Here is a 61,702-nt window from a genome sequence, read left to right as displayed (position 1 = left end):
AGTGGTGGGCACATGAAGAACATGAGGGGCGTGAAAGCTCGGGGAACCCTTAACCAATTTTCTGTCCACCAGGCCACGGCAGAAGCAGTTATGGTATGTAAACACTGGTTTGTTTTTTTTAAACCCTCTGGTTAAGGTTAATATGGGCATGTGCAGTGAATATCAGCGCTATGTGGCCAGAAGTGTGATAATGAAATTTATTTTGTGTAATAAACAACTGCAAGGATAGATGATTACAACAAATAGATCACTAATACATAAAAGTAATATATAGATGAATAATGATGATGAGTTATGATGCGTAATCATGGGAACAAGCGGGTTTACAAACAGGAGCAGCTGATTAGCATTAGAAAAGCTGAAATAATACCTCAGCTGAAGCCAATTGTACTAAATGCACTATATGTGCACAGTTACAAGAATATTTTTCGTTCTATTGCTTTCTATTAATTTATATAATTTTAAGTTAAGCAGGACAGAGTTCTTTTAAAGAAAGATTTACTTGTATTCTCAAAAGTTAAGCATGACAGGCTTCTGTTTAAGAAAGAGACCTGTTTTACTGTGTTAATGTTGTCATTTTGAACTAAAAATAAATGGCTAAATGATCATTTGTTTCCCATATGGTCATATCACAAAGAATATGCATCTGCTTAAATCAAATTCAAGTCAAATGGTTAAAAAATAATTTCACACACACAAAAAAAAGAGCTACCACACTGGGAAGGGTGAAGACAACTGGGTTGCCCGGCCCTGGCCACAAGGTGTCCCTTATTTATTTTTCAGGGAGTTGGCAACCCTAGGTGCAGGTATGTCACCAGGGTGCAGGGGAGGCACTCCCCCCTCTGTCCCCTTCTGGCCGCCTGTGCCTCAATTTTATTCTGCAACCTAGACATCCACATTACTCACACTCTCACATAACACATACATATAGGGCCTTGGGGGTGGACACGTTTTACAGCATCCAGAGGATGATCGGTGTATTCCAACCCACCTCTGGCGCTGGTGCCCTACCCTCAATTTTAAATGCATTTAGACACTAAGGGTTTTTGGGAGGAGCTGTGCTGCTCTCTGAGAGGAAGTAAGTACCATGCTCTCCTGAGTTTTAAATGCACTTTAGAACAGCACACAGCAACACTACATATGAGCGGGTGTAGGGAGGTTTGAGGTCTTCACTCACCCCGGTTCTGTTAGCTGTCAGGGCTGAGGGGCTGGGAGGAGGTTCTGGCCGTCAGATTGAGGTCTGGGATGCGGGGCCTCCCTGCTACTGCAGATAAGGAGGTGGTCTGCTTGCCTCCACCCCAGAGAGAAGGGTTACATCTCCTGGTTCTAGGTGCGGCTTGCCCCTCTGAGGGCGGGGGTACCTGGACCTGGGATATAGAGTATGTTTGGGGAGTGCGACTGTCTGTGCAGTGTCTATTTGTGTCTGTCTACACATTGGGTGAGTGCCGAGTATTTGGTTGTGTATAAGGGGGTGGGAATGCACGTTTGTGTCCGCGTGTGCCTGTTCGTCTGTGTCTATATGTCAGGTTGGGTCTTAGACTCAACCTCTCTGGGTACATCTCAGGCCCTCCAAAGTACGGAGGCCTATCTCCCCTCACCACACTCCCTGCCGGTGGCTGATGCCCTCAGACATTGGTGTGTTGGTGGTCCTTGGCGTCTGGGTGCTCATGTATGTACCGGCTCACTCCTGGTGGCCAATTGGCAGGGCCTAGCGCCTGTGGCTCGGTCAGGCCTCCTCCGGGGGGTGGGATGCCCTCAGGCCTCTGGCCTCGGGGCCTGAAGCTCGGTCCTCTCTGGCACAGCTGGCTGTCGGCAGAGCCCGCGGGCATGCCACTGCAACCCCCTCTCGCCTCTGCTCAGTAGCTGCTGGGTGACCTCTCATTTGGGGCTCTACTCAGCTCTTCCCAGGAGGTTGGCACGGTTCCCCCCCTTTTGGTGGTCCTCCTCGGGTCCTTGTACTCTGGGGCCTCTGGATATCTGGGGCCTGGATCTCCTCCATGCCTGCTTCATACCCTGGTGGACGGGGCTATGGCTCCCCACACTCCCTAGCAGATCGTTACACTGAGAAACCTTTGTAATACAAGCATGCTGATCCACACAGGTATGCACACAGGTGTACACACGGGTGTTCACAGACGCGGACTACACCTTTCTTGGCTGCTGCCTCGAAGCACATTGTGCGCTGTCTATCTTGCGTGCTGCACAATATCATTTAATATTTAGTATCTACTGTTATCTACTGCTAGCTAGTTTATTGTGATGGTGCTGTTTTTGTATTATGTTGCTCTTTTTTTTGTTTGCTTTCTCTTCTGTTTTTTTTTCTCCATACAGGTGATCCAGGTGTTTTGTTTGTTTTTCTTTCTTTCTTCCCCCCTTTCTCACCGTCTCTTCTCCCCTTTGGTTTTCTTTCTCTCCCTCTTTTTCTTTCATTCTTTCTCCCTGTCCTATCCCCCAGTCATGTCTGTCCCGTTTGTAGCAACCGAAAATAAAATAAATTCATAATTATAATAAAGGTCAATCAAATGGACCAAATGGCAAGGCCATGATGATCCACTTGGTAAAATAAATCCGGTATCTTTCTTGGCCTTAAGACAACAATTCTGATGGCTGAAGATCCAAACGGGACACAAAAAAAAAAAAAAAAAAAAAGCCCAGCAGGTGTCTGCTGCAGAGAGGTGAGCTGTTAGTATCATGAACTCTTTAAGGGCTGATTTAACTGCATTCCCTCAATCCCAACAATTTTTTAAAAAGCCACCCATAAAGCTAGCTGAGGTGGTTCTGAGAATTGTTGACATATCACCTGAGTACCTACGGTCAATGGGTGAAGGTGTTGTTGCACCCGTGACTCTCTCTCTCTGACAGCCTACTATCCAAAATGTTCCAAAAAACCCTCATTAACAAATTTTATAGCCTATTTTTGGCAGCAAACATGACAGAGGGGACTGAAGGGGACTGAAGGGGACCACATCTGGATCCCCTTCAGTTCGCTTATCAGCCTCGTCTCGGAACTGAGGACGCCATCATCTACCTGCTCAATCATGTCTACACCCATCTGGACCAGCCGGCGAGCACTGTGAGGGTCATGTTTTTTGACTTTTCTAGTGCTTTCAACACCATCAGGCCGACCCTCCTGGGTGATAAGTTAGCAGCGATGCAGGTGGATGCTTCTCTGGTGTCCTGGATTGTTGATTACCTGACAGGAAGACCACAATATGTACGTCTCCCAGTGTGTGTCTGACAAGGTGGTCAGCAACACAGGGGCACCACAGGGGACTGTCCTCTCCCCCTTCCTCTTCACCCTCTACACCACAGACTTCAGCCACTGCACAGAGACCTGCCATCTTCAGAAGTTTTCTGATGACTCTGCGGTGGTTGGATGCATCAGCAGGGATGATGAGACAGAGTACCGGGCTGTGGTCGACTCCTTTGTCACGTGGTGTGAGCAGAATCATCTGCAGCTCAATGTGGCAAAGACCAAGGAACTGATCGTGGACTTCAGGAAGACCAGGAAACACTTGACCCCTGTTTCAATCCAGGGGGTGAGTGTTGACATTGTGAAGGACTATAAATACCTTGGAGTACACATTGACAATAAACTGGACTGGGCTAAAAACACCACAGCACTTTACAGGAAGGGCCAGAGTCGTCTCTATTTTTTGATGCGACTGAGGTCCTTCAACATATGCCAGAAAATGCTGAGGATTTTCTATGAGTCTGTTGTGGCCAGTGCGATCCTCTATGCTGTTGCATGCTGGGGGAGCAGGCTGAGGGTAGCAGATGCCAACAGACTCAATAAACTAATCCGTAAGGCCAGCAATGTTGTGGGGATGGAGCTGGACTCCCTCAAGGTGGTGTCGGAGAGGCGGATGCTGTCCAAGATAAAGACAATGTTGGATAACACCTCCCACCCACTCCATGACATGCTGGTGAGTCACAGGAGCTCGTTCAGTGAGAGACTGAGATTACCGAAAAGCACCACTGAACGACACAGGAAATCATTCCTGCCTGTGGCCATCTCCCTGTACAACGCATCCACTTAACACACTGGTTACTGCTACAACTACACATGTTTCTTTTCCAGCTATTTATTTATGAGTGACTTATGTAAGTATGTATATATATGTATATATTGTACTATTCTTAGTTAGCGTATTGTCTGTCTTGTCTTAATGTTGGTTTATAATGGAGCACTGTAACAAAAGATAATTTCCCCCAGGGATCAATAAAGTAATCTGATTCTGATTCTGAAAGCTGTCAGGAGGATTAATTGTTTTTACTGTTTTTACTGTGCACCTGGCCTTGCACCAGGTGTACCAATGTGTACACTGACATACTGATTGGAGTAAAAGTCTGACAAACACATTTTGTCACGGCAAGTGGGATGAGCCGTGTAGGGAAAAATAAAGGAGGATCCAAATGCAGACACTCGCTGATATGTGAAGGTGGTTTACTGAAAATATAAAGCACACGGTGAACAATGAAAGAATGGAACAAAAGCTAAACTATACTGGGAAAAAACAAAACTACAAAACTGCAAACCTGAACATGAAGGAAAGTAGATGAGGGTAGATGATGGTTGATAGCAGGGAAAACACACGGTAGATACACAGCTGGAAGTAATTGACGAGACGAGACAAGACAAGGGAGGCAAAACTAAATACACTCACATAAGACCCGGACTTTCACAATAAGACAGGAAACAAGAAACCACTACACAAAGACGCAGACTAGACACAGAACTAAACCTACACTAAACCTGAGACACAACCCTAAGAACTAATCCCTCACCAGAATAACTAAAACATAGATTTATCATAATAATCAAAGCACCAGAGAAACCAAAAACAATCCATAATGAAAAAAATAACCCAAAACATAAGAACTCAAAATAGTGGATCAAAACTGACCCAGAACCGTGACACGTTTAATCAATCCCTGTTGTATCATTGAGATCTGGAAAATTGGGAAAATACCCATAGTTAAAACTTATAACTGACGAAGCAAAAGACAAAGAGTGGAAAGTTATCCAGCAGCTGGATAATGTGTTATGGACAAGAAAGGAGGGTCAGATATGCCCATACAGATATGTATCTCTTTGCTGTTTGCTGTCTTTCTGCAGCATTGTATGGATAAGGTTATCATATCGACATCAAAATTTGCAACCTGACATTTTCTTCCTGGTAAAAGGCAGTTTTTTCTTGCCGTTGTCACCAAAGACCTTGGTCTGCTTGATTGTTCGGGTTTTCTCAGTGTTATTGCACGGTCTTTACCTTACAAAAACTGGGATTTTAAGATTTTAAGAAATGAAATAAATAAGTCTTTCACACATTAGTTTTAGGCAGTTAAACTAAAACTCATTTGTTACATCTGACTGGATTTGTCTGGAATTCATATTTTTGAGTTTTAAAACAAAGAATGAGTGTTTCACACACAGAGTTTAAAGTTTAGCTAAATGAACAGTTGCAAGATCAACTCACTGCTCACCATGCAAACAACCTGTTTCACCCTCTGTTTGCAGTCTGACGTAATCACAATCACTAGTTCTAAATTCAGATAAAACTCAGATTTTTGTACTCGACCCTAAAAATCTTAGAAGTATGATATCTAACAAGATGTTTACTCTGGTTGCCATTACCATGGCTTCCAGTTAATCTGTGGAGAATCTTGGAGTCATATTTGACCAGGGCCCTATTCTAGGAATGATGCTTCACAAACTCTGACTTTAAAAGTAAACTCTGAGATAACATCTTTTCAACTTATGACAGCCACTTTAATTTGATGAATGTACTCTAACTCTGGAAACCAAAACAGGCTGTGTTAGCTTCACCTTACCTGCAGTTAGTACTGGGGATCAGTTAAAAAAGTAAATAAAATCCTTCATATGTCCATCCCTGGAATAACATCAGCTATAGCAGGTGTTGGGGGGGGGGGTATGAATTTAAAAAAAAAAAAAGAAAGAAAAAGAAAAATGAATGCTTGGACACTGCTAGCATGATGGACAGGTCACTCTTGTATGTCACTCTTTTAATTTTTAGTTCACAAACACTTCTTATAATGAAAATTTGGAGATGTTAGCTCTTTATACAGTAAAGTTACAGTGGGATACAAATAATATTAGGCTGATCCTGCCGCAATTTGTTCCCCCTGTTCAAATCACGGACAAACAGCATCCAACAGTTGTTTATGTTTTTGAACCCATTTTGCACAGAGAGACATTTTTTGAAAAATGTATTGATAGCAATGTTGAATATTATTACACAGGAAAAAAACAACTACACGTAAAATAATCACACCGTGACGCCTCTGCCTTTCTAAATGGAGGGACGGTAACTGCGTGTGTATATGTAAGCGTGTAAAACCTGACGATAGTCAGATTAACAGTATTTTGTCTCTATCTGCTATTCTGCAATTCATCTCATGTAAACGATATCATGGCACACAGCCATCCCTTTGACATTGCGTGACGAACTCTGTATTCCTCGTCCACACGTGAACGCAAAAAAGGAGTTTTAAAAAATCTCCATTTTCAGTGATTCCAAATGCCATTTACGTGTGGACGAAACAGTTTTCAAAAATACCTGTGTAGGTGCGGACGTAGCGTAAGAGAGTTAGTAGTTAATTTTCTTACTACCTGTAATTTATTGCAGATTACTTGTATTTGCTTAATTGTTTACTAAATGTTTGAGGTGTGAAATAAACTGCAATGGAGCAAAATATGAGTGTGTGGTTGGAGGATGTGTTCGTGCATGCGTGTGCGTGTGCGCGCGAAGGGGCCGCGAACATTTTTCTTGTAAAACAAAGGGGGGCCCAGCAAAAAAAATTTGGGAACCACTGTGTTAGGCTATCCCCTCTCTATGGCTTCTCGAATTTTGATGATTAATCACATTTAGGCGCACGATTAGCTCACTTGGATTAGCATGTAATCATATATCGCATGACTGAGAGCAGCCGGTCTGGGTTCGAGTATAACCTGTTTTTTGTTTTTGTTTTTTTTAAATTAAATAACTCAATGTCCATCTGGGATTAATAAAGTTTCCCTGATTCTGATTGCCGGAAGCCCAAACAAAACATGCAATAAGAGGCTCTAATGTAAGAGTCCTGTTAATGTTGGAGGCATCAGTTACACAATGACCCATAGCCAGCACAACAGAGCCAGCAGTGCACGGGCAGGAATGCATTTCTTACTTGGAAATTTCAACACCAATTAATAAGAAGAATGGGATGTGCAAAACTTCAGTAACCCAACGCTGGGTCAAATATGGACCGAGCCAACGCTGGGTTGCTGCAACTTAACAGGGTTGGGTTACTGGTTTGACCCAGCACACTGAGTTAGGATAACTATCCAAAAATTGGGTTAAATTGACCAATGTTTGAAGTTGAGGTTACCCAAAAATTGAGTCGAAAGTCAAAACCCATCACATGGGTTATATTACCATTAACGTTTGGGTTAAGATTTGTACTTATTATAAAATTCAGAAAACTAGATTCAAAACAGATTTTATCAAAAAAGCTTTTTATTGCCATATTATACATAGAACATAGATGGCAAATTCATAAAACATATGTCAATTAAAGTAAAATGCAAGTAACAAAAAATATATAATTCATTGTATTATATCCATTACTTCAAATCAGTCTTTGGTTACAGCACATGTACATGTTAATACACATAAAGACATGCTATGTAAAGCCAGCTCTGGTTTTAGAACAAATTACATGTAAAACCTCTTAACTTTAAAAAACTTGTTGTTGATGATTATCTCAGTACATAACAGACATTGACACTTTGGAAAAGTGGCAAGAGGGAATCTCCCTCTCAGATCATTTCATGCACCTTTATGAGCAACATTTTACGTTTCCATCATAGCTAAATGAGCCCTCATTCATTTGACCATATTTGATTCATGCCCTGGGATTCATCTATTCTTGGGATAGATGACAGTGAGAAGGCATTCCCGAACCTGTGGGCATGACTTTGGGTAACTTGCATCAAAAACAAAAAATGCTTTGAAGCACCCATCAAAAGACCTTCGATTGCTGCAAAAAGCAGAAACAAATCTATCTTCTAGTACCAAGCAAGATGAACATTTTCTTAAGGTTCTTAAGAAAGGTTTCTTAAGGTTCCTTTGGTGCTGAATTCTTTTTCCTGATAGAATGAAGCCTTTTCCTGACATTGTGTAGACCTATGCTGGCCTATGAGTTCTGCAAGGGCTGAAACACACATCCTGTAATTTTTAAACAAAAGAAAAGAAAAACACTGATATTGTTATCAACGCAGAGGTCACTTAGGTTAAATTAAATAATTGAATTAAATTAAACAGTTTAGGTAGACTGTGTTCCTTTTTCTTTTTTTTCTTTTTTTTTTTTTTTACCTTTTTCCTACAAATGCCACACCCAATCTCATACTTTATTTGTTCTGTATACAGTGATCTCTAAATAGCAAATACCCCAAGCAAATTTTGACCTAACAGAGTTAGTCAAGCTATGAAGTGAACTGAAGAACTCGGTACATTACCAACCCAACTCCTGAGTCATGATTTCAGAACCAATATTTGGTCACAATAACCCAACCTACTAACCCAAGGCTTTTACCCAGCAGTTGAGTTATGAAAATAACCCAGCATTTTTAAGAGTGTATGTTACCTAGCCACGAGCTAACATAGTTAGCTGGCGTTAGCTGAGGTTAGTTCATAAACTGCAGACTGTTAGGCCATTTCCAAATACTCAAGTACGCGAGTCCATACTCACGTTTTATTTAGTCTGGACCTCGTAAGTTCACACGGAAGACCAGACTTCCCAAGAATGCAGCGAGATCATTCTACAATTAGAATGGCAGTCTCCTATTGACATCAGAGCTCCGGAGTTTTTACTGCCATCCCCTCTTAATTTACAGTTTTTCTCAGTCGCTTTGGTGCGTTTCTCAGAACACCATTAACATTTGCACAGCAGTTAGTGCATTTCCCAAAACAATTAGTGCAAACTGCAAAACCTAGTGGATAGCCTGCAAAAGCACGTCACATGCACAGAATTGATTATCCATACCTCAAAACCAAGTATCCATGTCAATGAAACTGTCAGTGCCATCAAAATGAAAAGTCTTGACACCATCTTTATGAACAAGATAGTCAAATGACATTGTCATGTTTCCGCTATAATAGTTTATAATTTCAGTGTTTCCCATTGCAAAAAAAAATTGGTGACACCTGAAAATGCTGACGACAGCACTATGGCCTACCTGTACAGCCATCTGAAATGTGCAGTAAAGTCACTGTAGATGTTATGGGAGTCTTGGGAGTAACTGAGACACTGAATACGTACGTTTCACATTTCCATTGTGTAGAAGTGTTTGTAATCCTACAGAATTGTGCAAAAGAAAAATATGCTACAGTCACTTGTGCACTGTAGAATACATGTAAACATAAAATCACCCATTTGGTAGAGCTGTGCACTAATGTGAACAATAAACAGCACATGTAACAGTACAGTAAATCATTCTGGCACATCCAGACGCTCCTGTCTGTCTGGCCACATATTTTCATCTACATCACAACAGATGTTATCCCTCGCAATGCAGCGAGGAAAATATCTCCTGGAGTGGCGAATCCATCCTCTGCAGGACCCTGCTGTGATGTCGTCACATGCTGCATCCATGGCTGCTAGCAGGGCCATTTGCTCATGTGGATTTCATTTGTCTTGAGTACTCTGTCAATTGTTGAAATTGGAACAGATTCAATATTGCCAAATACCATGTAATTCTCTATGACAGCGCTTTGTATGTCTCTCAGCTTTATTGCATTGTTTGCAATGACCATTGCACAAATGGCTTCTTCTTGCTGTGGGGTAAGAAGGGGCCCTCTTCCGCCTCCGCGAGGTTGTCTTACAATCCTATGTGGTGCAGAGTGAACTTTTTGTGAAATTGCAAATACAGTACAGTAACATGTGATGTGTCTGAGATGGCACAGTACAGTACAGTGTATTACTGTTTGCATACCTGTTTTCCCTACGGAATGTTTGAATGATTGAACTGACAGTAGTTCTTCCAATATTGGGTTGCACCCTTCGACCAGCCTCCTCCATGGTGAGGCCGTGATTGACAACATGGTCCACAATTGTAGCCCTTATTTCATTAGGAATCCGCCTATATCTGCCTCTTCTCCCTCTTCCCCTTCCCCTTCCTCCCCCCATCCTCACCCCTCTTCCACGGTGCTGACCTTCCATTTTGTGTCACAGAAATGTAGAAATGGTACACACTAGCTCCTGCACAGTTTATATATGCTTGCCAATTGGGGATTCACAGGATTCATCCATAATTGACAGTGAACAAGTTGTTTGTCATTGGTTACAACTAAACTTTCACACGCCTCCTCATGAGTGACAGCTGTAATTCACCTGAGATCAATTGTTCAATTTCGGAGACATTTCCAGGAAAAATGATACAGAAAGGTATAGGATTTGCTTGACAGATGGCCAATATTTGGCATGTGATAACTAGTTCAACAATTTTGTGTGTGATGACTCAAGCAATGGATGCATGACTATTAGTTTTATTGGGAACGACTATTCAGCATCCATAGGTATGATTACTTTTGACTGACATGACATAAGCAAATGGAAATGTCAGAAAGCAGCAGGGAAATGTATGGAAGCAACTGATTCATGTCCAAAATCATTTGCAGTTTGTTCAGAGAGAGGAGAAATTGCTACTATGATGTGCACAAATGACTGAATGTTGTGGAGGTTGAACTAATAGTTATGAGAATTTCAATTCTGATCTGAGAAACGCACCAAAGCGACTGAGAAAAACTGTAAAGACTTTTTTGTCTCGGTCTTGGTCTCATCTCACCTTTGTCTTGGTCTTGACTCGGTCTGTCTTGGTCTCGGTTTAGGCGATCTTGACTACAACTCTAGTATTAATTGTCATTTTAATCACAGTTAATTAGGCACATTCTGTTTAGACTGTGCAGTACTTTGGTCAGTTGAGGTTATTTTAAATATGCTAAAGAAACAAACTTTGACTTGAGTTTTTCACTCAGATATGCTGTGACATTCAAAAACAAACAAACTAACCTCTTACACTCACTTCTGAATCCATTTTTTAAGCTTCAGCATTTAACAAAATTAAAAGTTTGGCATAATCCATCCATCCTCAGTTTATTAAAGTATAGTTTGTCCTTTGTCCGAAAGCCATTTGAATTCTCCTCCCTCTTTGTAAACCAACTTCCTTCTGATTGTAGAACCAAAGTCAAAGGAGCAAACAGAATCTGCTGCTTGAGGGCACCACCTCCTCCACCTGCTGCTGTGGAGATTCAGAAAAATAAATCTGAACATAAAAAGATTTTTCGCTTTTGTTATTGGGAATCCCTTTTTGTTTTGTTTTTGATTATATTAGTACACTTCAGAGCAGAAATATTAGGAAAACAGATTTCAGCCGGCTGTCTCTCCAGTCATTCCTCTGAACCTGATTAGTGCTTGAGTGTAGAAATGCTCTTTCAATGGATGTTACATTTACTCACACGTGGGAAGTAACTAAGTACAAATACTTTTTGCTTTTACTTCCTACATTTTTAAACAAATATCTGTACTTTCTACTTCTTATATTTTCACTTTTGGTTTAACACAGTTAAGGTTATGGTTCTCCAAACATCGAGCCAATTTGAGAGTACCAGGAACACATGAAAGGCAGTCCTGTTCACTTATTATTTAGCAGAGAATGTGCCATAAAAAGAGATGACGGGCACCAAACCCAGGGATTAAAAGTGGGACAGGGTTTTTTTTGCACAACTGTATGTGTAAAGTTTCTCACACAGTGTGTTGCTAGCCAATGGTCCAGCTGCTATACTTCACAGGGAGAGAAAAGAAAGCTAACTTCACTCAGAGATGGAGAAAGGTAACAAAGATAGGAAAGGAAGAAGAGACGTTAGAGTCAAAGGTAAGGACTGCTCATGTAAAGCTTACATGGAAGTCTTCATGTTTTTAAATCAGATATTGGGTTTGTACATGTGACATTATGGTGATCGTGGCTCAAGAGTTGGGAGTTCGCCTTGTAATTAGAAGGTTGCTGGTTCGAGCCCTGGCTTGGGCAGTCTCAATCGTTGTGTCCTTGGGCAAGACGCTTCACCCGTTGCCTACTGGTGGTGGTCAGAGGGCTTGGTGGCGCCAGTGTCCGGCAGCCTCGCCTCTGTCAGTGCGCCCCAGGGTAGCTGTGGCTACAATGTAGCTTGCCATCACCAGTGTGTGAATGGGTGGATGACTGGATGTGTAAAGCGCTTTGGCGTCCTTAGGGACTAGTAAAGCGCTATACAAATACAGGCCATTTACCATTATGTTTTTTTCATATTGTGAAGCGTGTTGCAAAACAAACAGAGGTAGACTAACTGTGCAGGATAAACAGGTTAGTTTGTACTAACTACTGTGATGGAGTTACAAGCTCTGCAGGAAATTTAGATTTTTGTGTGTTTCTCTTTTAAGCTTTCAGATTCAGATAAACTGTCACGATCAGTCAATGCAAAACAGTCACACTCTTCAGGGTTTAAAGACTCATGTTTGAAGATGAAGAATCAAATACACATGGACACCAGTTGTTACTCTGAGAAGGAAAACCCTTCAACAGCAGACAGAGCAGTGGGGGAAAAAAGGTAATAGAAAAATATAAAACTTAGGTTTCTAAAATGTAATTTATTTCACACGTCCTGTCCGCCTCTTTGCTCTGGTGCCAACTAAAGGAGAAAAGGCAGCGGCAGTCACAGTTCTTTTATTTCACCAGAGGTTCGCTTTGCTGTGTTTGACACGCGCAGTTATTGTCTCAAGTATTTTTATAGTATTTTTTATTATGTTGGGTGTTGTCACTCAAGAAACGTTCTTCCGCAGAACTTCCCATCAGCAAACTAGAAAAACTAGTAACTGCATGCAGCATAGTTTCAGTTTGCACTACACCTGATCTTTGTGATGCATCAACAGTAACAACATGTTATTTAACAGAGCTAAATAAAGGCTGACGATTCAGGTTTGATTCACACTTTAATTCAGATTATAAAGATTATACCTAAATTATACAGATTATAATTCAGATCAGATTTATTTAATTTAAAGTAAAGTTCACACGGTGTTGCACTTTGCTATATGCTTTATTGATTATGAGCTTGACACACTCTGTCTGAGCAGCTTTTCAGCTAACATATTGCTCTCTCTCCTCCTCCTCCATCATCCTGACGTGGATGATGATGTCATTTAAGTAGGTGGCAGCATATGCAGCACCCATTCCATTAGGCACTGAAAAGTGGCAGGGCCTCTGAGCAAGCCAAATGAAAGTGTGACAAATTGGTACAAACTACGGAGTGGAGAAGGTTGTTTTTTCCTTGAACTCCGCAGACAAGGGAATTTGCTGGTAACCCTTGGTTCAATCCAGTGTTGTGTAAAAGCGACCAGGGTCGAACCAGTCCAGGGGCTTTTCAAGCATCAAACAAGAAATATTTAACTGAACAGACCCTCACATTATGTATTCACTCAGTGCCTGCATCAATGTGGAACTAAATTCTCCTTGTTATCAGCCAAATATCCTTGGGTAAGATACGAACCTGTAGGTGCTCTCTGATCCATCTATTAGAGTATGAATGTATGCTACTGTTAGCTAGAGCACTTATGTAGAAAAAGTGAATGGTTGAATGAGGCAAGTTGTATAAAGCGCTTTGAATGCTGAAGCAGGACCAGTGAAAGGGACTGTCTGTGTGTGTGTGTGTGTGTGTGTGTGTGTGTGTGTGTGTGTGTGTGTGTGTGTGTGTGTGTGTGTGTGTGTGTGTGTGTATTCATGTTTTGATATATAATGATCAGTCTGTCTGAGGCAGAGTAAAGTTCACATGCTGACGTATGCAGACATCCATGTTGTAGCAACTAGTTTGAACACACTGATCACAGTTAAGCTCTGACACAGTCATACTTTCTTTAAAATGTTTTTATTTAATTATTTGTTTAGAAAATAGCATTTTTACTGCAAAGCAGTCTGTTTCTCTGTTTCCAGTCTATAAATCCAGTAACACTTTCTACCTTCACCTGTGCAGTAAAGACTGAGAGCAGAGATGAAACCAACCATCCAATCAATGAGCAGCATCAACACCTGAACTTTATTCAGACTTTGTTATAAATGAGTGCAGATAAATGAAATTATGTAAATATCCATTATGGATCTGGTACTTTCACAATTCAAAGCTTCCTAGATAGGTCAGCCAATGACGATGCAGCCTTTTGTTGGGTCTGAGACAAATAATTGAAACATGTTGCTGGACACAAAATTCAAAAAGAACAGATATCTGTAGAAAAAAGACATTAAGAACACCACCATCAGAGGCAAAAATTAAACCTTTGAGAAACTTTTGTTTCTCAAGAATACCCCAATTTTTCCAGTTATTTGTTGCATTTCAAGTTGTCCAAGTCCAATGACTAACTTGAAATGGTACAAAGGTAAGTGTTGAAATACCAGAGGTTTAAAAGAAAGGTAAGGTAAGGTCAAAACTGAAACATAATGTACATTTCAGAATTATACAAAAAGGCCTTTTGAGACACAACAACATGGGTTAACAATTGAAAGCTGTTCTATAACACAGGAGGTTGATCAAGCCTTGAAAGGTGCTACTAATTCCTACAGGTGTTCCAACTTTTCTGCATTATATACAACCTCCTCTGTCTGTATAAAAGCAGTGTTGGAACCCACTGTGGTACCATACCCTCGTGAGCAACAGCTGGACAGTATTGGACTGTAGAAAGTAGCAATTAACAATCAAAGACAGACAGACCATCATAACACTTAAAAATAACACCTAAAGAGATATTGAAAATAACGTAAAGGTGTCAGTGAGTACAGTTTCCTTCACCATCAGAAGGCACTCAGAAACTGGGACAAACTTTGACAGGAAGAGGTCTGGCAGAGCCAAAGCCACAACTGAATCAGATGACAATTTTCGAAAGTTAACAGCTTGCATAAAAGGTGGCTGTGTTACGGCTGTGGCCATAAGAACACTGTGTGGGCTGTTTGTTCTGTGTCTCTTTACTGTGTTTAAGACTCTCTACAGGTCCCTCCCCTAATGAAGAGTAGTGAGCAGCTGATTGGACCATGGAACAGGTGACCACATTCAAAAAGCCGCTCTGACAGCTCCAGGGAGAGAGAGAGAGAGAGTGTGGAACGAGCGAGTAGCCTGACAGCCGTCGCAGTCCTGACCCTGGTTTTCCCAGCCTGTGTTTATCTTGTGTATTTGTGGGAGTGTGAATTGTAAAAGCCGCTCCTAGTGCTTTAGCTGAGAGCTTAGGCACTCGTGGGCTGAAGCGGAAGGGGTGAGCTGCCTTTTCTTTTGGAATCGTTTTCTCCTGTTTTCTTGGTCAGGGAGCGAGGGATAGCTCTGTCATTTGTTTGTTCTTTTTTCTTTCTTAGGGTTTAGTTAGTCTTTTCTGGTGGGACTTAGTTGGTTTTGTTTATTATTTTGGCCTGGGCTCACCCTGGAGCTATGCTTCTTGTCCTTAAATAAAATCACTTTTTTTACTCACAACTGGTTTGGATGTTTGGCTTGGGAACCAGGGCGGGGATTTGTCTCTCTCTCCTCCAACCTTATGTGCGTCCCTACCCGCCTAGACTAGGGGCGTAACATAAATGGGGGCTCGTCCCTTTTCGTTCATGTGATTGGTTCGTTTCCTTTTTGCGTTTGTGGTGGGGGGGAAACGTCGTGCGCGAGTTTTGCGGCTCTGGAGTGCGCGAATGCGGTTGGGTGTCTGCGGAGTTGTGTTTTCCTTTTTCGCTTTGCTCGTGATGTCGTTTGACATGGATGATTTTGCGCAACGTCCCTCCATTGAAAAGTTGGAGCGGTGCACAAAAGCAGATTTGTTGGTAGTGGCTAACTTATTCAGGGTGGATGTTCCGTTGAATGCTAAGAAGGCGGAAATTACACTGTTTGGTGGAGAGACTGGTGGACAGGGGAGTGTTTGGGGGGCAGAAAACCTCGCCGAGTGGGTCTGGGAGTTTGGAGACGGCAGTGGGGGCGGAAGCTGCTGGGGCCGTCCCGAAGCCTTCCAAGGGGCGGATGCCGTCGGGGGCGGAAGCTCCTGTCGCCATTCAGTCTCCTGTATTTGACCCGGCTGGCCAGGTTGGGGCGGGTTTGGTGACGGAGGATCTCAGGCTTGCCCTTCGCTTGAAGGAGGTGGAGTTGGCGGCTAAGGCTAAGGAAGTCGAGCTCATGCATCTCCGCATTCGAGCTATGGAGCTTGATCGTTCTCGAGCGAGTGACGCTGCTCCCGTTCCTGTAAGTACACTCCCCGACACTCCCACCATAGACCAGTTTAACGCTAGCAAACAGATTGTTTTGGTACCTCCTTTTAGGGAAGGAGAGGTTGACTCATATTTCACTGCTTTTGAGCGCATCGCAACCACTTTAAAATGGCCAAAGGACGTCTGGAGTCTGTTGCTGCAATGCAAATTAATAGGAAGAGCGCAGGAGGTCTGTGCGAGTCTTTCTATTGCGGACAGCTTGGATTATGAGGTTGTCAAATCCACTATTTTGCGGGCTTATGAACTTGTCCCAGAGGCGTATCGACAGAAGTTTCGTGCCTGTCGCAAGTTTGATAGTCAAACATTTGTGGAATTTGCACGTGAGAAAACTGTCTTATTTGACAAGTGGGTGGCTGCCAGTCACGCGGAGGACTTAACTCAGCTAAAGGAGTTGATCCTGCTGGAAGAGTTCAAGACATGTCTCCCTGAAAACATTGTCGTGTATCTTAATGAGCAGAAGGTGGGGTTACTGTCTAAAGCCGCGGTCCTTGCCGACGAGTTTGTGTTAACTCATCGTGCTGCACTTTCGACAGAGCGCCGTGAGTACACTTCCTCACCTCGTCCTGTCAGAAGTTATAGGGTTTCCCCTAAGCGCCAGACACGTTCTGCTGCTATTCCTATGTCAGATCGCAAATGTTTTTATTGTCATGAAATCGGGCACCTCGTTGCTGCTTGCCCATCACTACAGCGCAGGGAGCAGGCCAACACGGTGAGGAAGCCGAAAAGTGTGGGTTTCGTTCGTTCTATGTCAGCTTCCACTTCACCTAGCAATGGAGTGGGAAGTGAAGGCTTTGATGAGAGCTACCGCCCTTTTGTGTCGGAGGGGTTTGTTTCGTTGAATGAAAAAGAGGAGGATCGGGTGCCGATCATGATTCTGCGTGACACTGGGGCCGCGCAGACTCTTATTTTGAAGGGGATTCTACCTTTTTCTGATGACTCTTTTTGTGGTTCGGATGCTCTTGTCTGGGGTGTAAAAATGGATGTACTGCGTGTGCCACTGCACAATGTGTTTCTTCAATCGCCGCTCGTTTCGGGTTCGGTACCGGTTGGCGTGCGCGACCAGTTGCCAGTGCCCGGAGTTGCGATGATTCTGGGGAATGATTTGGCTAACGGAAAAGTGTTTTCTACCCCGAGAGTGGTTGAGATACCGGTGCCTGATATTTCATTACCTAACCCTGTCGCTGAGGAGCATTCCTCCTCTGTTTTTCCTGCTTGCGCGGTAACTCGTGCGCATAGGCGCAAGTACGGTGACGTGGATTTATCTGATTCTTTTCTCTGTGCTGGTGGTGGGCCGGAGTCTGAATCTGAAACCCGTGTTCCACTGACGGGCGACTCTGAGGCGATGCTGCCTATTAGCCCATCAGTGACACCTCAACTGTCTTTGGAAATCAACAAAAAGGAGTTGGTTTCGGCACAGCAGAGTGACCCAACTCTTGTGAGTTGTTTTTCCGCTGCCAACTCTAGCGACCAGTACCCTCGTGTTTATAGTGTCGAGGATGACGTGTTGATGCGTACTTGGTATCCGCCTACAGCTGGTGATTTGGGTTGGAATGTGTTTAAACAGGTTCTGGTGCCTCAACAGTACCGACCCAAAGTTCTTGGTCTTGCCCATGACAGTTTTTCTGGACATTTAGGTATTAGGAAAACCTATCACCGCATTCTGCGTCATTTCTTTTGGCCAGGATTGAAGAATGACGTTGCTCAGTATTGTCGTTCTTGTCACACCTGTCAGATTAGTGGTAAGCCTAACCAAGTCATTCCACCCGCTCCATTACACCCTATTCCAGTTTTAGGGGAACCTTTTGAACACATCCTCATCGACTGCGTTGGTCCGCTCCCTAAAACAAAATCGGGTCACCAGTACCTCTTGACTCTGATGTGTGTTGCTACCCGTTTTCCCGAGGCAATTCCGTTGCGCACCCTTAAGGTTAAACCAGTTGTTAAGGCATTGGTGAACTTTTTCTCTATTTTTGGTTTACCAAAAGCTGTTCAAACTGACCAAGGCTCTAATTTCATGTCTAGGATTTTTGCTCAGGTTTTGCAGTCACTTGGCATTAAACATCGGAAATCTAGTGCCTATCATCCGGAGTCGCAAGGTGCGCTCGAGCGGTTTCATCAGACATTGAAATCGATGATGCGGAAATTTTGCCTTGAGTCTCAAAAGGAGTGGGATGAGGGGTTGCCGCTGCTTCTTTTAGCAGTGAGAGAAAGTGTGCAGGAGTCGTTAGGATTTAGCCCTGCTGAGCTGGTGTTCGGTCACACAGTGCGTGGCCCCTTGCGATTGCTTAAGGAGAACTTCCTGTCCGACACTGTTGCCCCTAAGGAAAATGTGTTAGACTATGTGAGCTCTTTCAGAGAGCGTTTGCATAAAGCGTGCGCAATTGCACGGGATGCTCTCAGTGCAACACAAGGTAGGATGAAGAGGAAGTTTGATGTGCAGGCTGTGCAGCGAAAATTTGAGGTTGGTGATAAAGTTTTAACACTTTTACCGGTCCCTGGATCTTCCCTCCAGGCCAAGTTCAGTGGTCCGTATACAGTGCAGGCGAAATTGAGTGACACGGATTATGTCATCGACACCCCAGAGCGAAGGAAAAAGTGCCGTGTGTGTCATATTAATATGATGAAGCCCTACTTTGCTGGTGGTGTGTCAACAGTTGCGACTGTGGGGGTGCCGGTTTCCGAAACTCGGTATGACCCAGTAGGTGACGATTTGGTTTTCGGTTGTGCTGTGGGCTGCGCACGACTTAGGAATTCTGAAATCCTACGTGATTTAAGGTCACATTTAACTGGGGTAGACGATGATGTCCGAAATGACGTGTGTCGGTTGATTGAAAATCATCCTAATCTTTTCTCGGACACTCCATCCTGTACCACCGTGTTGGAGCATGATATCGATGTGGGGGACCATCCTCCAATCAAACAGCATGCCTACCGGGTGAATCCCACTAAGCGTGCTCTTTTCCAGACAGAAGTCTCTTATCTGTTGGAGAATTGTCTTGCTGTCCCTAGCTCTAGTGCGTGGAGTTCCCCATGTCTCCTAGTGCCTAAAGCGGATAAGACCCCACGGTTTTGTACAGATTTTCGGAAGGTGAACAGTGTGACCAAGCCTGACTCCTATCCTCTGCCCAGAATGGAGGATTGTGTTGATAGGGTCGGTTCTGCGACCTTCGTTACCAAGCTGGACTTGTTAAAGGGCTATTGGCAAGTTCCCCTAACATCACGTGCGGCCGAAATCTCTGCTTTTGTTACTCCTGACCATTTTCTCCAGTACACTGTCATGCCTTTCGGGTTGCGCAACGCTCCCGCCACATTTCAACGGCTCATGAATATCGTGCTGGGCGGCGTCTGCAAGTGTGAAGTGTATTTGGATGACATTGTCGTCTATTCAGACACCTGGTCAGAGCATATGGAGACACTCACTGATGTGTTCCATCGCTTGGAAAGGGCATCCCTCACCCTCAACCTCGCCAAGTGTGATTTTGGTAAAGCCATGGTAACGTACTTAGGAAAGCAGGTGGGTCAGGGGCAAGTGCGCCCTATCTCGGCCAAAATCCAGGCCATACTGGATTTTCCTGCCCCTCAGACTAGGCGTGAGCTTCGCCGTTTCCTCGGCATGGTGGGCTACTACCGGAGTTTCTGTCAAAACTTCGCGGACGTGGTCGCACCTCTCACTAGCCTCACTAGTGTGTTGAGACCTTTTGTGTGGACCTCTGCGTGTCAGAGTGCGTTCCGGGCTGTTAAGACTCTCCTGTGCAGTGCGCCAGTGCTGGCCGCCCCTGATTTTGCACGCCCTTTTAAGTTGGGAGTGGACGCCAGTGCAAACGGGGCAGGTGCCGTATTGCTGCAGGAAGACCATCATGGTGTGGATCACCCAATCGGCTATTTCTCAAAGAAATTCAATGTCCATCAGCGAGGGTACAGCACGATTGAGAAAGAGGCCCTCTCTCTGCTGTTTGCATTGCAGCATTTCGAGGTGTATGTCGGTGGCAGTCCCTCGCCTGTGATTGTTTATACCGACCACAATCCCTTGGTATTCCTAATGCGGATGCGGAACTCGAACCAAAGGCTGATGAGGTGGTCCCTCCTGGTGCAGGACTTCAATTTGGAAATCCGTCATAAAAAGGGCACAGAGAATGTGTTAGCGGATGCCCTATCCCGTGTTTTCCCTTAAACATGACTGTCCAAAAACATCTACAAAGGAGATGTCTTTGATTTTGGGAAGGGGGGTGTTACGGCTGTGGCCATAAGAACACTGTGTGGGCTGTTTGTTCTGTGTCTCTTTACTGTGTTTAAGACTCTCTACAGGTCCCTCCCCTAATGAAGAGTAGTGAGCAGCTGATTGGACCATGGAACAGGTGACCACATTCAAAAAGCCGCTCTGACAGCTCCAGGGAGAGAGAGAGAGAGAGTGTGGAACGAGCGAGTAGCCTGACAGCCGTCGCAGTCCTGACCCTGGTTTTCCCAGCCTGTGTTTATCTTGTGTATTTGTGGGAGTGTGAATTGTAAAAGCCGCTCCTAGTGCTTTAGCTGAGAGCTTAGGCACTCGTGGGCTGAAGCGGAAGGGGTGAGCTGCCTTTTCTTTTGGAATCGTTTTCTCCTGTTTTCTTGGTCAGGGAGCGAGGGATAGCTCTGTCATTTGTTTGTTCTTTTTTCTTTCTTAGGGTTTAGTTAGTCTTTTCTGGTGGGACTTAGTTGGTTTTGTTTATTATTTTGGCCTGGGCTCACCCTGGAGCTATGCTTCTTGTCCTTAAATAAAATCACTTTTTTTACTCACAACTGGTTTGGATGTTTGGCTTGGGAACCAGGGCGGGGATTTGTCTCTCTCTCCTCCAACCTTATGTGCGTCCCTACCCGCCTAGACTAGGGGCGTAACAGGCTGACAGGACAATAGCTTCAAGCACAGTTTAATATTGGTCGTAATTAGCAAGTCTCAGTTTCAACTGTGAAGAGAAGATTTTCGAGCTGTAGGTTTGACAGGACAAGTGGCAGCAAGAAAGCCATTGCTAAGACATTAGAATAGGACAAAGAGGCTTGCCTGTGCCATGACACACCACCATTGGACGACTGGAATAAGGTATTATGGACTTAGAAATCAAAATTTTAAATTTTCGGTTCATCACGGAGGATCTTTGTGGGCCGTCAAGTAGGCGAAAGGATGGTTCCACAGTGTGTGACATCAGCTGTCAAACATGAAGGAGGAAGTGTCACAGTATGACAGAGGTCTGTCATTAATGCACCAGAGAAATGGACAGTGGTTCCTCAGAGTGACCCAGGGAATGGTTACTTTGTCCCATTTAGATGAAAATTATCTTAAATTATCTTAAATTCTAAAGGAAGATCTGAACAATACTTTTGTCCTCATCACTTTCCAAATCAATGCAGCACTCCTTCAGAGAGCACTTCAAAGTCTCCTGAGCTTAGAAACCAAATTAAAGGTGCAATCTCAATTTAATAATGCTGTCTTCTTCCCTTTTACTTTTCACAACATACAAACAGGTGTTTATAAGTTTCTGTATGAATTTGCTGTTTATGTCCTTATTTTGACACTAAGTCTTCAGCAGCTGACTCACTCTTACCAGTAGATGGCACAATCTCCTCATTCTCATTTTCCATTAAGTGACTCTCTGTTTTTTTAATTTTTAATTTTCCAAAAAGTAAAACCATCAGAAATGTTTATTTCTCTAATTTGATTTCATTTTTTTCTGTTTATTTTTCTACAGTTAATACGACAGGAGAGATATAAAAATATTAACAAAGAGGTTGATCCTCATCATGCCAACTGCTTCAAATACTTATTATTCAGAATCTGATCTGATCCTAACTATTTGTTCATTAGTGTGTCACTTTAATGTTTGAGCAGATATCATTTCTTTATATAGGTTTTTTTTTTCACCTACTTCAGCAAGTTTCAGTGGTGGTTATTTGGTTATCAAATATCCATTGTTTTCTTACTTACTGTCATACACACCGTCAGGCTGATGTTTCTCTCACATGTCACGCTGGACTGAATCCAGAAGGTATCTTGGTACAGTCTAGAGTCCGAGGCAGTCAGGTTGTTGAGAGCAAATGAAGTAGAATCATAAAATGTCTCAAGAACTAGGGATAGGGTTCAGACTTCTTAAAAATTAAAATTAAAAAGTGTTCTTAAGCAATAGTTATCTTTGGACATTCCACCTTTTTTTCACTCATATTTAGTCCAGTCCCTGTAATTGACCATTTTTAGAAAAATGTTTTTTCTTTGTTTTCTGAATTTATGTTGTATATTTATGTTTGAATGATTCATCATTCAAACATAAATATGATTAATCATTCAAACATAAATATACAACATAAATTCATAAATATACAACATAAATATATGTTGTATATTTATGTTTGAATGATTAATTATTCAAACATAAATATACAACATAAATTCAGCAAAGACCTAAGATATACCTCTGGACTTTCAGTTGATCCTTGTACTGTTCACTTAAAATAATCACAGGTGGTCCCAGTGGAAGAGTGGCTGTCAAGAAGCCACTGCTAAGGAAGGGAAATGGGGAGAAAAATACGGGGTATGCCAAATTACATAGGAACTCTGTGTCAAAATCAACAGGTGGCAACAGGTCTGATGGAGTGATGAAAACACATAAATCACTATCAGTATGTGTGGAAGTCAAGAGAGAGGATCAACAGTGAATGTCTACAGCCATTTGTAAAACACGGTGGAGCAGAATGTCATTCACAAATCCTGGAGAACTATTCCGGAAGACTACTTTAAAAAATTACAAGAAACCTGCCTAAGAAATTTCAGGCTGTGTTGAAGAATAAAGGTGGTCATACCACGGCTCATCAGAGTTGTACAAACTGTTATTGACATATATTTTGCATTTCCATGAATGTGCGCACATTTCTATTAATTACTGCGCCTGCTTCCCATTTTCAAAATATAATGAAATGAACAGTTACCCAAGCCCTTCAACATTTTTTCATCCTTTATCAAATAGATGTGCAGTGAAGAGTGACAGGAAAGTGGAGGAGAGACAGAGGGGAAGGCGTGCAGCAAAGGGTCGTGGGTTAGACACGGTCTGGTTAGAACCCAGACCGTGTGTGCTCAGCCATATGGCACTCCGATGGCATACAAACAGAATACCATCACACGGGAAACAGAACTATCACAATAAAATATATATGTGTAATTCACACTGAGATACAGAACTGGGAATAAACATGGAGAAAGAACTAAACCTACACTAGAGACATAACACACAAACCATGGAAGGCACAGGAACAAAACCTAAGAACTAGAAATCACAAAATACTAAATAACTTAGGTCATGTCCACACTAATACATTTTCGTTTGAAAAAGACTCTTTTTCTCTCTGTTTTGGCCTTCCGTCCACACTGAGATGGCGTTTTTGGTCAAGGAAAACTTTTTGAAACCTTTCTCCAAAGCGGATACATTTGAAAACGCTGTCGCAGTGTGGACAGCGTAACCACTGGCTTTCGGAAACAATGACGCATTTTAGTCATGTGATGCAGTCATGTGACTAATTAAACTAAGATAGCAGAGAGCATTATACAGTAGTTGTTTTGTTTGCTCTCAATTTTGACAGCCCTATTAAAGATTAATTAATATCAGTTTGTACATGCTTCAGATAGCTTTTCTTCAAATTCTTTAATTTTCAATCAGTTTTGCAACTTTGTACTTTTGTGTTACTCACAGCAACAACTACATCTCATTATTAGTCCATTTAAAAAACTCTGTGCTTTTCCTCAACATTTTGGTGCGATGTTTTGCGATGAATAGCCGGAAAGTAAATAAACGGCAGACAGAAATAACGCAGGTTGAATCATCTTACATTTCACTCATGCGCAAAACAGTAACATAAGCGTTTCAGGTGTTTCAGTGTTGACGAACAACTGTTCGGAAATGATTAAAAACACTAGTGTGGACGCGTAGTGTTTTTAGCCAAAAATGTTTTAAAATTTATCCGGATTAGTGTAGCCTTAGGAAGCTAGAAATACAAAAGACTAAACTATGAAAAACATTAAATCAAAGAAGATTAAATATTAATAAATAATCAAAACACAAGCACTGGGTCACCAGACCCAGGATCATGACATCCGGCAGCTGTTTTGCTGTGGCTGCATTAGAGATATGCATACAATAAAAATAAGCTCTAAGCTAAAATTCAAATAGAAACAGTAAAATATGATAGTGATTGAAAAAGTCATGAAAAATAGTAATGATATCAAACATCAGCTCAAACTGAGCAATGTATTCAAGATACAGAAGGTTGTTTAAAAGGTGCTTTTGGAGGTAGTTGTCATTTGTGGACAAACACATCTGTCTTTGTTTTTGATGCAGCATTTTATAAAATTCAGATCTGAAATCATAACAATGAAACAGCTTAAAAAAAATTAGCATCAAAACAAATCTAATGTATATTACCAAAATCCACCAGATTCTACTCCAGGGCCCTTTGTGATAGATTTCATGTTTCATTCAAACTAAAGTGAAACACAGCATATGCAGTGCTATTCAGGCACATTAAAATATTCCTAAGAATGGATCCTTGAATAATTGTAGCTTCCATCTTTAAAGGAGTGAAGAGGAAGAAGTTTACAAGGAATCATTTAGAACAGTTTAAAACATCAACTCATTGAATCCATTAACCTTAAAATGCGTAGAGTATTTCTCTAACAGGAGGACACTCTTTATACTCAACTCAGCACAGACACACTGAGGCACCATGAAAAGACAATAAAAATCCAGGATAAACAGGTTCAGTGAATGTGGTGTTGAAGGTGTGGAGGCGGATCAGAGTGCCAGACGAGACTCTGTAGAAGGACATAGTGCCAGCAGGACAGTCCACATACACTGCTACTCTGTTAGAGACAGAGGAGGAGTAGGAAGAGGAGGGGGGGATGGTTGTGGATCTGCAATTGTGACAGACAAACTGAGGACCACCATCAGTGCAGTGCAGACTCCAGGAATGATCATTGAGTCCAAACCAACAGTCATCATTGTTTCCTTTCCTTCCGATTCTTCTGTAACTCACTGATATAGAAATGTTTCCCTTCCACTCGACCTCCCAGTAACAGCGACCAGTCAGTTCATTACTACATAGCAGCTGAGGCCAAACATCAAATCTGTCTGGATGATCAGGATATGACTGAACCTCCATAATATTATGTGTCACCTTCCTGTTGTTGTCAGACAGTTTGAGGTTTCTATTTACTGTGCTTGTGTCGATTGTGAGTTGACAGGAATCTGATGGAGAGAAGAAACACAATCCAACTGTCATCCATCATCTGTTCATTGATTAACACTTTGATGATGACTACTGACATCGGAGATGTAAATCAGTGATGTGACAGTTTGAAGATGTCAGTGTTGTGGTGTGGTGAGAGAGAAGAGAGAACCCAAATGCAGGACTTGCAGGCAGATTGACGATGTGGATGGTGTTTATTGCAAGGACTGGACGGACAGAACATAAACTGACTGAAACTGAATGACTGGTAGACTGAACTGAACCAGAAAACACACATGCAGATTAGAGGACAAGACAAGTAACTGAGGAAAACCGATGACTTAAATATACTGGATAATGAGTTGAAAATAAATGAGTTTCGGTGGGCGGCCGCGTGACCAGTTGCTAAGATGACTCAATTTGGGTGGATGACCGCATGGACAGCACGTAAGATGAATCAGTTCGAGTGGGCAACTGTGTGGCCAGTGCCAAAGACAAATCAGTTCAGGTGGGTGGTTGTGTGGCCAGCGGCAGCTCCCGCGATGCTCCACTGTGGACCAGCAGAGGTGATGGGACACCTCTAACAGGTGGGAAGGTTGCTGGTGGCGTGATTTGGCAAAGCTCTCTAGTGGAGAAAAAGCAGGACCCGCAGGTGGGAAACCTCTGGTGGAGACTTGGCACCGGAACAGGTGGAGGAATTGGCCAGACCCTAGCCGTCCCAACTCGAGAAACAAGTATGGATGCAGGGATGGGTTGAGTGGCTTCAGTGCAGGGACAGGTGCAGGAGCTGGCTGGACACCAGTCACCCAAGCCCGGGGAACAGGTATGGGTGCTGGAGTGGACTGGGTCTCAGCTGTCCTTGCCCTGGGAGCAGGCATGGGAATGGGTGACGGCTGGACGTCAGTTGCCCCTACCTGAGGAACTGGCAAGGGTGCAAGGAAATGCTGAGTGCTATCTGCCCGGGGAGTGGTACAGGGACTGGCTGGGCCCTAACGGCACTGCGAACAGGAGCAGGCTGAGAGACAGGTCTTGGGGCTGGGAGACAGGTCTTGGCATGGAGACAGGACGAGAGAAGTGATCAGATCTGGACTTAAGAATGTCCTTTGTGAAGCCAAAAAGGGAAAAACAGTTTTTATGGGTGCAGGGTGGTAATGACATTTTTTTTGACAGTCCACCATAGGTTGACAATAACTAATCACTGGCTTTTTTAGTAGAAGAAATGGTATTTGGTCTATGGTGAGGAGGAGTCTTTGGCTCATGGTGAAAATGAAGAAAAATGTCTGACTCACTCACCACCAGATATTGCAGCTTGCGAGAGCAGCGGCAGCAGCAGCAGCGGGAGCTTTGGCTGAAACAACAGACCTGCTGAATGATGTAACCTCCATCAGGATGAGATGGGAGGCGGAACCGCTTTGACACGACAAGGTGGGAGTGCTAGTGAATGAGGCAGTAGGTGGACGCATGAGGACCGAGCAGCCGGAGATCAGCGGTTGGCGCCTATTTCCCATGGCTAAGGCTCGCGTGCAGGTGAGGCAGCAGGTGGAGGACTGCAGTGCCTTCAAGGACTCTCCAGAGCCAGATGAATCCCCTCAAAGACATGCTCATGTTGGAGCATAAGCCACAGATTAACCCCCAGCTCTCTTTCCAGAAAGAAGAATGCTGCCTGCTGCCATTGGTATAATTCGAGGTCCACTGGGTTCATATCATGTCTTCGCAGCACGAGTCTCGTCATTCTATCAGCATCGTGGTGTGGTGTGGTGAGAGAGAAGAGGGGACCTAAATGCAGGACTCGCTGGCAGATTGGGGAAGTAGATGGTGCATATTGTAAGGAATGGATGGACAGAACATAAGCTGACTTAAACTGAACTGGGTAACACACACATGGATTAGACTGTGACAAGACAGGGAACTGAGGAGAACTGACGGATTAAATACACTGGATAATGGGGATGATAAGAAACACGTAAGTACATAGCTGAACTTAATCTAACTAACAATACATAGGAAGTGGAACAGAACATAATGCACACAGAAAGATAACTAAGACAGTAAAACAGGAAACGGGGATAGAAAACTCAATGGTGACAAAGCTTAACTGGAAACACTGGGTCAACAAGCCGGGCATCCTGACAGAAGATGGTTGGATGTGTACTGCTTTGTTTTAATAAATCACATTAAAAACACACTTACACTTCCTCAGACCTGGTTTTAACCATCGGACTCCAGCAGGCTCCAACCTGGAAGGAGGAGGGGAGAGGAAAAATCATATGTCATTAAGATTACTTCCAGTCTGAGTTATTGTCTGATTACTGACAACTTAATGAAGACAAACAGAGAATTAGAAAATCATTCATTTTCAAATATATATTCTATTCCATCAAAATATAACAATAAAAATTTAATTGCGACTGTTGTTGGCTAGCATACAATGTTAAAAATAATAAAATGAACAACAGCAGGATCTCTGACTGTGGTAATACAAACCTAAATATGTGAAGAAGGCAACAAACACTGATCCTTGAATATTTTATTTATATATACAAAGATTTAACAGCACGGTAGCTAACAACACTATACTAAGTGAACTGCTGTGGATGATTATCAGCAAAGCACATTTTGTTCAACAAAAATCATTCTCAGCTTAAGCGTAGGTTTTATGTTAACTGTTCTCTACATTCACAGCTGAATCCAGAATAAATATGTTCAAGTACTCTCTTCCTGTTCAATCAAACACTCTTCCCCATACCTGAGAGTCTTAAGTCTCCAGCGTGGATTCTTCAGTCCAGCCGAGAGCAGCTTTATTCCTGAGTCTCCTGGATGATTGTAGCTCAGGTCCAGCTCTTTCAAATGGGAGGGGTTGGAGCTCAGAGCTGAGGCCAGAAAACTACAGCCGTCTGCTGTGACCAAACAGCCTGACAGACTGAAAACACACAACACTCCATCTGTGAGCTATGATTTTCTGTTTGTCAGATACAATAACATTTTTCAATTTCCATCCATTCAATTTCATTTACCTTTATTTATAAGAGACAATTCCCAATGGACAACAATAGTCACTTCAAGTTAACAGAGTAAGGCAACACACTACAATATTAGCGAGAAAGCTGCGTCCAAGATGCAGCTTTGCACATTGGCATACTCCCCCATATTGCTTGTCTTGTGTGTTTATGGTGTTATGATGTGATGATATTTGTGCTTTTTATGTGCTGAAGTTTTTTTGTCTTCTCCTCATGCCAACTACTTTGGGGATAAGTTGGAGCAGAAATTGTTTTTTTCTCCTGATCTGCCCTTTTGTGTTACACATTACACATTCCTGTCTCCCTAACGTGAAGTTTGTGTATTGTATGTATGGTCAATATAATAAAACCTTTCTTCTTTCTTCTATTAGTTATTATAACCCACTAAACACTGGACATAGGACAGACATGCAGATCCCATTGGGTCCATTCTGGACATTATACGACATCCAAACTAGGTCCACAATTTGGACTTCCAACCACAACCCAACCTGAAGGTCAATATGACATTCACCTTTTGAAATTTGGACTTGGCAATTTTTTATAGGTCATGTGAACATCTATAACAAGTGCAGAGAATATACACATTTAATAACATAACCCAGATTTTAAAAATGCATAAATAGTAAAAAATAAGTAAAGTCTAAGATTATGAATAGCAAAGAGATAAATTCATTTATTCAATTTCTTTATTTTATTAAAAAGTCAAAATTCATGTAAAATGAGTAAAAACATATGTGCATTGTTTAATATAAGCCAAAAGCCAAGCAACATATTTAAGTTATCTAAGTGATTTATATGTCATCTTTAACCTAAGAAGCAAAAGACCGTGGCAGATCTGAAAACGCCAGGAGTCCGATTTTCTCGCCGGCTCTAGTGGGCCTTGACCTCCTGATCAGCTATCGAGCTGGTGAATAACAGGTGTCTCCGAAAACATCAGAGCAGTTTTGCCAATATGTGATGTCTTAATAAATCGAACAGATATTTGAAGTTTACACAGCTACATTTTCATCTTTCGGCTGAGGACCAGGTGGAGTGCCCAACCCGGGTCAGGGACAAGTTCCTGCCCCAAGTGGAGGAGTTCAAGTATCTTGGGGTATTGTTTATGAGTGATGGGAGAAGGGAGCGGGAAATCGACAGACAGATTAGTGCTGCGGCCGCAGTGGTGCAAACGCTGTTGTGGTGAAGCGAGAGCTGAGTGTAAAAGCGAAGTTCTCAATTTATCGGTCGATCTACATCCCTACCCTCACCTATGGTTATGAGCTGTGGGTAGCGACCGAAAGATCAAGATCACGGATACAAGCGGCGGAAATGGGCTTCCTCCGAAGGTTAGCTGGCATCTCCCTTAGAGATAGGGTGAGAAGTTCGGCCAATCAGGAGAAAAAGCAGGACCAGGATCAGTAGAGCCACTGCTCCTTCACATTGAAAGGAGCCAGTTGAGGTGGTTTCGGCATGTGACAAGGATGCCTCCTGGGTGCCTCCTGGGTGAGGTGTTCTGGGCATGACCCACCGGAGGAGGCCCCGGGGCAGACTCAGGACATGCTGGAGAGATTATATCTCTCGACTGGCCTGGGAATGCCTGGGTGTTCCCCCGCACAAGCTGGAGGAGGTGGCTGGTGAGAGGGAGGTCTGGGCTTCTCTGCTTGGGCTGCTGCCCCCACAACCCGGCAGCAGAAAATGGATGGATGGATATTATCATCTGAAAATATCTTAAAAGTTCATTTTGTGACCCAGAAAGAGTAATAATACAGCTAAGTAGCTGACACCATATTCGGAAACTGGAACTGGCTGAGCCGTGCTATGAATTCTGAAATAGGTTGGGCCACGAACCTGACCCATCCTTCAAATCTGGGGAAATGAAGGAGGTGTTTGTCAGCGCAAACGCATTTGTTGACGCATTTTTTGCCCTTTTACTGAAAAGACTTTAGTTTGGAGATCTTATTGGATTGCTAAATTCTCAAGTATTAGCATAGGCCTGCAAAGTAGGATGTATTTGTGCGAGCTTTATGTTTAGTTTTTGGGTCAGTAATTGTTTCTATTACCAGTGGTCTACACTGTATGTGGGGATTCATTGTACAGTTAGTATATTGCTGTTTTTCGGTTAGCCCGAATATTAAAACATGCCGTTTTATTATTTTGGCTAATTAAAGGACTGTTGCGAAGATCTACTTTACATTGTGTATGGTGTAATTTACTGCACTGTTAATCACTACTGTTCATTTTCGTGGGTAATACTACTTTTACAAATCAGACAAGTGAATTAAAAGTAAGTTAAATTATACAGTACGAATGTACACTGAAAAAAGAACCCAGAGCCCACTTACTTAATAGCATTGCGTAAATAAGGCCAAAATAAGTATAATATTGCTTAAAAATATCAAAATTGTTTTCAAGAGGCTACATATGAATACAGATTATATATGAACAAATACTATTTATTATGTATTATCCTATTGATTTGTTCAGTACGTATTTTTTATTTTATTTTTTATTTTGCATTTTCCTGCTTTTGTTTGTTGAAATATTAAAGACATAAAGAGATTCAGTAGACGTCAGGTCTTTGGGTCCTTGTGCTGCTAAAAGAGGAAAAGGAACGCAAATTAGCCATGTGATGTAGGTTAAGAGATTAGTTGAGAGAGTACCCTGACTACCCTGCTGTTTGCATGCTTTGCCTTGCACTGCTGTGGAGAGCTTTTAAAGAAGTGTATGTACTGGATGTAGCCCGGATAGGAATTCCGCAGTAAGTACTTATAATTCCTATGGACTTTTGTCCAAAACTCAAACACAGCAATAGCGGAGAAGAGCAGCTAAAAGTTTTAAATATTATTGTTTCTGTGACACAAAATAAACTATTAAGATATTTTCAGATGAGAATGTAGCTGTGTAGACCTATAATATCTGCTCGATTTATCATATTTGCAAAAGTGCTCTGATATTTTTGGAGAGGTCTGTTAGCCCACCAGCTCAATGGCTGACTGGAAGGTCAAGGCTCATTAGAGCTGGTGAGAACAGCGGACTCCCGGCATGTCGCTTGACTGTCTACTAAAAATTAAAATAAAAGCGTTCTAACATCTCACCTGTTTGTTATTATTCGAGCATACATGTATAGTATTTGTTTTAATAGTGAGATTAAGCTTGTCTTTCTGTCATGTCGTGATTGTACTTAACTGTATAAAGCCTATTAGACATTATAAAACAAAACATATGTAATAGCAAATTTTGTCAGACTGCTTAAAATACCTTTTTAAACTCTTTTTTTCTTAAAGAAATCTACTAAAAATTGCTAGGTGGCAATTTTTCACATCATGTGTTGAAATAGAGCAAGTTTCGGATACAAAATTTCTGGGTGTGATAATAGATAACAAAATCTGCTGGAAACCTCACATAAAGCATATACAAGCCAAACTGTCAAGAAGCATCTCCGTACTAAGTAAAGTTAAATATTTTTTGCCTTCCAAATCACTCCGGGTACTTTATTGTTCACTTATATTGCCATATTTGGAATACTGTGTGGAAATTTGGGGAAACACATATAAAACTGCACTTCAACCAATATGTAAAATTAAAAAAAAAGCAATCAGGATGATTAATAAAGCAGGATTTAGAGACCATACTAACATCATGTTTTTGAAATTAAAAATACTGAAGTTTATGGATCTTATAAAATATAAAACTGCAAAAATTATGTACAAGGCCAGATACAATATGTTACCAGGAAATATACAGAGGATGTTCTATGACAGAGAAGGAGACTATGAATTGAGGGGGAAATTGAATCTAAGGATTCTTAAAGCACGGTCAAAGGTTAAAACCTTTTGTGTCACTATTTATGGGGTAAAACTGTGGAATAGTTTTACTATAGATCTACAGCAATGCTCAGGAATTAGTAAGTTCATGAAAATACTTCGAAAACTGATTTTGGAAGAATATGATACCGATAAAGATGATCACCCATTGTATGTATAAAAATATCAAATTATATCCAAATTATATCAGTCACGGTAGCCAAGTTTATATAGGTTCTCCTCGTGTATCGTGTGGAGTATGTGATGATGGGAATTAGGTGAATTATGTGGGATCAATAAGATGTTGAGCAGGGGTAGGAATTAATAAGTATGTTCATACTTCTTCCTACTCCTTTTCAGACCAAACATTGTTACATTATGTCAGACGATTTTGTTTTATTTCATTATATATTTTTTGTTTATCTGAACACATACGTGTGTGTGTGTGTATATCTACATATATATTCGTATCTGTAAATGAAAATATATGTAGTGTGTATATATTGTTTTTTGTTTTATATGTCTGAAACAAATAAAGATACAATACAATACAATACAATACAATGTGTAATTTCCATTCTAAATATTAATCACAGTTAAATTGACGGGAGATGGCAGTAAAACTCTGGAGCTGAGATATCACCAGCTACACTGCTGTTCCAATTGTAGAATGATTTCCAGCTGACAAACTGGCCTGTAATGAGTGTGAATGTCAGTGTGCCGGGGGCCTATATGTGAGTATAGCGCATTTAGTATATTTACATAGCGTATTTCTGATAAGGTATCAGTGAGTTAACCACTAAGACTTAATATCATTTTAAAGGGTATTCAAAGAGTATATTTCATTTACTGAATGAAACTGTAATATCATTTGAGTTAAAAAAAAAAAAAGTGTGTTTTTGTACTTTGTCTGTCCTACCCTTATGTTCAGTAAATGTTCAGTTTCTGTCCTAAAGAGTGGTCTGGGGTCAATTCTTTCTTTAATGTTTATGCAGGGGTTTACTCTTAGTATCCCTGATTCCTGTCCATACGACAACCATTTGTGGAATCTGTGCTATAAAGAACCCAACACCCCAACTAGGAAGTCGAAACTGAGGCAAGCAGGGTTAGACTCAGTATAACGAGTGGGTTGCTACATGTACAAGGACTTCAGACCTTAAACAAGAGCAATAAACTGCAAAAAATCTGAAACCAAGTCTATCAAAATGTCATGCATGGATATATGAAGAATGAAGAGGCACTGCATTGTATATAAAATGAAATATACTTGGGGAAGACTACTACATTTATTGTGGTAACCACACAGGTTTAAAGCTGTTTTGTGGGAGGAGCAAAAGCTGGTCTGGTATTTTGGGGAAGTCAAACCCATGGTCGGAACTGCTTCAGTAATGCCTACCATGAGTCTTATTTTTTAATTAATTGAAAATAATAATCCAAAAAACCCCCAAAAAACTGTTTTCTCCCCTTTATGAAATATTTACACCAAAATTGTTAGTGGAGAAAAAAGAAAGTGAAAAAAAAGTTTGAGAGAACTGTTAACAAATAGGTCACCTGTAATAAATGGGTTACAGTCTTATGAAACATTCCATCAGTTTTTCATTGCCCATAATGCAGGGGAAAGGTTAGAATAACAATTAAGTAACTTTATTATGTTTAGGTTTTTTCCTACTTTCTAACGAAAATATACTTTCTGTATTAATATGACTTAGAACTGATATTTGGGCAGGATTTATTTTCTCCTTCAAACCATGGGTGTTTTTTGAGATAATTCTCTCTCTCTCTCTGCTTTTTTGAGTCACTGAAGTTCACTCAGCTGTCCTATCTTCCTCTTATGATGAAGTCAGGCTCAAAATTCTCGTTTTTTTTTTGTGTGTAATTGTGTAATGTACAATCAATACTGCAAGAAACTTCAGAATACTGTCAGAAATTGGGATTTTATGTTTAGTGGACAGAAGTTCCTCTGAAATAAAGACTTCTGTTTTTTTAAGAAAGAATAAAAATCTCAATTTTAAGAAATGTAACATTATGTTGTACAAATTAAAATTAAACAGTGAATAAATATCACCAATAACCTCCTATACTGATTATTTCTATGAAGACATTTCTATAATGTTTCCCAAAATTCTATATCATTAATGCCCATAAGAATCTTAAACATGTCATTTGGAAGTTTTTGTCCTACCAGTATGAAAGGATATTGGTATGTCATAGACACATAATGGCTATATATATGCAAGTTTATCAGTTCATAAAGTAATTTTCTAAAAAGAAACGATAACAAAAACAAAACGTGACTATAAAAAATGTTATGACTGTTTTTCAGAGTAGAATCATCCACTCAAAGGTAAATAAAAGGTCACTTAACAATTGCTAAGCTTAGCTGTTTGTGCAACAATATAGATTTTAAATGACAGTGTATGAACATTTTTGAATCCTGACCTGAGAGTTTTAAGTCTACATTGTGGAGTCTCCACTGCGCCAGACAGAAGCTTCACTCCTGAATCGTGCACATTGTTGTTACTCAGGTCCAGCTCTCTCAGACTAGAGGACCGGGAGCTAAGGAACGAGGACAGAGCTTCATAGCTTCTCTCTGAGAGGTTACAGGCGCTCAGTCTGAAAATTAATCAAGAACAGAAATAATATGTTTCATATATTTAATCACTTTTTTTTCAGTAATACTTCAGGAAACCTCATAACATGCAACAAAAAATGGATGGACTTTAATTGGTTAATTTTGAGAAACAAAATATGTCTTGATCTGACCTCAGACTAGTCAGCTTGCAGTTCAGATTCTGCAGTCCAGCAGAAAGACTGTCAGAGCTTCTCAATGAGAGATTACAAAGACTCAGTCTGAAAATTAAAACATGAACAATGAAACAACACTCGTTAAACTGTAATCAGGGTTCAGTAAGGAGCTACTTACTACTACATTTAGCGCTATTTACTTGCAGTGTGTTTTAAAGAATCCTTATCATCTGAGGTTAAACAGGTTAAAAATGTGACAGTTTCACTTAAAACTAATGTAAAAACAACAATTCATAAAGCTGACATTTATGGGCTAAATTTTTAACTGTTTAATTTTGTCAGCTGAAAAAAAAGACCAAAAGAAAAAAAATGAATATATTTGATCTGACCTCAGAGTTCTCAGTTTACAATGTGGACTCTCCACTGCTTCAGACAGAAGCTTCACTCCGGAATCCTCCATGCTATTGTTACTCAGGTCCAGCTCTCTCAGGCTTGAGGACTGGGAGGTGAGAACTGACGACAGAGCTCTACAGCTTCTCTCTGAAAGTTCACAGATGCTTAGCCTACAAAAAAATAAGAAAAAATACAGAAAGATTATATTTATGGCATTTGTTCAACCTAAACAATAAAAACTAATATATTGGAGTCCACTAGAAGTTATGGTTAACTAGAAATCTCTTAAGTCATAAAATGAAGGAAACTATTTAAATTTCCTTAAAATCCTAATTACACTTCTGTATTTGCATATAAATAAGTTACAGGCTGTTCAGTGCGCAGGGTCTTTTAGGAGATCCATCTGTGGTGATCTGAATTAGGCTCTCCTGCTCAGACACTGATGACGAAGTAGGCACGGAGGTGAATGGGTAATGTATCCAATCATTTAACCTGCCCGTCTATGAGAAGTATCAGCATAACTGCGCCGCCAGCTCCTGAAGGTGCATGTTACAGTCATGCTTTACACTGTTTGATAATGTGTGCTTCTGTGTTGTTTTTGACCATGCAGTTCTTCCAAAGGTTTAACTTCTTTATCATGGCCACAACTTTATCATAAACAATGAATATGGTTGTAGAAATGCCTTGTAATCCGAGAGTGAGTTCGTTCAGACGGGAAAATATATCACACAGATGAGCCAGGCACGTAAGGTACTCTACATCATGCAAATGTTCAGACAGCTCAAAGGGATGGTTACTGAAGAAAACTTTACGTTCTTCCCTCAGCTCAAAGAAACAGGGCAGCACTTTCCCTCTTGAGAGCAAGAAAACCTCTGTGTGGAGTAATACAGTTTCAGGCTCGCTGCCCATCTCACTGCACAATGCAGCAAATAAGTGGGAGTTCAAAAAGTTAATAATTTTTACAGTGGTGTCCAAGACATGTTTCAGACGGACAGGTATTCCCTTTGCAGCAAGAGCCTCTCTGGATGCTGCAGTGTACCCAAGAAGCATCTGGCGCTACTGCCTGTACACACAAACCACACCTCTTTGTCTCCCAGTCATGGCCCATGCACCATCAGTGCAGATGCCAACACATCTGTCCCACACGAGTCCATGTGTGATCATAAATGTGTCCAGTTTTTGAAAAATATCTACTGCAGTTGTCCTTTCTTCGAGTGGTTTACAGAACAGCATGTTCTCCTTGACGGTTCCTTCATGAATGTTGTGCAAATATACAAGGAGCCACATCCGTGGACTCATTCAGTTGTATTGCGTAAAATTCACTGTGGCGTATGTGCTGAAGTAGCTGCTGTAAAACATTTTCTGATGTTGCATTGATGAGACAGCATTGTTTGATGATGGATTCAAGGTTCTTTATTTGTCACATGCATAGTTATACAAGTATAACACACAGTGAAATGTAGCCTGACACGCTCCTCAACATGTGCAAAAAAATTGGGGGGGGGGGTGTAGAGGAAGAACATTATATATATATATACATATATATATATAACCAAGTGGCCATAACCAAGTGGCCGGCATAGTGTACAGGACCATCTGTGCCGAGTATAACCTGGAAGTCCCGAGGTCAAAATGGGAGATGCCCCCAAGGGTGGTGGAGAATGACCGAGCTAAGATCCTGTGGGACTTCCAGATACAGACGGACAAAATGGTGGTGGCTAACCAACCGGACATAGTGGTGGTAGACAAACAGAAGAAGACGGCCGTAGTGATCGATGTAGCGGTTCCGAATGACAGCAATATCAGGAAGAAGGAACACGAGAAGCTGGAGAAATACCAAGGGCTCAGAGAAGAGCTCGAGAGGATGTGGAGGGTGAAGGTAACGGTGGTCCCCGTGGTAATCGGAGCACTAGGTGCGGTGACTCCCAAGCTAGGCGAGTGGCTCCAGCAGATCCCGGGAATAACATCGGAGATCTCTGTCCAGAAGAGCGCAGTCCTGGGAACAGCTAAGATACTGCGCAGGACCCTCAAGCTCCCAGGCCTCTGGTAGAGGACCCGAGCTTGAAGGATAAACCGCCCGCAGGGGCGTGCTGGGTGTTTTATATATGTATATATATATATATATATATATATATATATATATATATATGTATATATAGTATATACATTGGGTGAATGTGCAGTAGTGGCAGCAAGCAGGTGAATTCTGTACATTATTATGAATAGACATCTGACTATTTTACAGGATAGACAATATAAACATATTTAAAATTAAAGGAATTGAAATGTACATTGTGCCTTGGTTTAGTGTCTGGAAGAGTCCTGACTCAGTCAATTATAGATGATGTGAGAGGGCGGGTGTGTGTGTTTAGGGCACGGATGGCTTGGGGATAGAAGCTCCTCTTGAGTCTCTCTGTCCTTGCCCGGAAGATGCGGAACCTTCTACCAGATTGCAGAAGTTGGAACAGTTTGTTGCCAGGATGGGACGGGTCCTTCAGTATCTGCGCTGCTCTAGTCCGGCATCTCCTGGCGTAGGTGTCCTGAAGCGGGGGGAGAGCAATCCTGCAGCAGCGTTCTGCTGTACAGATCACTCTCTGGAGAGCTTTTTGGTCATTCACACAGCTGTTCCCAAACCACGATGTCATGTTCTGTGTGAGGATGCTCTCCACAGCACCTGTATAGAAAATCCTGAGGATCTTTGGAGAGACCCTGAACTTCCTCAGTTGTCGTAGGTGATACAGGCGCTGCCTAGCCTTTTTGGTCTGGACCTAAATGTGGGCAGCCCATGTCAGGTCTGAGGAGATGTGGACACCAAGATACTTGAAGGACTGCACCCTCTCCACTGGAGCTCCATTGATGATAATGGGCTTGTAGTCTCTGTGCTGACCCCTTCTGAAGTCCACCACCAGCTCCTTGGTCTTGCTGACGTTCAGCTGGAGGTGGTTGTCCTGGCACCACGATGCCAGATTCTTTACTTCATCCATGTAGGCCGTCTCATCGTTGTTGGAGATGGCACCCAACACCACTGTGTCGTCAGCAAACTTCACAATGGTGTTGGAGCCATGGGTGGCCACACAGTCTGAAGTGTAGAGGGAGTAGAGCAGTGGCGAGAGGACACAACCCTGAGGTGCTCCTGTGTTGATGGTGATGCTGTTGGAGAAGCACCTGCCCACCCTCACCACCTGAGTTCTGCCAGTGAGGAAGTCCAACACCCATGCACACAGATGGCTGTTAAGTCCCAGATCCCTCAGCTTTGTGAACAGTCTGCAGGGCACTATTGTGTTAAACGCTGAACTGTAATCAACAAACAGCATTCGCACATAGTTACCCTGTTTCTTGTCCACATGGCTGAGAGTGGTGTGTAGGCCGTGGGCGATGGCATCCTCTGTGGATCTGTTGGATCTGTAGGCGAACTGCAGCGGATCTGTGGTGTCTGGGATGGAGGAGGAGATGATGTTCTTCAGCAGCCTCTCAAACACCTTCATTACTACCGAGGTCAGTACAACTGGCCGGTAATCGTTCAGGGATGAGGGTTTGCTGTTCTTGGGCACAGGGATGATGGAGGGACTGTAATGGACAGGGAATGGACTGTATTGTCTTTTTTGCCTTTTCCCCCAACATTCTCACTACCATATCTAAAGCAGCAGGGAGAATGCAGTCCTCCACAATAGTGTGGGGTTTGTTGTTTTTAGCCACTCTAAAACTGACCATATAAGATGCTTGTGGTCTGTTTTTATTCATAGGATCCGGCACTCGAATGCAGCTTTTACTTGTTTAAAGTGATTTTAGCTGTCGCTCAAAATGTTCTCATGGTTTATTTTTCAAATGGGGATGATTTGTCTCTAAATCTCTGTGCAATACTGAAGGTTTCATTGAGTTGTGAAACAATACTTGCACAATTATCACATTATGGCTGGGAAAATCCCCAGTATTTATACATGTGAACATCAGTGAAATATAATTGTCATCATATTTGCGCTTCTTTGTGTTACAGTCAGAGGTGACATGCTTTCTCCCACTTTGAGGCTCCACATCAGACCCTTCATTACTTTCCACATGACTGTCTCCTTCTATGCTAGATACTTGGCTAGTAACCACAGATACATTTGTGCTGGCATCCCAATCTGACAAACACATTGTTGAACAATCACCTGTGCGGTCACTGGCAAATGCATCTTCAGATATGAGCTGATTGGTGGTAGTGGCCGCTGTTTCGGTGGCAGAGCATTTTCTTTTGGTTAACCATTTGTCCATTTCTTCAAAAGTGCAACTTCAACAGTCAGGCGTCAGTCAATTGGGGAAGTCGCACCCATGTATTTTGTCAGGGCAATTGTTTTGCTAAACACCAGAGGGTGGTATATACACATGTATGTAATAGCCACATTAAACTGTATTAGTGCAAATTTAGGCTTTTTGAATTGGTAATTACCCCGTCCCACGTATCACCTACAGCCTCTCCCATACCCCCGAGGGTAGGCGTACCCTAGTTTGGAAACCAGCGCAATAAAGAATAATAATATAGAAAAAACTTAACTCCCATATTGAACTGAGCAGTGCACTAATGCAGAGAAATTACTTTAGAACACCAGAGATTAAATGAATGATAACTGAAGAGTAAACAGTAACAGAACACCGGACTGGTAGATGAGTTTTTGGTACAAAGAAAACAGTTCTGGAAGGTACTTTGATAAGTGATAAACCCACAGATGTCTCAGAAATGCTGATAATTTCTGCTGCTCTGACAATTCAAAAGGATCATATGCTTGCAGATGATCATTCATTTGAATTTTTTAAGGTTTTTTAATGGATCAGCACCCATCACGATGTTTATATTGCTTAAATTGCTCACTTGATTGTTTTTTTGTTAAGTAGAATCAATATTTCAAAAATAAAAGGATGAGTACATTTTTACTTACAGAGCTTTTTTGGAGGCTTTGATCACCGGTAGGAGTTTTAGAAGAGCCTCCTCTGAAGCAGAGTATTTCTTCAGGTCAAACACATCCAGATCTTTTTCTGATGACAGTAAAATGAAGACCAGAGCTGACCACTGAGCAGGAGAAAGTTTCTCCGTGGAGAGACTTCCTGATGTCAGGCACTGTTGGATCTCCTCCACTAGAGAACGATCATTCAGTTCATTCAGACAGTGGAACAGATTGATGCTTTTCTCTGCAGACAGATTCTCACTGAGCTTCTTCTTGATGTACTGGACTGTTTCCTGACTGCTCTGTGAGTTTCTTCCTGTCTGTGTGAGCATTCCTCGTAGGAGAATCTGACTGTTCTGTAGTGAAAGACCCAGGAGGAAGCGGAGGAACAAGTCCAGGTGTCCATTTGGACTCTGTAAGGCCTTGTCCACACCACTCTGGTGGAAGTGCTTAAGTGTAGATTGTCCCGTTTCAGACTTCTGGGAGGTTGCTTGTTCTTCCAGCACATTAATTCCAGAGTTGATGAAGGTCAGATGGACATGAAGAGCAGCCAGAAACTCCTGAACACTCAGATGGATGAAGCAGAACACCTTGTCCTGGTACAGTCCACTCTCCTCTTTAAAGATCTGTGTGAACACTCCTGAGTATACTGAGGCTGCTCTGATATTAATGCCACACTCTGCCAGGTCTGATTCATAGAAGATCAAGTTTCCTTTCTGCAGCTGATCAAAAGCCAGTTTTCCCAGAGAATCAATCATCTTCCTGCTCTCTGGACACCAGTGTGGATCTGTCTCAGCTCCTTCATCATACTTGACCTTCTTCACTTTGGCTTGAACCACCAGGAAGTGGATGTACATCTCAGTCAGGGTCTTGGGCATCTGTCCTCCCCTTCTGGTTTTCAGCACATCCTCCAGAACTGTAGCAGTGATCCAGCAGAAGACTGGGATGTGGCACATGATGTGGAGACTTCGTGATGTCTTGATGTGGGAGATGATCCTGCTGGCCTGATCCTCATCTCTGAATCTCTTCCTGAAGTACTCCTCCTTCTGTGGGTCAGTGAATCCTCTGACCTCTGTTACCATGGAAACACAGTCAGGAGGGATTTGACTAGCTGCTGCAGGTCGTGTGGTTATCCAGAGGCGAGCAGAGGGAAGCAGTTTCCCCCTGATGAGATTTATCAGCAGCACATCCACTGAGGTGGACTTGCAAGGGTCAGTCAGGATTGTAGTTTTGTGGAAGTCCAGAGGAAGTCGACACTCATCCAGACCATCAAAGATGAACACAACCTGGAGGTCTTCAATGCTGCTGATTCCTCCTTCTTTGGTTTCAGTAAAGAAGTGATGAACAAGTTCCACCAAGCTGAACTTTTCCTCTTTCAGCACATTCAGCTCTCTGAAAGTGAATGGAAATATGAACTGGATGTCCTGGTTGGCTTTGTCTTCAGCCCAGTCCAGAGTGAACTTCTGTGTTAAGACTGTTTTCCCAATGCCAGCCACTCCATTTGTCAGCACTGTTCTGATTGGTTCATCTCTTCCAGGTGAATCTTTAAACATGTCTTCTTGTCTGACTGTTGTTTCTGGTTTATCTGATTTCCTGGATGCGGTTTCAATCTGTCTGACCTCATGTTCATCACTGATCTCTGCAGTCCCTCCCTCTGTGATGTAGAGCTCTGTGTAGATCTTATTCAGAAGGGTTGGGTTTCCTGCTTTAGCGATCCCCTCAAACACACACTGGAACTTCTTCTTCAACTTAGATTTAAGCCGAGGCTGACAACTTTGAAGAGCCTCTAAATAAATCATTAAAAATAGCAAGAAAAAAAAAACAGTCTGTTTATTTCTTTGTCTTCTTTTTTTGTTTTGCATTTTCACATATTTTTTCTTCAAACGTACTTAGATCTCAAATTACAATACTGAAGAAATCTCATTAATTATAAGTGCACCATCCTGCTATTAAAGTGAAGAGAAAATTGTTTCAGTTGCATTAGTACTAAACCAAAAAGCTTGGATGCCGGACATTGTTTACATTCTAATGTTTATTCATATTTCTTGTAGTTTTTTTTCGCTTCAGGGTATCTGCCTGGAGAAGAGACAGCAGGTAGTATTTTGCCTGTTAACAGCATGATGAGGAAATGGGAGAGAACCAAACAGCTGCTGACGTTGTTTATATTCAACAGTGAATGATTTAGTCTATCTTCTTGGACATAAGCAGATGGATATTAGCCATCACATAACGATCATATATTTACCAGCTTTCCCATTAACAAGTTTTAGGTCATTTTATTATATTATCAAATCTGTGTCTTTTAGTGATTGTACACAGGGCAAGAGCATGGTGACGACTGATCACTTATACCAACATTTACCATCTTTGTGTTTGGTTTTAAACAGGCTTCTGTGATGAAGGACGGGCAAAGATATCACTTTGCAAATGTGAAGAGGTGCCTTGTTTCTTCAAATCTTTTCCTCTTTCTTTTTGATCAAGTGTGTACTTCCACTGACATTTTAATGAATGGTCTCAAAGAGTTACTTAAATTACTTTTCCTCTTGTTTGGATTGTTGTGTTATTTGTGCTTCTTCAATCTTGATGTCATGAAAAATACATCTGGCTTCATTCACTGAGTGATGCTCAGCTTGAGATACAACAAATCATCACCAAACCAAAGAAGCTCCTGTTCTGTTATAATTTAAATAAATGGAACTTCTGCGCAGTCACACTAAAGGTTTTTAAACCTACATATGTAAAATAAAAAATTGGCTTTGTGGCTTGTGTAACCAATGGGAACATTTACAAACTAAACAGGTTTTCAACTCTGGACTTCTCCAAATTTTGTCACAAAAAATCCCACTAAACTTTCATGCTGTCTTTCGAACTGCTACCTACACTGTTTAAAATAAACATCTGAAGGGAATTCAATATTTCACATTAAATTCCTGCCATAAACTCAAAAAGAGATTATGCACACTGTGACTAATAGAAGACTGGAATATTTTTCCTTCATGGGTTTCTGAAGCACTCAAGAAGTCACACAAGTGACACTACTTTTTTTTTTTTAAGCAATTAGTTTTTCACGGTTTTAACAACTAAATAAGATTACTGTTCACATAAATAGAGCTAAGAAAAATCTATGTTAAAAAAATAATTCTGAGCAGTCTATTTTAAGTTAAACGCTTATGTGAAATAATTTCTCTCAAGTTAATACTTTAGTTTACTACTCTGTAAGTACAACACACTTAAAACCCTTGGTTAGTACAACATACTTCTTATTCCACCTCATTACTTTTCAGGGAGTTGTTTTCAGCATGTCTCTAAGAGATTTTTTTTATTCTCCAGTAGTCTGTAGTTTGTACATGTGATGATTGTTGTTAGAGTGGTCATGGCCGTTTGGGAAAGGTTTTTTTTTTTCCATTGTGAGCAGCCCTTTAATAAATCCAAATGTATGTTGTGGAATGAAGTTCCCGCTTTCTGCTTTTCGTTATATTAAATTCTGAGGTTTTACAATTCACATCTCAACAAACTACAGAGAAAAGTGGACTCACCTTGTTGAGCAGATGGATCAGAGTATAAACGCAGCTGAGAGAAAAGGGAGAGATCTATAGTCTGAAGATGTCTGACCATGATCCTGCTGGCTTTGTCCCCTTTCTTCCTCACTGTATCAATGAAGCAACGTGCCTTATCTGCTCTGACTGGGTTCCCTTCCAGTATTGATTCTTTCTCCAATTCATTTAAGACACCGTCACTTACAAGGGCCTCAAGGAGCTGTTTAAGGATTTCTGTTGACACCCTCCAAACAAAAGCTGACCGCACCCTGGCAAGCTCCTCTTCTACAAGAAGAAGGAAGAGACATAAACATGCATCCCCCTCAAACATTGATGACAAGGAGATCATTTTGAGTGAAGTTGCTTTCTTTTCCAAGCCCCTTAGACTGACAGTTGTCATGTTATGAAAATGTGCCAAAGAAAGATTAAGACATGTTGCAACAGATTTGAATTTGTGACCATTTTTAAAGACAGTATATAGATAACTATGTGCAAGTGCTCTGACAAATTTTTTCCAATAAGTGTTACAAAAAGGCAAAGGATTGTACCTTGTCTCTTTACATCCATACAGCTCATCAGACAAACCATTGATCTCCTACCTGCTGTGGAAGCTGCTTTAGTTGGTGATTCTTCTACAGGTTCTTTCATCATCTCTCTATGAAAACATGAGAAGACGATTTTAACAGAAGAAACTGTGAACACAGTCATGTGTCACGTTATTTTATTGATATTAAGGTTTTAGTGTCTCAGCCACATACATCCAAAACTGACCTGTTTGAAATAAGACATCAATGACATGTGAATGTGGTGGTAATGATAATAAGGTAATAATGGTTGATTTTTTATATACTTTTTCAGGTATTAGTTCAGTGTAATAATAAAAAATCTGACCTTATAAACCACAAATGCATCCTTATCCTCATCCTTAACTTATACTGTCAGTCTTCAGTTTTATACCCAAACTGGGTATGGGAGTGTGATCCCCCTACAGTAATATATATATATGAAAAATTATTCTGTAACTCTGTAACTTCTGTCGGTGCTGTGCTTTTTTGGAAATCGAATTTCCCAGAGGAACCCACCCGAGGGATTAATAAAGTTCTATCTTATCTCATCTTATCTTACTTGAAAAAAGTAATCAGAAACTGCCCATCTCTGGCGGTGACATGCATTGTCCTTTAGTGCTGGAGCAACAGGAACACCAGTTAATCTGAAATCTCTTTGTCTCTCTAAAACAAAGTGACAGCAGACTGAGTCAAAGAAAGAAATGTTATTTAAACACCAAGGATCAGCAGAGTTAACGTGTTGGAGAATTGGACGTTCCAGTTCATTCAAATGCAGCTGCAATCAGAGAAACAGATGCAGAGACAGAGAAACATCATGTGACTGAAAAAGAGTTCAGCCTTCTGGTTCAAACTCTGTACAGACACAAGAGACAGCAGCACCAAGTGATGATTTCAATGACCTTGTTCCTGTTAAACACAGTTACAGTTTTAACAGGATGTTTTACTGAAGTTGTTTGAAAACACGTTTGGTATTATTGCTGTCACGGCCCGTGGCTCGGCATCCAGGGAGCCGTGGGAGGCTGCGGTGGCCACACCCTCGGGCTGTGCCGCCTCCAAACCACATGCGTCTCATCTGAGGCAATCACCAGAGGACTACTTCAGCCAGCTCTGACGGCTTCTCCTCGCCAGTCCGTAAGTCTCCTCCCTGTGTGACCAGCATTCGGCGTGGAAGCCTGTGGCCTGCCTGTCCTCCTGCCTGACTGCCTCCCTCCCTAGGATTCCCTTCACGGGCACCTCTCCCGTCCAAGCTCCACGGTCCTGCTCTACCTGTAAGCCTCGGCAACTTACTGTATGAAGTCTAGCTGTTAATTTCTTGGGAACCTGCATGCTGTTAACTGTGTCTCCCCTTTCTGTTGCAGTTTCCCCACGGTCCCGATTACGGCACTCCTGGGCTCCACGCTCCTTGTTTCCCCCCGTGGCATGAGCCTTAGTTTTTCTTTTCCTTAGCTTTGTTAAAAGATTCCTCAGTTAAATAAAACTTGTACATAGTTCTGAGCTGCGGTTACCTGAACACTCCGTGTTCTGTGACAATTACTATTACCTGGTTAGTTCTGTGTTGTGTGTTGTAGTACAATCTGAACTTTTATTTGGGTCCAAAAATGTTGGACAGAAAGCAGAATCTCATCTAAACCAGATGTGCAAACCCACAGAGCCAAGAGCAAAGATGTCTCTGCACATCTGCCTGTGTTAGAAGAGGAACTTGTTTCTCGTTTCATTAAGTTCATCAACTTCATGTTGTTACAGTCATGTGACTGTTAGTGGCTCAGAGAGCTGTGAAAAAAAATAGGAAGTGGGGTGTCTAAGCGGTTGCTATGTTTCTGATGTCATACAGACTAGGATAAGGTGGAGTATAAACCAGAGAAACCTCAGGCTGTTCTCTTCTTCCTGCTCAGGTCAAAGGTCATCTATGTCAGCGGTCCCCAACCCCCGGGCCTCGGACCGGTACCGGTCCGTGAGTCGTTTGGTACTGGGCCGCGAGAGTTTAGGCTCAGGTGTGAAATGTATAGTTTTCAGGGTTTTTATTGGTTTTCAGCATTTTTTTGTTATTGTTTTTATCGTTTACTCGGTTTTCCTTGGTCTTTTCACGTGTGTTATGAATAAATTTTCTTTTTTTCGGTACCAGTACTAGTTTTATTTTGTTGTATTTATCCGCGACCTTAAAGGCCGGTCCATGAAAATATTGTCTGGCATAAACCGGTCCGTGGCGCAAAAAAGGTCTGGGACCGCTGATCTATGTGATAGATTTGATGTTTTAATTTCTAATCTTTCAAATATTTGTTTTGCTGGAACTTTTGCTTGAGTGGATGAAAACTGAAGTGGGTTCCTTCTGACCTCCTGAAAAGACGTCTTTTCTTCTCTTTGTGTTCTGGTACTTTCTCAGCTCCAGGGGAACTTCTAGGGGGAGAGGTGAAGGTGTCCCTGTGTCTCTAACATCCCTCTCAGTGTTGGGATGGTGAATGAAGGAGTTTTGGTGCAGTTCCAGCAGAGACACTAAAATGCAGCAGTGATTGTGTCTAATCAGACAAACATGAAGTAAATGCACTGAAGCTGCTGTCAGTCTGAGTATAATCAAATGTCTGATTGAATGTACGTCAAGCACCATAGATAACGTATTGGAATGTGTTACTATTGAAATCCATGTTGAAAAAGCTAGTAATATAATTATAAGTTGCATCTATAGGTCACCAGGGTCATGCCTTGACACATTCAATGAAAAACTTTCTGCTATGTTTAGCCACCTAAATGATAAAAAAAAGCACCAATAATTTGTGGTGATTTTAATATAAATTTGCTGAAACCCAAATAGACATCAGAAAACAACAGATTTCATCAATACAATGTATAGAAACTGCCTTTTCACTGTAATTATATATATATATATATATATATATATATATATATATATATATATATTTATTTATTTATTTATTTATTTATTTATTTTAATATATATTTTACTCAGAATTTGTCCTCCATGTTTATTGGTCCTGTAACTCATAGAGAAATAATGAACATTGTGAAAACATTTAAAAATAAAAAGTCCACTGACTGTTTTGGTATTGACATGATATTAGTTAAAAGTATTATAGAATATATACTGCGACCTTTCACATACATTTGTAATCTGTCCTTTTGAACTGGTACTGTATGTTTCCCTCAAAAATGAAGATAGCAAAAATTATTCCAATCCATAAAAATGGAGAGAGATGTCAATTTACTAATTACAGGCCAATATCACTACTCCCACAGTTCTCAAAAATTTTAGAAAAGTTATTTGTTAATAGACTTGATAAATATATTGAGAAGCATAATCTCCTAAGTGATAACCAATATGGCTTTAGAGCGAAAAGGTCCACTTGGATGGCAGTGATGGAAGTTGTAGAAGGGATATCTACTGAAATAGATAATAAGGAATATACTGTTGGTGTTTTTATAGACTTAAAAAAGCTGTTTGGTACAATTGATCATTCTATATTAATGAATAAACTAGAGAGATATAGTATAAGAGGCATAGCATACAAGTGGATGAAAAGTTACCTGGATGATAGATATCAATATGTTGAAATCAATAATGTAAAATCTAATCAGTTGAAGGTAACTTGTGGCTTTCCTCAGGGCTCTGTGCTGGGCCCTGAAGTATCCATATCATATATAAATGACATATGTAGTGTTTCCAAATTGTTAAAATGTGTATTGGTTGCTGATGATACCACTCTGTATTGCTCAGGTAAAAACCTAGAACAGCTTCTGACTACAGTGGAAAAGGAGTTAAATATATTAAAAAACTGGTTTGATATAAATAAGTTATCGTTAAATATAAACAAAACAAAATTTATTATTTTTGGCACTAGACAAATGAAAAATGAATCTAAAATCAGGGTTAATGGAATTGAAATTGAAAGCGTGTGCGGAAAAATAAATTTCTTGGAGTGATAATTGATGATAAGCTTAGCTGGAAGTCTCATATAAACCATGTGAAAACAAAAGTTGCTATTCTCTACAAAACAAAGCATGTCCTGAACAAGAAATCATTATACACACTTTATTGCTCTCTATTTTATGATTTAGTTGAATATAAAATGGCACAGATACTGTATAAAGCACAAAATAACTTGCTTTGCCGCAGTACTCAGAAGCTGTTTAAAGTCAGAGAGAGTCAATATGACTTAATGGGAACAGAATTCCTTAAAAAAAAAAAAAAAAAAAAACAAGATAAGGACAAACATAAAGCACAGATGTGTTTCTGTTAGAGGAGTTAACTTGTAAAATAGTTATGAAAGTGATTTAAAAAGGTGTAGTTCATTTTCCTTGTTTGAAAGCATGTTTAAAAATAGAGTATTAGAAAAATAATATATAAATAAAGAATGAAAAGAGCAAAAATAATAATACTGAAACTCTTGGTTGTTTTGCTTCGATTATTTTAATGAAATTTAATTTAATGTAGTTACTAATCTAAGGTGCAAAGTTTTTTTGTTTTGTTTTGTTTTTTGTTTGTTTGTTTGCTTTGTTTTGTTTTATTCTTTGCTTTGAGCCCTACATGAGCTGCATGCTAAAAGATCTTTTGTTAAAAGTGTTGGTGTAAAGCATATGCTTCAGCCAATACCTTTTGATTAGCCTTGTCTTATGCTTTCTTGCTTTGTGGTAATCTTTATTTTGTATTCACTAAGATATTTGAATGTTAATCAATAAATCAATCAATAAAAATAATGACCGTGTTACTGTTACAGTTACAGTTTTAACAGGATGTTTTTTGTATTTGATTTATTGCTCTGTAAAGGCTGAATCCTCTGAAATTAGCAGGCAAGACAACGACTGATGGTCAGAGCTGTCACACTGATATTAAAGTAGCATATCAGAAAAGGTTCCACCTTAACAGCTACAGGCAGCTGCCGTTTACATGTTATAGAAGAAAAACTGAACTGAACATACCTGTCCTTGATCCTTGATATTAGAATAATCCATCAGTCTATTTTAGTGCTTCTGCTCTGTTACACTGCGTTACATTGTTTCTACAAATTACATTTCCTGTGTGTTGAATTAAAATCAAATTAAAAGCACAAATCACAGTGTCAATTCTTAAATAGATTTTAATTGCAGAACATCAGGAGCAGGAAGTGTGTTTTTTTGCTGTGAAGACAAACCAAGTGTAAATGTGTGTGTTGGTGAGCTCACAGGCAGTGTGTCCCTCTTTTCTCTCAGTGGCCTCAGAAATGCTTACTCTGCTGTACATCACTTATTTTCAAATAATAACGTTGTTAAATGACTTTCATAGTAAATATGGATTCACATAGAGATAAAATGACATCATGAGAGAGTTTTTACCATAATGTCCATCAAAAAGACGATAAGGAGAAAGTGTGAGGAGACCTCTGGGTTGAAGTGAGTGCATCAGTGAAAAAGGTGAAATACTCAAACAAAGCAGAAGAACTTAACGCTTTATTGACCAATGGCCAGCCGACGGGCCCATTTCACAGGCAGTCTTTAAACGACTGTAACTCTTCATTTACGGTATGCTAGAGAAAGCTAGGTTTCGAAAAGAAGAGAAGCTGCGCTTTACGGGGATATTTTGCGTATTACGGTAGCACAAAGCATTCACAAGCTACAGCTGTCTGAACACAGAAATGTTCTGTTCTTTTGTATACTTCATCTGTTTGTATGTTGTACACTCATTGTGTGTTCAATAAAGTTCATTAAAAAAATCTAAACACAGAAGGAAAACTCAACTCCGCCTAGATTTTACCATGTGTGCCTCGCACTACCGTAACTCATTGACCATTTGAGCTAGGGGAAAAAATTCACATGGTTACTGAAAGAAGAGAGACTGAGTTTTACGGGGATATTTAGTGTATTACGGTAGCACAAAGCGTTCACAAGCTACAGCTGACTGGAAAAAGAAAAGTGAACACCGCTTAGTGGTGCGCTTAATGTGCGCTTCGCACTAATGTAACTCTTCGACTATTTGGGCTAGAGGGACATTTCAAACGGTTACTGAAAGACGACAAGATGGGCTTTACGAAACATTATGGTGCATCATTAGAAAGCAAGAATAGTTTAATAGTTTAATTATTTATATAGCACATTTAATTACAACAGGAACGTTGACCAAAGTGCTGTACAAGAATACAACATACATAATAAAACAACTTAGAGTATTAAAAGCAAACACCAAATATGAATTAACAAATAACAAATAACTCTCATGCTGTATTAAAAGCCAGTAAATAAAAATGCGTTTTAAGATAAGATTTAAAAAGATTGACAGTAGGAGCCTGTCTGATGTGTAGGGGTAAATTATTCCACAGCTTAGGCGCTACGACTGCAAATGCTCGATCGCCTCTATGAACCAGCCTCGACCTTGGTAAAGCTAAAAGCAAAAGATCACTTGATCTAAGAGATCTAAGGGGGGTATAAGTCTGCAAGAGGTCAGACAAATACCCGGGAGCCTGTCCATTCAGGGCTTTGTAAGTCAACAATAAAATTTTAAAATTAATTCGGAAGCGGACAGGGAGCCAATGAAGGGAGGCAAGTACCGGGGAAATGTGTTCACATCTTTTAGTACGTGTCAAAAGACGAGCTGCAGCATTCTGGACCAACTGCAGCCTTGCCAGGCAGGTCTGGCTGACTCCAGCATATAAGGAGTTACAATAGTCCAGCTGGGATATAATAAAAGCATGAATCGCTCGTTCAAAGTTTTTAAAAGATAAAAATGATCTCACCTTAGATAAAAGCCTCAGTTTGAAGAAAGACCGCTGTACAACTGAGCTAATTTGTTTTTCAAAGGTGAAATTGCTGTCAAATATAACCGCCAAATTTTTGGCATGTGATTTGACAAAAGGCTCAAAACTGTGCAGGTTAAAATTAGAAGTGTTGGGATTACCGCTTGGTCCAAAAATTATCACTTCGGTTTTGTTCTCATTAAAGTTAAGGAAATTAGAGGCCATCCAGGATTTAACTTCACCGAGACACTGAAGTAAGGGTTCTAGTGAGGCAGGACTGTTTCCCTTCAATTGAAGATAGATCTGAGTATCATCGGCATATGAATGAAAACAAATGTTGTATTTTCTAAAAATTTGACCTAAAGGCAGCATATAAATGGAGAACAATATTGGCCCCAGTATAGATCCCTGGGGAACACCACAAGTAAGGGGAGCTGAGGAAGAGATAAAATCGCCAAAGCTCACAGAGAAGGTCCTGTCAGACAGGTATGACCTGAACCACTCTAATGGGGTGCCCTTTACGCCACAATGCTCCAACCATGAAATTTAAATGCTGTGGTCAACAGTATCGAAGGCAGCGGTCAGATCTAAAAGCAGAAGCACAGCTGAGTCACCTGAGTCAGTGGCTAATAAAAGATCATTAAGAACCTTTAAAAGTGCAGTTTCTGTGCTATGAAGAGTTTTAAAACCAGACTGAAACCTCTCAAGAACATTGTGTCCATTTACAAAAGATTGCAGCTGAACAAACACAATCTTTTCCAAAATTTTCGACAGGAAGGGGAGCTTTGAAATAGGCCTGAAGTTAGTGAGGACGGAGGAGTCAAGATTAGGTTTTTTAAGTACAGGCTGTACAACAGCATGTTTAAAACAGGCTGGCACAACACCTGAGCTAAGGCTGCTATTAAAAATAGCTAAAATGTCAGAACTGACAACCTTAAAAATCTTTTTTAGAAGATGTGTTGGAATAATGTCATTTGGACACGATGATGTCTTTGTGCCACTACATACTTCCTCCACCTGATCAAGAACAATGACGGTCAATAAAGGAGAGCAGAGAAGAAATGTGCTGAAGGAACTTTCAGTGCTTTAAGTTACAGAAGCACAAGCTGCCTCTAATGTCTGAGAGAAAAGATGAATGCAAACCTGCTGCTGGTCTGGTTCCACTCTGCCTCGTTGGTCCAGCTGTGAGTCCGGCAGATCTGTGCTGTTTGTGCTAAAGAAGGTCGTCTGACACGGAGATCAGCAAGGAGAAGCGAAACAGGAAGAGCAGGAAGGGAGGTGCTTGTGGGGAACCAGGGATTAAGCAATATCAGAAATTCTCAAGTTTGCAATTTAGAAACATGTAAAAATGTTTGTTGGAGGCTTTCTGTCCTGTTACTGAGCGAAGCATTAAAATTATGTTTCTATTGTAGTTTCTGTTGTAGTGACACTTTAAACTGGTTTGACTACAGATCAAAGAAACACTCAGTGTGTTAGTGAAAGTTGTTTTTAGCTGACCTTGAGGTTAAGGTTACTTTGTTTATACCCATAGGTAAATTTGCTTTGCAGAAAAATGATAGCATTTGGCATCCCTTCACGAACACACATTCCTAGTTAAAACCTCACAAAAAACACATATATAGTACTTGAACAATATGAATCAAATAAAAAACATACCTTATTTAGTTCAGTGACAGCAACAGGGGCAAAGCTGTTTTTATAATACTTTGTTCTACATCTTGGAAATAGAAACCTCCCTCCTGGGGAAAGAAGCTGAAATTCACCCCGTACAGGATGAGAACCATTTTTAAGAATTGATTAAGCCATCTGTTGTATCTGTGTAGAGTACAGGGAGGCTAAACAGGACTGTGACTCACCTATCAGGCGACTGGACCATCTCACTATCTGATTCAGTGAGTTTTTCTCTGTGACAGAGGTCTGACCAAACCATGCTACCAAACAAAAAGATAAAACAGACTCAATAAAAGAACGATAAAACAAAGTTACAATTTTTAAGTCAATGTGGAAATGAGCAAGTTTCCTGAGGCAGTAAAGGCGCTGGTGACCCTTTTTACAGGCCGATTTGCAATTCTCATCAAAGTTCAGTTTTTCATTGATTACAGTCCCAAGATATTTATATGATTGCACTTGCTCTATTTTCTGTCGAAAAGAGCCCATGACAGCACAAAAAAGTAGCTTTAGTAAAGGTTACAAATGTTCTTCGTATGGCCTCTGACAGTCGACTCATCTCTGTGCCTCTCCTGCTAGACCTCAGTGCAGCATTTGATACTGTCGACCCTAATATTCTATTAGAGCGATTAGAGCATTACATATTACAGGTACTGAGCTGCAGTGGTTTGTATCACATCTATCGCTCAGAATCCAATTTGTTTATGTAAATGGAGAGTTATGTAAATGGAGGTTAATTATGGAGTTCCACAGGGTTCAGCACTAGGGCCAATTCTGTTTACATTATGCTTAGGCAGTATCATCAAAAGACACAACATACAATTTCACTGCAGATGACACCCAGCTTTATCTATCCAGGAAGCAAGATAACACACACCAATTAGTTAAACTGCAGGAATGTCTTAAAGACATAAAGACCTGGATGGCCTCTAACTTTCTGCTTCTTAATTCAGATAAAATTGGGGTTATTGTACTCGGCCCTGGCAATCTTAGAAATATGGTATCTAACCAGATTTTTACTTTCTTTTTTTTTTATATATATACTTTTTTTACTCTTGATGTCATGACCTTGGCCTTCAGTAACACTGTGAGGAACCTTGGAGTCATTTTTAACCAGGATAGCTCCTTCGATGCACATATTAAACAAATATTTAGGACTGCTTTGTTGCATTTGAACTGTCCTGTCTCAGAGTGATGCTGAAAAACTACATTTATTACTTCTAGGCTGGACTACTGTAATTCATTATTATCAGGATGTCCTAAAAACTCTCCCTAAAAAACTCCCTGAAAAGTCTTCAGCTAATCCAAAATGCTGCAGCAAGAGTACTGACAGGGACTAGAAAGAGAGAGCATATTTCTCCTGTTTTGGCTTCCCTTCATTGGCTTCCTGTTAAATCCAGAATTGAATTCAAAATCCTGCTCCTCACATACAAGGTCTTAAATAATCAGGCCCCATCTTATCTTAATGACCTTGTAGTACCATATCACCCTATTAGAGCACTTCGCTCTCGCTCTGCAGGCCTACTTGTTGTTCCTAGAGTATTTAAAAGTAGAATGGGAGGGAGAGCCTTCAGTTTTCAGGCCCCTCTTCTGTGGAACCAGCTTCCAGTTTGGATTCGGGAGACAGACACTATCTCTACTTTCAAGATTAGGCTTAAAACTTTCCTTTTTGCTAAAGCATATAGTTAGGGCTGGAACAGGTGATCCTGAATCCTCCCTTAGTTATGCTGCAATAGACGTAGGCTGCCGGGGGATTCCCATGATGCATTGAGTTTTTCCTTTCCAGTCACCTTTCTCACTCACTATGTATTAACAGACCTCTCTGCATTGAATCATATCTGTTATTAACCTCTGTCTCTCCTCCACAGCATGTCTTTTATCCTGTCTTCCTTCTCTCACCCCAACCGGTCGCAGCAGATGGCCGCCCCTCCCTGAGCCTGGTTCTGCCGGAGGTTTCTTCCTGTTAAAAGGGAGTTTTTCCTTCCCACTGTCGCCACAGTGCTTGCTCATAGGGGGTCATATGATTGTTGGGTTTTTCTCTGTATCTATGAAGCGCCTTGAGGCGACTTTTGTTGTGATTTGGCGCTATTTAAATAAAATTGAATTGAAATGAATTGAATTATATATATATATATATATATATATATATATACATACATACATACATCAGGGACCTGTTTTTGTGATTTGACACTACATAAATAAAACTGAATTGCTAATATGATCAATAAGACTGGTTGATCATATTAGCACGCGTGTACCTGAATAATTTGTTTCTGACACCGATCTGAAAAATATAACTGGACATCAAACGCAATCATGATTCAGTAAACACACTCACATTAAATGGTGATAGTCTGAGACATTCAGTGGTTATTGTGAAAATTAAAATAATTTTTAAATAATCAGTGCCAGGTGTTACAGAGAATACACAAGCATCATCAGTGTTGTTTAAGTTTAATTTTAAAAAGTATCCTCGATAAATGAGGATAAATATATATATATAATATATATTTATTTATATAAATATAAATATTTCTAACATTTTGAGTTATTTTCCAGTGTTAGAAAATCAGCACTGCTCAGTGTTAGTCATTGTTAATCTTCAAAACTGACTAGGTTACTTTTAAACATATAACACTGTCAAAAGTGTTAATTTAACACTCAACAGTGTTGTATTTAACACTCAGAGGTGTGGACCCATATAGACACTCTCCAGTGTTAATTTAACACTGGAGATTTTGCTGTGTAGAAAGTAACTTTTATTCAGGTCTAAACATGTTGGACAGGAAGTCTGAATCAGATCTAAACCTGCAAACCCACAAACTGAGAGCAAAGCTGTCTCTGCATGGCTGAGTGTGTTAGAAGAGGAAGTGGTTTCATCAAACTCTAGCATGTCTCATCATTCAATTCAATTCAATTCAATTCAATTTTATTTATATAGCGCCAAATCACAACAAAAGTCGCCTCAAGGCGCTTCATAGATACAGAGAAAAACCCAACAATCATATGACCCCCTATGAGCAAGCACTTTGGCGACAGTGGGAAGGAAAAACTCCCTTTTAACAGGAAGAAACCTCCGGCAGAACCAGGCTCAGGGAGGGGCGGCCATCTGCTGCGACCGGTTGGGGTGAGAGAAGGAAGACAGGATAAAGACATGCTGTGGAAGAGAGACAGAGGTTAATAACAGATATGATTCAATGCAGAGAGGTCTATTAACACATACTGAGTGAGAAAGGTGACTGGAAAGGAAAAACTCAATGCATCATGGGAATCCCCCGGCAGCCTACATCTATTGCAGCATAACAAAGGGAGGATTCAGGGTCACCTGGTCCAGCCCTAACTATATGCTTTAGAAAAAAGGAAAGTTTTAAGCCTAATCTTAAAAGTAGAGATAGTGTCTGTCTCCCGAATCCAAACTGGAAGCTGGTTCCACAGAAGAGGGGCCTGAAAACTGAAGGCTCTCCCTCCCATTCTACTTTTAAATACTCTAGGAACAACAAGTAGGCCTGCAGAGCGAGAGCGGAGCGCTCTAATAGGGTGATATGGTACTACAAGGTCATTAAGATAAGATGGGGCCTGATTATTTAAGACCTTGTATGTGAGGAGCAGGATTTTGAATTCAATTCTGGATTTAACAGGAAGCCAATGAAGGGAAGCCAAAACAGGAGAAATATGCTCTCTCTTTCTAGTCCCTGTCAGGACTCTTGCTGCAGCATTTTGGATTAGCTGAAGGCTTTTCAGTGAGTTTTTTGGACATCCTGATAATAATGAATTACAGTAGTCCAGCCTGGAAGTAATAAATGCATGAACTAGTTTTTCAGCGTCACTCTGAGACAGGATATTTCTAACTTTAGAGATGTTGCGCAAATGGAAGAAAGCAGTCTTACATATTTGTTTAATATGTGCATTGAAGGACATGTCCTGGTCAAAAATGACTCCAAGGTTCCTCACCGCGTTACTGGAGGCCAAGGTAATGCCATCCAGAGTAAGAATCTGATTAGATACCATATTTCTAAGATTTTCAGGGCCGAGTACAATAACCTCAGTTTTATCTGAATTAAGAAGCAGAAAGTTAGCGGCCATCCAGGTCTTTATGTCTTTAAGACATTCCTGCAGTTTAACTAATTGGTGTGTGTTATCTGGCTTCATGGACAGATAGAGCTGGGTGTCATCTGCATAGCAGTGAAAATGTATGCTATGTCTTCTAATAATGCTGCCTAAGGGAAGCATGTATAATGTAAACAGAATTGGTCCTAGCACTGAACCCTGTGGAACTCCATAATTAACCTCAGTGTGTGAAGAGGACTCTCCATTTACATGCACGAATTGGAGTCTATTAGATAGATATGATACAAACCACTGCAGTGCAGTACTTGTAATACCTACAGCATGTTCTAATCGCTCTAATAGGATATTATGATCAACAGTATCGAACGCTGCACTGAGGTCTAGCAGGACAAGCACAGAGATGAGTCCACTGTCAGAGGCCATAAGAAGATCATTTGTAACCTTCACTAAAGCTGTTTCTGTGCTGTGCTGAGCTCTGAAACCTGACTGAAACTCTTCAAATAAACCATTCCTCTGCAGATGATCTGTTAGCTGTTTGACAACTACTCTTTCAAGGATTTTTGATATGAAAGGAAGGTTGGAGATTGGCCTATAATTAGCTAAGACTGCTGGGTCTAGAGATGGCTTTTTGAGTAAAGGTTTAACTACAGCCAGCTTGAAGGCCTGTGGTACATAGCCGATTATTAGAGATAGGTTGATCATATTTAAGATCGAAGAATTAATTAATGGCAGGACTTCTTTGAGCAGTTTTGTAGGAATGGGGTCTAAAAGACACGTTGAGGGTTTGGAGGAAGTAATTATTGAAGTTAACTCAGAAAGATCAATTGGAGAAAAAGAGTCTAACTTAATATCAATGGTACTAAGAGTAGCTGTAGATAATATTACATCTGTGGGATGATTATTGGTAATTTTTTCTCTAATGATAAAAATTTTATTTGTGAAGAAGTTCATGAAGTCATTACTAGTTAACGTTAAAGGGATGGTTGGCTCAAAAGAGCTCTGACTTTTTGTCAGCCTGGCTACAGTGCTGAAGAGAAACCTGGGGTTGTTCTTATTTTCTTCAATCAGTGATGAATAGTAAGATGTTCTGGCTTTGCGGAGGGCTTTCTTATAAAGCAGCAAACTATTTCTCCAGGCTAAATGATGATCCTCTAGATTTGTGACACGCCATTTCCTCTCCAGATTACGAGTCATCTGCTTTAGGGTACGTGTTTCAGAATTATACCACGGAGTCAGGTACTTCTGATTTGAGGCCTTAGTTTTCACAGGAGCTACAGTATCCAGAGTTGTACGTAGTGAGGAGGTGAAATTATTAACAAGATAATCGACCTCTGTTGGGGTAGCGTTCAGATAGCTGCTTTGCTCTGTGTTGGTACAGGGCATTGGAGATGATAACAGTGGGTGGATTATATTCTTAAACTTAGTTACAGTGCTTTCAGAAAGACATCTACTTTGATAAAGTCTACTCTTCACCGCTGTGTAATCAATTATTGTAAAAGTAAATGTTATCAGGAAATGATCAGACAGGAGAGGGTTTTCAGGAAACACTGTTAAATGTTCAGTTTCTATGCCATATGTTAAAACAAGATCTAGAGTGTGATTAAAGTGGTGGGTGGGTTCTTTTACAGTTTGAGAGAAACCAATTGAGTCTAATAACAGATTAAATGCCATGTTGAGGCTGTCATTTTTAGCATCTACATGGATGTTAAAATCACCCACAATAATTATTTTATCTGAGCTCAGAACTAAATCAGATAAAAACTCTGAGAAATCAGACAGAAACTCTGTGTAAGGCCCAGGTGGACGATAGATGATAACAAGTAAGACTGGTTTCTGAGTTTCACAGCTGGGGTGGACAATGTTAAGCATCAGGCTTTCAAATGAATTAAAAGTCTGTCTTGGTCTTTCATTAATTAATAGGCTGGTGTGAAAAATTGCTGCCACACCGCCCCCTCGGCCTGTGCTTCGAGATTTCTGGTAGTTAGAATGGCTCGGGGGTGTTGATTCATTTAAACTAACATAATCATCCTGCTGCAACCAGGTTTCTGTAAGGCAGAGTAAATCAATTTGTTGATCAATTATTAAGTCATGTACTAACAGAGACTTGGAGGAGAGAGACCTAATATTTAATAATCCACATTTCACTGTTTTACTCTTTGGTTCAGATGTGGATACTGTATTGTTCTTTCTTTGTGATTGTTTATGTTTAAGTTGTTTGTTACTGGTTTTTAGTTTGTTTTTTGTCTTTTTGGAAGCTGACACAGTCTCTATGGAGATGGGTTTTTGGGGGGGTAGCAGGAGGAGAGAAGCTGCAGAGAAGCGTGTAAGACTGCAACTCTGCTTCCTGGTCCCAACTCTGGATAGTCATATTTTGGGGGGTTTAATAAATTTGTCCATATTTCTAGAAATGAGAGCTGCTCCATCCAAAGTGGGATGGATGCCGTCTCTCCTAACAAGACCAGGTTTCCTCCAGAAGGTTTGCCAATTATCTATGAAGCCCACATCGTTTCTGGGACACCACTCAGACAGCCAGCAATTTAAGGAGAACATGCGGCTAAACATGTCACTCCTGGTCTGATTGGGGAGGGGACCAGAGAAAACTACAGAGTCCGACATTGTTTTGGCAAAGTTGCACACCGATTCAATATTGATTTTAGTGACCTCCGATTGGCGTAACCGGGTGTCATTACTGCCGACGTGAATTATGATTTTACTGAATTTACGTTTACCCTTAGCCAGCAGTTTTAAATTTCCTTCAATGTCGCCTGCTCTGGCCCCTGGAAGACAATTGACTATGGTTGCCGGTGTCTCTAGCTTCACATGTCTGAGAACAGAATCGCCAATTACCAGAGTTTGACCCCCGGCGGGTGTGTCGCCGAGTGGGGAAAAACGGTTAGACACATGAACGGGTTGGTGGTGTACCTGGGGCTTCTGTTTAGGACTATGCTTCCTCCTCACCGTGACCCAGCCGCCCTGATTCCCCAGCTGCTTGGGACCTGCCGGGGAACAGCTAGCGGGGCCTACGCTATTTTCGGCTGCACCAGCTACAGGGGCCTGGCTAGCTGCGGGTGAATGAAGGGTGCGAAGCCGAGTCTCCAATTCAGTAATCCTGGCCTCCAGCGCTGCAAATATGCTACATTTGTTACAGATATCATTACTGCTAAAGGAGGCCGAGGAGTAACTAAACATCTGACACAATGAGCAAGAAAGTGCAGGAGGGACAGGTGAAGTAGCCATGGTGCTAATGAGTCGGCTACGAGCTAGGCTAGGCTAGCGAGACAGTACAGAGACAGTGAGTGAATACTTTGGCTATAAATTAGGTAGTGAGTACACAGAAAGTGTGCTTCGGAGGAAGCACGTGAAGATTATACTATGAAAGAAGAATGTATTTAAAAGTTGTTAATTAAATCGCTAAGCAAATAAGCTACTCAGAAACACCACTGTGTTTGAGCAGGAACAGGAAGTGATACTCTACCACAGAGCGAGCGAACACCAAGTGACAGCGCCATCACAGCTATGTTTCTGTTAGCGGTTTAGCGTTTATGTCACACAGACCAGGATGAGGCGAATTATAGACCAGAGAAACTTCAGGCCATTCTCTTCTTCCTGCTTTGTTCAGAGGTCTTAATTCTGTCCATTTGACACATGGCAGTTTAGATATTTTCATTTCTGATCTTTCAAATATTGACTTTACTGGAACTTATGCTTGAGTTGAAAAAAAAAACTGAAGTAGATTCCTTCCTAGCTCCAGAAAAGACTTATTTTCTTCTCTTTGTATCCTTGTACTTTCCCAGATCCAGGGGCTCCCCCAGGAGGAGGGGTGAATGTGCCCCTGTATCTCTACACATTTTATTTATCTGTGAGCAGTATCAGCTTTTAGACAACAGAAACCATCAGCAAAACTTTTTACATGAGTCCAGAAATAAAACTGTCAGTCTACAGAGCTGCTAACTCAATCTAAAATGCATGCTAAACTACAAACTCCACCCTGTGCTGAGAACTGAAACGTCTTCACTGTTATTTTTCTTCAGATCATCATTCAAAATATTTAAACTGACTCTCTGTGAAGTATTTTTTCCTTAAAACCCAGAAACAATAACAATGTCTAAACAACAGCAGAAACTGAAGACAAAGCACTCAACTTAATACTTACATACAAACTAAACTATGAACCTGGTGTCTGCAACAATCTTTTGTATACAGGCTATAGATAGAGGCACAGTAGAAAGAAATGTTTAATCCAATGCACACAATAACAAAAAGGAAGAAGAAGTTTAACAGTCTGCTGTTGTTAGCCAGGAAAACATTAAGGATTGCTTCCATTACCTTCACACGAAGCTTCACATGGAGATGTCAGAAACACGAAGTTCAGGAAGTGAAAGTAAACTTTAAGCAGGAAGCCCTCCTAGCTAGGCGTGCCATTTTGATAAGGTGGAAGACTGTTGCCCCGCCCTCCCATGTTCAGTGGCTTGCTGATCTCATGTCATGCCTCAGTCTGGAAAAGATCCACTGCTCCATCCAGAACCAAAAGGATACATTTGATAAAATTTGGGATCTCTTTCTGGAAAACTTCTCTAAACTTCAACTTAAGGATGTTCCAGCTGACTAATGGATTTGCTTCTCCATAGTGGTCTGATGTCTGTTTGTGTTAACGGGAACGTGAAGCTCAGTGATGTTGTAGCTAACTTCTGTGTGGTTCTTATGGAAAGGGCTAGTTAATATCATAATCCCTCCGGG

The 61,702-nt window shown here is 41.0% G+C and overlaps 1 protein-coding gene across 3 annotated transcripts; it reads right to left on the bottom strand.

Moving 5' to 3' along the window:
• Window positions 1-23,389: 23,389 nt before the first annotated feature.
• On the bottom strand, window positions 23,390-61,332 carry LOC146680568 (NLR family CARD domain-containing protein 3-like). Of its 3 annotated transcripts, XM_085447163.1 has the most exons (13): window positions 61,292-61,332; window positions 53,083-53,157; window positions 52,883-52,978; window positions 52,370-52,507; window positions 44,544-44,599; window positions 43,945-44,229; window positions 40,403-42,194; window positions 35,483-35,656; window positions 35,112-35,198; window positions 34,788-34,961; window positions 28,293-28,466; window positions 27,737-27,783; window positions 23,390-25,566 (listed from the first exon to the last, which is right to left on the bottom strand). In XM_085447163.1, the coding sequence occupies exons 5-13, from the start codon at window positions 44,593-44,595 to the stop codon at window positions 25,022-25,024; spliced, it is 3,330 nt and encodes a 1,109-aa protein (XP_085303289.1). In that variant the 5' UTR covers window positions 44,596-44,599; window positions 52,370-52,507; window positions 52,883-52,978; window positions 53,083-53,157; window positions 61,292-61,332; the 3' UTR covers window positions 23,390-25,021. The 3 variants fall into 3 exon arrangements, with proteins under 3 accessions (XP_085303289.1, XP_085303290.1, XP_085303291.1); XM_085447164.1 differs by lacking the exons at window positions 52,883-52,978; window positions 53,083-53,157; window positions 61,292-61,332 and having other exon boundaries at window positions 52,370-52,853; XM_085447165.1 differs by lacking the exons at window positions 23,390-25,566; window positions 27,737-27,783; window positions 28,293-28,466; ... (1 more) ...; window positions 35,112-35,198; window positions 35,483-35,656 and having other exon boundaries at window positions 40,399-42,194.
• Between the last annotated feature and the right edge of the window lie 370 nt (window positions 61,333-61,702).

The sequence above is a fragment of the Copadichromis virginalis genome, linkage group LG23 (assembly GCF_057382275.1).
Source record: "Copadichromis virginalis isolate Kocher_CV1m ecotype Utaka linkage group LG23, C_Virginalis_male_GT1.1, whole genome shotgun sequence".
NCBI lineage: Eukaryota > Metazoa > Chordata > Actinopteri > Cichliformes > Cichlidae > Copadichromis > Copadichromis virginalis.
Note: the sequence above shows the minus strand (reverse complement) of the source record. Positions and strands in the feature narration are given on the sequence as shown.

Bases quoted from the DNA above. Each gene is read 5' to 3' on its own strand.
- LOC146680568 (XM_085447163.1), bottom strand. From the start codon at position 44,595: ATGATGAAAGAACCTGTAGAAGAATCACCAACTAAAGCAGCTTCCACA. The intron at 35,199-35,482 runs GTCAGATCAAAT...TTTAATTTTCAG, and splicing joins TGTAAACTGAGAACTCTGAG to ACTGAGTCTTTGTAATCTCT. The intron at 27,784-28,292 runs GTATGGGGAAGA...TCCTCCTTCCAG, and splicing joins TGGAGACTTAAGACTCTCAG to GTTGGAGCCTGCTGGAGTCC.